This window comes from Tamandua tetradactyla, chromosome 14, assembly GCF_023851605.1.
Source record: "Tamandua tetradactyla isolate mTamTet1 chromosome 14, mTamTet1.pri, whole genome shotgun sequence".
Lineage (NCBI taxonomy): Eukaryota > Metazoa > Chordata > Mammalia > Pilosa > Myrmecophagidae > Tamandua > Tamandua tetradactyla.
The window spans coordinates 25,510,864-25,582,952 of NC_135340.1; the positions used below are offsets into that span (position 1 = coordinate 25,510,864).

General features: G+C 36.3%; 1 long non-coding RNA gene and 1 other non-coding gene across 2 annotated transcripts in view; one reads left to right on the top strand and one right to left on the bottom strand.

The window, feature by feature from the left end:
- Window positions 1–790, top strand: part of LOC143654849 (uncharacterized) — a 36,076-nt gene extending 35,286 nt beyond the window's left edge. Inside the window, exon 3 of the long non-coding RNA XR_013162004.1 lies at window positions 459–790. This is a non-coding gene — a long non-coding RNA (uncharacterized LOC143654849). The remainder of the gene's footprint in view (window positions 1–458) is intronic.
- A 36,071-nt stretch (window positions 791–36,861) lies between these two features.
- Window positions 36,862–37,052, bottom strand: LOC143656659 (U2 spliceosomal RNA). The gene has a single exon (XR_013162565.1). It is a non-coding gene; the product is annotated as a U2 spliceosomal RNA (small nuclear RNA).
- Window positions 37,053–72,089: the final 35,037 nt, after the last annotated feature.

A 72,089-nucleotide genomic window follows, 5' to 3' on the forward strand; every position in this document is an offset into this window, starting at 1 on the left:
GTCTGGTGGATGCCAGTCACATAAAAAGTGTTGTCCTTTTACCCTGCCATGCCTATTATCACACAAAGCACAACACCCAGGCTGGCAAACATGACATAGAGCAAGCCTTGAGAGGAAACTCAACAAGGGAGAACAACACCAAGCCTGGCTGTCATGATAAGAACAGTGTCCCCAGAAGCCAGTCCTCGCTGACTAGCGCAGTGTCAGTGTTCAACCTGGCTCTTGGTTTTAGTATTTTTGTTAGCTTCATGGGTCCTAGGATTACTTACCAACCCACAAGGCCTTGCCAGGCGGGCCCAGGCATGCTCTAACAATATTTGGCTAATCCTAAAATTATGCCCAGGGATGGGACACAGGAGATGGCTGATTTTACAACTCAATCACCTGAGCCCAGCATGCCCCCAAAGCATGACTGAAGACCCTAAGCTATCCAATTTATATATCCCCATCCTTTACAGATTGCCACTTGGGAGGATACCACTCTTGGACTGGCCCCCAGAGATCACCACCTCAGATGACATCTACCTAGATGTTGATGGAGAGGACTTCACCTTTGATCAAATCTACCTCAAGAGCTGTAGTATTGGACTTGCAGCACTGTTTGCAGCCCTGGGAATCAGACTTGGAATTATATTCTGCAGAGATTGCTAAATGCCTGTCCAGTGAGCCCACGTCATAACTTAAAGCCTGCAAATCTGTAAGCCACATCTTACCACAGCAATCAGATATCTTCTAGGCCAATCGACAGTTGTCAGCATGATGGACCAGCAGGTACAACTGGTACCCCAGATGTGGGCGTCATACAATAACAGCATAGTTTCCTTGCTCAAATGATCTTCTGTAATAAATTGCAATGCATTATCTGTTGGCTGGTGAGAGTCTATGTTATGACAAAGTATGACCTGTTGCCTGTACATCAACAACTCAGGGCAAATCCAATATAATTTATAAAAGATGCAAAAACAGATAGGCATTATTAATAATCTCTCTAACCCCTTTGTACAATGCAGCCTTCCAAACCCTCATGATCTTCAGGCTTACCCTGGACCTTTCCTCATGCCAGGCCCCACTATATGGAGAGACTCCCTCTGCCAGACCTTCCAATTACTAGTCATGGCACTAGTTCTAATCATGATTACGGTACTTTTATTTAGGCTGATCATTCAAACCATAATGATGAGTTTAAATATTTCCTTAAATATCTCCCCCATTCACTCCATAGCCATTTAAAAAAATGGTGACAAAGCACCACAGGGTGGATTGTAAAGGCATAAAATAAATCATATTTGACCTTATCATCCTTCCTGGTTTGGTAATAAGTTCCCCTTTTCCCCAGCGAGATATGCCCTAGGCATAACCCCTACTAGCAAGGTCCATACCTCTATTTGCTTTTGATTAGAGCTTCCCCTAGCTTCTCCAAGTGGCCCCTGCCACTTCTTCCCCAACCAGCCTCATGTAGCTTATGCCCTTTCACAGGTCACAATTTATTAGCAGGGCAGTAAATTTCCATATGGCATGGATGATAAGCCCTCACGTTCTCCAAATATCCCTTGCTGTTTCTACTTTTTGTGTCATTTAGTTTAGAAATTGCCAATTCCCAATATCTCCAGGAAAGCTCTACTCCTTCCCTCTGAGTCAAAATAAAAGCAAGAGCCCAAGACCCATGTGAACACTTCTTCCTGCCACCTCAAGGGAGCCTGAGATCAGTAACCCAGTGGGCCCCTTGGCTGTCCTCAGCCTCTCCTCTCTCCCACCAGGGCCTTTCCTCTAACAAAGCTTTCCTTTTGTGCATTCTTGACTGGCAGCATATCTTTGTGCCTCATCACCCAAAGAACTTCCACATAACATCCAAAGCACACACTTAAACATGTAGAAATAAGGAATGAATCCAGTGATACCATTCTAGTAGCAGCATATACCGAGTCTAAGAAACCCCCATATTGGCACCGTTGTCTTTGCTCCCCAGAGAGCATTTCTAGCATGTTTTAAGAGTTTTCTCTTAAATATTTTGGGTTTTCTGTGCCCTTGGAAGGACAGCGAATGATTGTAGAAATTTTATCACTGTCGATTTTTATACTTTCCATATTACTTTGCTCTTAAATTCTCTTCCTTATTCTGGGTGAATGTGAACAAGAAACCTATATATAAAGAAGATCCCCACCCCACCCCCCAAGTCCCAAGCCACAGTGAGATTTCTCTTTCATAGTGAGACATATTGGAATGTGAAATATAAATATAGACACATATATGCTGTCTGGGTCTCATTTGCTTCTAAATCCAAAAAGTGAAAGCATACTATCTTTAAGGGTTAGTAAGTCAGAATCCTCTCTGGTTGGGTCATTTTTGTGGCCTTTGCTAAATGCACTGTGTGAAGAAGTCATATTTTTTTCTGAATATCTTCTGCCATCTTGGGCTAAAGGAACTATAGCTCAAGTGTCGCTAGCCTTTTCTTCCCCAAGAAGCTGAAGTCACCACACATTTCTTTTAATACAAGAATCAGTAATTGCTTGGCAAGAACAATTCTTCCATTGCCTGGTCCAGACCACTGCGCTACTGATGCAATGCTCTGTTGATTTCAGCCCTATCTAGAGCAGAGCTCATGGTTTTGGAAAAGGTGAGATTCTCACAAACACTCACTTTGAGGCATTCATCCCCTAAGTGAATGTATTCTAGGTTTTTACCTACTGCATGAGTTGAGGCTTGCAAACTTTGAGGACCTTCTACTCCACGATTTTTATACTACTCCCTTAAATTTCTCCTCAGTGCGAAGTCCTGTTCCAAAATCAAGCCTTGGCAAAGTCAGTTTTGATAGTTCATGGAAGCTGTACTGCATCAGCCTCTTTGACCTTCTTATTGCAGGCCCCTACCTGTACCAGGTATTAGAGAGGACAGAACCCCTCCTATTTTTAGCTGCTTCTCTCAATATGACCTGACATATTTTCCAGTGAAGAGCTGATGGCTGTTTTGAGGTTCTCTTCTTTTTGAGTCCTTTAAATACTAGACACCCAGTTGTTTCATATGTTTTGTCCTGCACAGGCATTGCTGCCACACAGATTGTGTGATGGTTTAAGGTTTGTCTCTACCTGCTTGTCTGGAATTTGTGGGATACTTTTCTTCAAGTTTTATTCTCCTTTCTTATTTCTCAGTTCATTACTTTCTTCTCCTTATTTTGCTATTTATAACCTCCTCTTTTAAGCTATTTAGGCATTGATAAATAAAAATAAAAAGTTAATAACAGAAATCCTATCCTTTCATAGTCATAAAGTTTGCATGGAATAATGTCTGTGAAAGCACTATCTAAACTCAACTGTCAGATAAATGCAAGGAAAGAAATATATGGAATTCTAAAAGAGTAAAAACATCCAGAAAAGTAGAATTAGGCAATTTTGGTCTAGGCCTTTTATAATTTACATGCCTATTTTCTTTTTTCCAAAATATATGTCTGTAAAAAAAACTCAATTCATTAACCCCAAAATGCTTAAACTTGAAAACTGCCTTTAGGATGGTTACATAAGTGAATATCTGGGGTCTCAAGAAATGAACATGGAAATATTAAGCACAGAGTGAAATGATATGGCAAATACGGCAAAATGTGAAAAGCTGGTAGATCTAGGTGGGGAGTATGTTGGAGTTCCTCTATATGGGTTTTGTATTATTTTTGGAACTCTTTGCTAAGTTTGAAATCAAATGTCAAAGTTTCATTTCTAAATTTCAAATTTAAGCTTGAAAATAAAACATTCAAAAAGTACCACAGAACAATGCAAACTTTATAAAAATAATACTTTGAAGGTTGCACTTTAATATCTATCTATCTATCTGTCTACCTATGTGTCATCTATCTATCTAGTATAGCAAAAGAGTAGAAGGGACCTATTTTGCAAGGGCAAAGTGGAGTATACAGGCATTGGAATGAGTAGACATTGAGAAAAATTGCAAAGTTTTCACATAACATCCACATATCTTAATAATACTGATTCCTGACCTTGGTTTTTCAACAATGAAGGAGACACACAATTATCTTAAGGTGTGCCATTAAATTTTCATAACAGCAATTTAATTTTAATTCAGTTCCATTAAAAAATAAATGCAATAAAGCCCTTCTTTCTTCATGGGAAGGTCAAAAAAATCAAACAAAAGAGTGGCACAACTTAAAAACCATTAGGCAGCTATATTGATTAAAATCAAGTTGTAATTTGTGAAATTTCCATTTTGTTTCTCTCATTGTGGCTCCTGCTTAGTTGTTCTGGGAAGAGAGCAAGGAAATTAACCTTACTTCTGTAAGTCAAATTCATTCGAACAGCGGTCCCATTACAACCCTGGGGGTCCAAGCCCTTTTATTTACCTAGTGGGGAGATTTTCAGAGAGAATAATCTCTCCTTGAGGAGTTCCACAGGAAACCAAGGAGACAAGACAAAACACAAATCAGTGCTCCTTCGGAGCTTCAGATAAATCAGCTAGTAGAGCATGGGTCCATATTCCCAAGACATTCTAAGGCACAAGTTCACCTGAGGAATTCACTGTCTGAAAGAACTGTGAATGAATGTAGCACTTCTATATTCTAGCTCATGTTTCTGATAGCTGGAATCAGCCTTAAATGTAACATGGCACCAGAAGCCTAGAAAATGGTATATTGGTCAATTTCTAGTATAAACTGATATTATCTTCATTTTGAGGAAATGTAAAGAGTGTCATTTTTCTTATAAAAATCTCCTTTTTTTTTTTAAATTTGGAGCTCCTTTTCAAATTCTTCAGGGAAAAAACTCCCTTTAAACACTTCTTCAGCATCCATGGAAAGTCTATTACAACCCACTGAAAAATTTGGGTTGTTGGCTCTGATTCTACAATTCAACATGTTGTTATACATTCAGAAAATGTATCTGAAGACCAATAATGTGAAAATCTAAAGTGTATTTAATGTTGGATACCTAAGGGAGTCACAGACAGTGGATGTGTAGTTTAGCAATGTGTGTATTTTAAGATATTTCAAAATATTTAATACCAGAGCCCAGATTATATATTACTCATATCTTTATTATAAAAAATGATCATATCATAGAGGAAGTACACATACTATGAGATTTCATAGTTGCCATGGTGACAATATATTTTTTATTGAACAGAAGAATAAATAGCTTCACACATTCTTTGTAATTTTTTAAACTATGGTTTACAGTAGCTTAAAGATAGTGTGCCTGTTTAATATTTTTTCAAATTTCAAGTAGAAATATGTCAATTTTTATTATTTGGATTCTAATGAAATAAAGTAAGACGTTATTTACTTTATACCTTTCAATCAAAAAAATTTTTTTGGTTGTTCTAATGCTTTAGAAATAAGTATAGTGTTTCCAAGTTACTTTTTAGCACTTGTGGGTAAGTTTTTTTGATTTTTGTTTTTAGAGTTTTGTTTAGGACTTTCAAGCAATAAGTCAAGCTAGCCAAAAGTAAATGCTTATATAAGAAATGTTTAAATAGAGCTTATTCTGTGAGAGACTACTTTCTAAGGACTTTATAAATATTTATGTATGTAATCCTAATTCATAATATCTTCCTTGAGTGTGGATCTCTTTCAGGTCAACAGCAATAGCCAAACTGAGTAAAGGACAGAAGATAAATCAAATCACTCAGTATCTCTTCTAGGGTCCCTAAAAGAGATCCCTCTTCTCTTTTGTATGGAGAGTAAGGTACTTAATATCAAGTTGCAGAACATTAAATTTGAGTAATACAGAAAGATATTGGCATAACATACAATTATGTGTTCCCTCTGAAAAATATTCATTTTTATTGCCCTTCCTAATCCATTCCATTTCCCTTTCAGCACCTCTTCTAAGAAATGTTGACATATTTTTGCTTCTACATGACTTTTGCTCTCTCTCTTTTTTAAAAAAAGTTTAGCCTATGCCCTGTGTATTTTTCCTGCAATTTGTATCTTCTCAAACTCTAAGAATTATTTTCTTCACTGCCCATCAGTTATTATTATTATTTTTTTGCATGAGCAGGCACTGGGCAATGAACCCGGGTCTCCGGCATGGCAGGCAATAACTCTGCCTGCTGAGCCACCATGGCCCCCCATCAATTATTTTATTTTTAAAATGTTGAAAGCAGAAACATTGAAAGAGGAAAGAGTATCCATTGCACCATGCCCTGAGCCAAATTGTTGTTGCCATGTTACTGTTTTACTTTCATTTTAAATGCATGCATTGATTTATATAGTTTTTATCTTGCTATGTGCATAGTATATTCCACTTTGTTCAATTAATATTATATTACTGAAATTTTTATGTCTCCGTAAGCATTTCTAATGGTTGCATGGTGAGTGCTTATCATTGTTTCCTAATCCATTCTCTTAGGGTTGGAAATTTAGATTTCTTTTAATGTTGCCCATTATAAATAATGTTGCTTTGATTGCTTTCAGGATCCTTGTTTCAGCTTTGATTCTGAGAAATAGAATTTAAGGATCCAGGTATTCTGAATCCAAGCCCTGAGTTCATTAACCAGGTCCATTAACATCATGTCATTAGAAGTTTTGAGGCCTCTGAGATTCTACATGGATGAGCTCAAACAGCAAGAAGAGGCATTAGAAAAAATTCCAGTTCAGACCTTCTGTCCCTTCAGCTTCAACCCATCATGGATCTATATGAAAGGCCCCCAAATAGGAGACAGTATGAAGGAATCTTGGACATTTGGCTTATTTATTCATTGCAATGCTTGCCTAATGATGCACAACTGCAAATGAGAAAATCTACTGTGAGCACAAAATTGTTGTTAGCATAAATGAGATAATGGAATGTAAATATTTCACAGGAACTCTACAAAGTCATGTAAACATAGGCAGTAGTTCTAAATGCAAAAGAGTGCAGAGGACAGTTAGGTAGCAGAATTGAGGGAAGAATTAGTGTGAGTGCTGAAAAACTGTGATCAGTAGAAAATGCAAGCCCAGGATGAAAGCATCAAAATGAACACTTGATGGTGAAGGCAGTTCATTAATGGGTCTGCATTAATATTGCCATATTGAAGGTGAACATGATAGAAAAGGATTGTACAGAGCCATATATCCTACCTATTAACACTAAAAATGTAAATAAGTTCTTCCACAAACTGCATCAGTGGTTTGAAACTTGTACAAAGAATAAATAATGGAGGGCTATTGGGCAAGCTACTGTTGCACGCTATAGTATATATTTATCAGGAAGATCATGAATAGCAATACAAGAGATAAATAACTGGTGGGGGAAGGTCAAGAGTTGAGGGAAAGTCTGGATTTTCTATATGTGAGGGTGTGTTTATCAGTTATTTTTCTCTTCGGAGCAATAGGCTTGTCTAAAATTAAGAGTGTTGGTGATTATATAATTAAGTGATCATAATGTGAGACACGGATTGTTGACTGTGGACATTATACATGATGCCCAATGGAAAGAGGTGGCTGAAGGATACATTGACTGAGAAGCAGAAAGGCAAACTGTGGTATACACGTATGATTGAATATTGTATGGTAACAGAAAGAAACGAAATCATGAGGCATGAAACGAGGTGAACAAACATTGAGGACATTCTGTGGTGCAAAATAAGCCAGAAATAAAATAACAAATATGGTATTGTCCCTTTTGGAAAATATTTATAAGAAAATTGGGGCCTAAATTATAAGCTTTTATAGCAGTCACATTTAATCTGGATCTGTGAATATTATTTCTAGATTTTGAAATGCTGCGTTATATATATAACCTATATCTCCCTGGAACTTTGGCTACCTGGTGATACCTAAGATTAACAGTTGGAGTTCTGCAGCTCTGAAAGTCAGCATTGCTACATACACCAGCTGATAAAATACCCAAAAAAGAGACCAGGCTTCCGTTAGAGATAAGAATGAAGCCAATCTGGTTGAGACTAAGGTAACTCAGAATGCATGGTAAAGGATGACTGTCTGTATTTTAGAACTTTATTTACTGTATGAGACCAAAGGAAGAGAGCTTTACTTTGTCCAAAACCTAAATTTTCTGTAGCATACAGTATGACTCAATCTGTCTGGATAGTTCATTTAAACCACCCAAAACACATAGAGCCCAGAACAGGAATGAGGGCTGGTAATTGAGTATAGCTTAAAGTAACACCTAGATACATCCCAGCATATATTGAGCAGATAATTAAAAAGTATTGGCAAAGTCCTTTGAGGGACTGGAGAAAAAAATATGGAACTATTGAACTTTCACAGCTGGCAAACCCGATACTCTCTCAAACACTAGGGACTCCTAAGTTAATAGGCCAAGCCCTTTATTGTGAGACTTTCTCAAATGAAACTTATTTATGGTGTGGAGAAGCTAAGCCTAGCTATCACTATTCCCAAGTTACTTCCAGAGGACCTCTTTTGTTGCTCAGATGTGGCCTCTCTCTGTTTCTTTAAGCCCAAAAGTAAAATCATTACCCTCCCCTGATGTGCAACATGATGTCCAAGGTTGTGAGTCTCCCTGAAAATGTGGGACATAACTCTCAGAGATGAGCCTGGCTCTGGCACTGTGGGCTTGATGATGACTTCCTCACCAAAAGGCAGAATAGAAATGTAACAAAATAAGGTATTAGTGGCTAAGAGAGTTCAATAGAGTAGAGAGGCCATTCTGGAGGCTACTCTTATGCTAGCTTAAGCTGGATATTACTAATCACCAGGATTTGCTAACCCGTTACCAAAACCATTCTTGTCAACCCTAAAGAATATCTACGTTTTATATGAGATTCTACATAAGTTTCATGCATGAATATTACTTTCCAGAAACCGAAAACCTCCAGATGGGTTATTAGGCCAGATAAGTCCTGAAATCCAGAGGTGCCAGCCTCTCCAATTCCATCCTCCTATCCCATATTATTGACACCCCTTTCCAACATGGAAAAGATAGACGAGGCATAGCCAAAATATCCTTTATGATTAGGAGAAGGATCAGAGGAGAAGGATGAGTTATAACAGAGAAGATAGAATTTAACAAATGAATATGTCTGCTGATTCATTATATTGGTAATGCTTTTAGCCACCAGTGTCTTAGAGCAGCTAGAAGGGAAAACCTAAAATTGTGGAACTGTAACCCATACCCAACTTTGAAATCTGTTCTATAACTACTTGTTATAATATACTTTGAAATATATTGCTTTTTTATATATATTTTCACAATCAAAAATGCTAAAAAATAGAAAATGAACTTAATGAGGGCTACACTATTCCTGCCTGCTGGCCTGATTTAGTCACCAATTTACACCCCTGATAGAATGCAATTTTTCTATACTTGAAGTTTCCTCAGTTCCCTTTTTGGCCTCCTTTCCCCAGTTTAAACTGAGATTTTTCTTCAGACAATACCACTTCACATCATCACCGGTATCTCCTTTAAAGGCTCCCTTTATTTATGGTAATACCTATGGTAAAAAGTACCTTCAGTCTTTTAATATATGTGATATGGTTTGTGATTTTCACTGAAATGTTCATTCATTATTTCTCATCATTACTCAGAAGTGTGCCATTTTCTAATCTTGCTCTCTCATTTGTTTTTAATAAAAGTAATATGTGAGTATCATAGAAATTCAAACCATACCAAAACAAACAAAATGCAATTCAAGTCTTATCTGCTCCAACCTAATACTTGACTAAAACCAAAAGCTCAGCAAATAATCTTGCTTTCTTTTGAGGCCAGTCATAAAGAAATCAACTTCTTTCCTCCCAATTTTAAATGTTCCTAACCCATCCCTATTTTTCAAAACATGAAGAAGCCTTCTGCTCTATTTTCCAAGTTAAATCTGTCTTCTGGAAACATTGAACAAATCTTCCTGCTTTTTCATATTAACACTGACATTCCTTCTTCTCAGATGCTTCTTTCTCTCAACCCACAGCTTACATGCACATTAAATCTCTGCTATCTTACATCGCTTACATTGGACCAAAGCTCACATAAGACATTATCTACTCTTTATTCTGTTCTGCTTTACTCCTTATAAAAGAATTATACTGGTTTTAATTTGTCCCATTCTTATTGTAAAAGTATTCTTCTTTCCTTTGTAGAAATTTTTTCCCAAGTTCAGTGGTCTTGGTTAAATTGCTCAAGAAGTGGGTACCTGACACAACATGAAAATGAGAAGCAAACTCTCTCTGTAAATAAGAATTGCTCTAAGCATGGGCATGTGAACCAACCAGGGTCAATTGAATTTTTCTGTGGAATTGATTGTGAATGCTGGGGTATTGTAAGTTTAGGCATTCCAGAAGACACACACCCATCTTCAGAGATAACGAATCAGAAGACAGAGGTAAGTAGAGACAAAACATGCAGGGTGAAGTAAGGGAAAAAAGTTTAATGAATCTATGACCTTTCATACAGATATGCTTAAACTCAGGTCAGTCATACCTCTTTTGTAATTAAGCCTCAGTTTGTTTTCTCTTACTTGAAATTAAAATTTTTTTCTGATCATATTCTTAAATTCTTGGTGATTGGATAGTTGCTCTTACTAGCCTGCTGAAATTGCTCTCCAGGTATTTTAATTGCTAGTCCAAGTTTCTTAATAGTCACAATTTTGACTTCTTAGGGTCATTTGGCCCTGTTGCCTTTAGCTTCTCTATCACTTTAGCTATCTCAAGCTTAAATGGATTTTCTCTAGGGAATAAAATTTCCTAGCAGTTATTGGAAGGCCTGGAGAGCTTGCATTGGGGTCACTGGTTTGAAAGGTATCCCATTGCTGCTTTGCAAATGCCTGGGGATCTGCAGTGGCTAGTACGTACCCCACCACGGCCACTGTTGCAAAGGCCTCACAGTTGCAAGGCTGGCAGATGAACACTGGAGCTTGTGGTCTGTCCAGCAAAAACACTCACATTTCTTCATATCTTGCTAATCAGGCACTACAGCCATCAGAAGATGGCTTCTGCTTCTCTTGTGCCTTTTACATGCTCTGTCTAAAATAACATTTAACTGGCAGAACCCAAGTCACATCTAGAATTTCAGTTGCAAGGGGATTTAGAAAATGTAGATTTTAAATCCTTACCCTTTCCAAATAGATGAAGATAAAGTGGAGATTGAAAGATGCCATCCATAATCTAAACCTATTCTTACAACTCCTACTCCCAATAACATACGGCACCTACATTTCTGTCCTCTTTCTTCTTAGATGCTTCTTCCTTAGTCCTCTTCACTGTAATTCTTTTCTACTCCCAGTAAAAACATAATTTTCAAGAGCTCTCACTCTTGGCTCCTTTTATTTGCCACACACTATCTCCTTTGGTTTCAACTATTATTTCTATGCATATTTCTCTCACTTAGACTCGTCTCCAGAGCTCCAGACCCACAGTCATAGAAAAAAGTTGACGCAATGAATTGAAAGAGTAAGAAGTGAATGAAGCAATCTAAAACTCATCATGGGTAAATCTTTAAAAGAATCTGCTGTGAATATACTTATTTTCTCAAGTCCAAATGAATATATTCAAAAATAAATACTAAGAAAGCATGAATGAAGATATAGAAGGCATATATACTGCATTGGTTAGAATTCTTTGAGCTAAAAGTATACAAATATACAATCTAATTTGAATTAAATGTGAAGAGGGATGTTATTTCATAAAACACAATATCTAGGGGGAAGTGTGGTTTATAGTTAATTTAAAGGTTAAATGATATCATCAAAGGGCCAGAGGCTTCTCATACTTCCACTCTGCCAATTTCAGCCTCTCATATCGTCTTCCCTCCTGGTTGCAAGGTTGCTGCACAGTTCCAGGTATTGTATGCAAATAAAACCATGCCCAGTGAATTAAACTATTCCACAAAATCCTTAGGAGACATCTAATAGTCAAATTTCACTTGCCAGGATTAATTCACATGCTCAGAAACTAAAACAAAAAGGGCTGGGCAAGTGATTATCTTAATATTTCAGACTCTATATTGGGAAGAAGACTATTATATCAAGAAGGCGGAAGTGCTGTTGGGCCAAAGCCAACAGTGTCTGCCACTCTAATAAAATTCTCAGATCATATTATCAAGATGAATTATAAATATTAAGTCAGGATGACAAAAATCTGGACAAATTGTCTGAATAGCCTCAAGTGGTAGACTGAACCCATTATAAGTAAATGTAAACTCTGCATTTGGAATCTAAACCTAGTGTTTTGTTGTCTTTTCTTCTGTCAAGATACAAGCAATATGGTGGAAAAGATATGGGCTAATCTGTAATAAGAGCATGAATCAAAAATACCTTGTGGCTGCCCCCAAATGTGAATTTGAACTTAGGGTACAGTAAAAGAAGTTTAAAAAGAGGATGGTGAAATTTTTCTGAGTGGTGAACAAAGCTGATTCCTCCTGGACAATGTGTTTGAATGTGTTTGAGAAGGTATTGATAAATTAGTGTGTATGCAGAATAAACAAATAGGATTTCATTTTGAGTTGCTGGAGAGGCTTCCCCTAATGAAGACTCATGGCTCTGCCCTTAGTCAGTCTGAGTGTGCTTTGGTGCCACTCTAGGGCCATTTTCGAAACACCTCGTATCTTTAAATCAATAGGGAAGGAGGTAGCAAATTTATCTATGTAACCTATAGCCTCAGAAACTTGTTTTTTTCTTTTGATACAGTTTTGGTTCTTTTCCCGTATCAACCTAGTCTCCACTCACTCCTTTTGAAAAATATTGTTTCTAATTCCTTTCTTCCTATCTTTATTTCCATTTTACATCTAGTTCTAGTTTTTCTTATCTTATATCCTGCTTGCTTTCCTTCTCCATTTTCATTGTATCTGTACTTTCTGTTTAACTTGGCTGTCTTCAATTTTCTTTGCTCATTTTAATATTCCTTTTCTTTTTTCTTGGAACTGGAAGTACAGTGTTTTCATTACAGGGTTGTCAGTGACAGATAGTCAAAGAGGCTATTACTGTCTGGCTCAGAATTTCTGAAATAACTACAAATTTTGACCCCAATGAAAGAAAAAATGCCAATAAATCTATATTTATATTTAGTTACTTTTAATCCTTTAGTTGTTGTTATTATATTTTAGGTACTACTTCCAAATCCTCCTTTAGGTACATACCTCTAATATTAGTCACATTTTAAATAGCTAGCTATAAGGACCAAGGTCCTGGGGCCCCATGCCTTTCTCCATCTTCAGAGTAAGTCACACAGCTGCCTATATGACTGAAACAGATGTTAAACATCAAAGAATGTAAAACTCCCCTCCCCTTATCACTGTTGGTAAGCAACTCTCACAGGACTCTGCCAAATCTCATTAGAGTCTGTTGTAATCACACCTTGCAAAAATCTGCTGACCCCTATAAGTTGCTCTCTTTGCATTCCTCCATTTCTTGGTTTTGGCTGGAGTTCAGACTTCCATTTCCCAACTGGCCACCATTGGGTATAATTATTCTCCTGTTCCTAAGTCCCTAATTATAACTCATGGGTAATTTTCTGTCTGATGTATTCATTGGTCTTGGGATTGTGCTGGGCTGGAAAATTTGGTGAGCCAGCCAGGAGACCAAAGAGCCACCAGCAGTAAAGATCATGAGTCTGGGAAAAGGAGACTCTGTGGGGTTAATTGGAGGGTGGCCTGTTTCCTTGATGTGGAGAGGAGTCACCCACTTGCTTGGCTGTGCTGCAGTTGGTTGGCTGTTTCTGTGTGCAGTATGTCTAGCTACAGCAGATGGTCTCAGAAAGACAGAGAAATCAGCAGATTTGAAGGATGCATTAAATAAAATACTATGCTAGGTAGATAAGAGTTTAGAAATATTAGTTTGCTGGTATAAAGAGGTTGTATCCTGACTTCCCCTGACTGGGATTCAAAGGTTTGGGATTCCATAGGTTCTTTATCTGATGGTGAAAAGGAAGAAAAAGAAGAAGTTTGGAAGCAAAGGGTGTGGTGATGCCACCTCTGTATGCAGTTGTTCCAAAGGTTGCCTTTTTATTACACAGAATTAATACTCGATTTTTTAATATTTTCTGAAATAGGGTCAGTCACCTGGGAAGGAGAACAAACGGTATTCATCCTGCTCCCATGAGACTATTTACAGAGCTTGACCATCTACCATAGGTTCATAGCAAAGGATTTGGCTAAGTGGAAAAGTGTATCTCTATTTCATTTTATTAACGATGTCATGTTAACCAATAACTCTTTTCCAGAACTAAAAGAAGCCTCAGGCTCATTGCCATTTCATTTTAGCAGTCAGGAATGGGCAATTGATCATGTTGGACTGCCATGCCTTGGCTGTCCTGTCAAATTCTTGGGTATTGTATGGTTGGGAAAGGCAAAATGTATTCTTTTTGTAGTAACTGATAAGATAGAATATTTTCCTATGCCACATACACCAAAACAACTAGTGCCTTCTTTGGGACTGTTGGGGTATTGGAAACCTTTTGTTCCTTAGCCCAAATGTTAAAACCTGTGTAGTTTTGATTAGGAAAAGCTGTCCTTGGATATGCACTACCTACCAGCAGGCTGCTTTTGAAAGAGCCAATTGGGTTATTGTACTGTCTCAGGTTTTACAGGAGGTGGACCCAGATGTGTCTTGTGAAATAGACATGGCCAGTACCAAAACTGGCTTTGTAGCAAAGGCAATAGGCAAAGCAAGTTCCCATCAGCTTTCAGCCTGAACTACAATGTAGCCCTTTGGAAAAACAACTGTATGCTGCCTATAATTCCTCACTGTTAGTTGAAAGACTACCTCAGAAATACTCTGTGAAATTAAAAACAACCATCCCCGTACAGGGATGGACACATGGCACTGCCAGTAAGACTACTTTGGCAGTGCACAAATAAGCATATTAAGGAACTTGAAAGCTTACCTGCTATAGCACAGCATTTTCAACAATAACCCCTTAAATGCAAAAATGCACGATACCTGGGACCGGTTTCCTATGTGGAGGAACAACGTTTGCCCCTCTCTGCTGTTCCTCCTAAGGTGGTTGTCTCTGTGCCCACCATTGACTGATGTGGCCTTATACCTGTCTGCCAGGTATACTGATGGATCAGACCCAGATAGCCTGCCAGCTGGATGGCAATAGCTGTGCAACCTAGTACAGACACTATATGTTGGGAAACTGGGACTATACAAAGTAGCCAATGGGCTGAGTTAAGAGCTGTATGAATGGTCATTGTTCATAAACCAGGAGATGCATAAACTCTTTTTGCTAACAATTGGACAGTGTACCAAGGCCTGACAGTGTGGATGATCATGTGGAAGCAAGAGCAATGGACTGTCATCAGCTGCTCCTTGAGGGGAAGGGAAACCTGGGGAAATATCTGGTCCACCTGTCACAAGTAAAGTTAACTGTTTCATGTCTCTGTCCATTCTTTACCTAGCAATATTGAAGCAGATGCTTTAGCAAAAATTTGTTGTCTAAAGCCAACATTGTATGAGGCTACTGAATGGTTGCATAGAAAAACAGGACAGCAAGAGTTCTAGACTCTGTAGACTTTGGCTCAGCAATTCCAGCTGCCCATCACCAGACAACAACTGAAAAAAGTTGTGGATATTTGCCTCTCCTGTTTACTGCGACATGTTTCCTCATCAAATCAGTCAATTGGCCATGAGCAGATTTAGTTCACCAAGTGGCAAATAGATTATATTGGGCCCATTTCCTTATCCAGAGGTGCAAAATATGCTTTTACAGCCATAGATATGGCTACTGGATTGTTGCTGGCTTCCCAGTAAGGAAAGCTAACCAAAGAGCTACAAAACATGGCTTAGAAAAGCTCAGTGCATTCTTTGGCAACCCCATACCTGTGCACAGTCAGGGGAGACCCTCTTTTACTGACAACTAACCCAAGCTTGGGATACTGAACATATCATCTTATGGACACTTGATCTGCCTTACAACCCCACAGCAGTGGGGTTCATTGAAAGGATGAATTGGCCTTTAAAAGAGCAGTTAAAAGACAAGCAACCTCTGCAGCAGTGGACATACCTGTTGTATCCAGCCATGACCAGTCTTGATTCATGGCCCAGAGCAGCTGCTCTTGCCCCTGCTGAACTGACAGGGCCCATGCAGATGCTGCAAATTTAGGTAAAAGAATCAGCAACACTACAATCACAATGAGGTACTGAAAATAATTTGTTCTTGCCTGTGCCACAAGCATTGGAAATTAGGGGAAATGAGGGCAATTGGAAATGATTCTGGCCAATACAGGCATGCTGGCTAGGAATCTTAAACCCGTGGACTATTGGGGTCACCCCAAATTTAAGTATTACACCATAGTTTATGCCCAAAACATGTAACCAACCTGGGATCCCCCATATCTCGAGGCATAGTATGTATGACTCTGTGGATACGACTCCAGAAAGTTCCCTACAATTGCGGAAGGCAAAAGTGTGGGATCTATTAATGAAAATTTAGCTTGTAATCTTTTTGCCCTTAACATTGTAGAAAATACCTTTCTGCAACAGGCTTCTGCAGTAACCTATGTGCACAGTAGATCTCAAAGCTGAGTGACATTAAAATGCCGCTATCAGGTGCCACCAGCCTGCCTTGGACTGTGACTCCTGTGAATTGGACTGCATGGAATACCCTGATGGCTGGATAGAATTCAGCACATGGAAAGTCTTAAATAAAATCTTGTTTAAGACTGAAATCATAGGTTTCATCAATTATCAGTAGAATGGTTTAATTCCCTTGGTGTCATCTGCACCACTTTGTGCTGTTGTTATCTCTGCGTGGGGAGTTCTTAGTATTCTATTGTCTCTTATATTATCAATGAATGCAATGTCTGTCCTATGGTCAACACACTCTGTCCTGTGGGGGTGGATTGCAAGGGCCCCGGGCTTGGGGCCCCACCCCTTCCTCCATTTTGAGAGCAAGTCATGCAGCCACCTAGGTGACTGGGAGAGATGTTAAAGGTCAATGAACATAAAACTTCCCTCTCCTAATCAATATTGATAAGCAGCTCTCACGGGACTCTGCCAAATCTCACAAGACTCTGCTGACCCTTATAAGTCACCTACTTGGTATTGCTTCCTCTTACTTTTGGACAGAGTGAAGACTTCCATTTTCCAACTGACCACATTTGATAGGCTTATTCTCCTGTTTATAAGTCCCTAATAAAACTTCATGGGTAATTTTCCGTCTGGTGTGCTCTTTGGTCTCTGGGTTGTGCTGGGCTGGAGCACTAGCATTTATTATTCAATGCCAGTTTTGTTTAAATCAGAGAATACTTTGGCCTTCTCTCTCAGCCTAGGTCTGAAAGACAAACAGGCAGAGATGAGTGAGCACAAAAGAAATAGAAAGAATATTGGAAAGAGAGAAGGGAGAAAACACAAATACTTCCTTCTAGGATAAGGTACAGATGTTTTGTGAGCTGATAAATCTTAAAGCTGATCCCCTCAATACTGAGTTCTCGTCAAGATATTGTGACGCTCATCTCCTTGACAATGAAAACATGCATTCACCACCACACAAAATACCACTTTGATTGAGGCATCTTTCAGAGCAGTGGCTCTCAACCATGGAGTGATTTTGCCCCCAAGGGGATATTTGGCAATGTCTGGCAATACTAACAACTGGGCAGGGATACCACTATCCTATCTTCTGGACAGTAGAGGCCAGGGTTGCTGCCAAATATCCTACAGTGCACCAGAGAGCTTCCCACTACAAATAATTGCCAGGCCCAGTGCCAATAGTGCCAAGGAAAAGAAACCTGGCTTCAAAGCAAGATGTTGACCTTGTTATTCTGGCAACGCTAGAGGCTTTTGGGAGGTATTCACTAAACTTAAAAGCCTCTTTCTGTGTATAGCAATTTTATACTCTTTTGTAATACCACAGTTGTAAAATGGATAAGATTACCCAAGGGTTATGGGTTAGGTCCGCATTACTTGGGATTTGACATTATTTTTTTGTGCTTCTCTGTTCATTTGAAGGTAAGATCTTTAAGGATTGGTATTTTTGCTATTACTGCTCACTAATGGAACAAATAGGCATTCAATAAGCATTTGTTTTTAAAATAAATAAATGTCTAGGGAGGATGAAGTTAAACAATTTTTAGCAAGTCATTTTGTTCTTTGTCACTTTTTCCCTTCCCTTAAGTACTTCGTTTGAGTTTTGAAGTACTCTGTAAGTTGGGAATGCATTTTCCCACAAATTTTTTAAATCTATGCATAACAAAGAAAGGTTTTGTTCTTATATTAACTTGATTACTCACAAAGTTCAACAAAGCTTTCCTTATTTGTGACCTTTTTGCAAGGAAAAGGCAAAATGACTGTGTTGTATGTGTGTGCAGAGAGGTTATTCTCTATTGATGGGTGTCTGTTGACAGAATCCTTATCATTTCTTGCCAAATTTCTCAAAGAGCATTGTGACAACTGTTTACAGCAGACAGAGTCAGTCCCCAGAATTGATTTTGGCAATCTGTATTGATCATACTTTTGATGATCTTTAGAGCATCTTGCTGTTCAGACTTTACTTATGTCAAGGAAAATTAACAAATCTGATACTGGTATGTCCATGCCTTTACTAAATCTTGAATTCTGAAAATAAAAGCATAGAAAGTAAATTGTAATTGTCATCAATATTTAAAAGCCATTTCTAGCCAAAAAGCATTAACAAGCTAACAGAACATTTTACATGCATGATGTTTCCATTTAACTCAACTGCATAAAAACTCCACAGATCCAGAAAAGGAAAACAATACAGAAGCTTGATTTATTGTGTTGTGTTTTTTTGCTTTTGGCCTGTCCTTTTTTCTCCTTTGCTCTTCGTGCAACAAAGCAAAAAGTGTTTGAATCCACAATAGAGGAAAAAACAAAAAGATTGGGAAAGAATTAAAGAGATGGGGGGAAAATGGATAAAAAATTTTCATCAGTTTGTTAGAACTTGCATGGTAGAATAGAAGAAAAAAGATGTCAGAAATCTAATGAGAAATTGGGAGTGACATTGATCTAAATAATATATAGGTGTACATAATATATATGTGTATATGTTTCTATGCGTACATAATATATGTGCATGTATGTTTATATACATACACAAGCTAACGTATTTGATTTAGTGTTCCTTCAAGAGCATGAGCGCAGGAAAATATGCTTACATATATTTTCTTTGTCTTCTTTCATAATCCCTTCATACAGAGGGAGAAAATTAAATACAGGAAGGATGAGTGATAAGTAAGAAATCACACAGCCGGTGGAAAGAATGTGACAATCTAGTTCTTTTGAGATTCAATCCATGACAAACCAATCAATTAAATGATCTCCGAAGACATGAAAGATCTGATATATGCTGAAATATAAGATAGTGTCTGCAGTATAATGGCTTTATTTCACTAAAAACAAATTGACTTAAAGGAATTATCTTACTTTGACATCCAGATTTCTTGGCTAAATGACTTATGCTAGTCTACATTTCAAAGAAAGCAGATGCAGGCCTAGAAAGGACCAGCAGCTCATCTGTCCATCCCTCAGATAAGTTAGAGTCAAGAATGTTTTCTGCATGTGTACATCAGTTCACACTTGTAAAGTATATCTCCAACCTAAGAGTCTTATGTTATTTCTTTTTTTGTGTGCCAAATGAATTTGGCCTAAAATGTTAACAAAATTGGAAACAGCTGTGTTAAGAAACTATTTTCTTTTCCATTTATAGTCTTGTCGACCAATATAAACTTCATCATTTTAGTGTAGCTTCTCCCCCACATCCAGATGTTATGGATTTCTCAATAATCCTCAGCAAAATTGCCAAAACCAACAAGAAGTTTTAACATGTAAATTCAACACATTGTTTCATGCTCATCATGGCCTTTTCTCCATCAGCCCCATCCTCATCAGATTTCAGATGCTCTGCAGTTGACACAGCTACAGCAAAGGACTCTGAGTCATCATCTCTTTGTGGGATGGGTTCCTTTTTAATTTTTTTTGTCTGATTCATGAACTGCTTTTTGAAAATCTAAAAATGGTTCATGAATTGCTTGGGAGTTGGCAAAAATTAATAATAATGAGCCCATTTTGAGTACACTGAAATGAACTGATTATCATTGCAAGCTGTTGCTAATTTGGATTCTTGATGGCAAAAAAAAAGGGTTTTACAGGAGCCTTTTCGTTTGCAAGTAGGACAGATTTCATGGTGTGGCAGAGTAAACAATTTTGTAACCTTTACTTCTACATTTCCTTTTAGGATTATGGGATATATAGGAATAATAGGGCTGCTATTGAGACTGTTTTCTCAACTAATCATCCTGGGAAAATGATATAACCAGCAGGCCTTTCCAAACAAGTGGAAAAAATGCAGGCACGTCACTTAATCCAAGAATAGAGCTTGGGTGTTTTTGCAAATGATAGGAGATTATGTTTTGCAGGATAAGCATGGATAAATCTGGTTATTTTATCCTAATTTATTAGTCTGATATTGTTGAATTTGCTTATATCAGTTTCTAATCATTTCTACTAAACTTTCAAAAGTATTGACTTCAAATTCATCCTTCAGTTGAGTCATTTACCAGATAAAGTATATGTTACACATAAAGTGAGAATTTCTCTTCCTTATATTTCATGAAAAAAAAGGAAGACAAAGTAAAGATTGGTGCACTCTTGATATTACTGAACTATGTGAAATGTCAGAAAATGACATTTACTGAAATACCAGAAAATGTTTCTAGCATAATATCGCATAATAAAAAATCAAACACAAAAACAAACAACAACAAAAAAAGAAAACCTATTTGCCTTGTCATGAACTTGGGAAATACAATCTTGCTTGTAGAGCAATTGTGTGTCTTGTAACCATGTTTTATGATTTGAAACCAATAAATTGTGAATACAAGATAATTATGAAAGACAGAATTTAGCATCTTATGGTTGAACACACAATGAGAGAGATTATTTTACTCCCAGATAAACTACTATGTAAAACACTTACCACAAAATAATTAAATAACATTAACACTTAAAGAAATCATATCTTCCTTTGCTGCTATTTATAACTATAGGAAATTTAAACCTTTTTGCTCAAACATTCTTTATCCAGCCAAGTATGGCGGCCAATGGAAATCCCTTGCAGTGTTGGAGAATTTTGTTTAATGCAGCTTTCAGAGCTCTGCTTTGTTCTATAATAAAACAGATATTCTCTGATTTCCCTCTTTAAAGTTTTATTTAGATTATTTTCTTAGAATCAAAGCTAACAAGTACAACAAAGCTTACAAGATAGTAAAGTCGCCTTTGACAATGTGTGTGATGGCCAAAATTAAATCACAATTTTAAGTTTTTAATAAATAATCAGTAACAAAAATTTTCAAAGCACACTAAGAAAAACAAGGAAAATTACATTTAAAAAAACACAGGAAATGGATGCCTGTAGAAAATGTCAGTGTGATGGAAGATGGCAGAGTGAAGTTCTTGGATTGGAAATTGTACCTTTATTTGGTAATGAGTAAAAATAGATATACGAATCTTAGCCTTGGCAAAGCAATTTCAAAATCTTTATTTTATTTTTTTTTTTGGTATCTGAGGCTTTACTTAACCCAGAAACCCTACTAGAAATCACAGTTTAAAGCAGGTAGTGTTTTACTCTTTCCTACAGGATATATAAATGCCAAATCATGTTACAGTTTAATGCCAAAACTGCCTTATTCTCAATGAGAGTTTTAAGTGTGAAAGGGAACCAGAAATATCACAGCACACACAAAAATTTACATAATTTTACAGTTATTTATGAAAAAATGATTTAATAATTTTAAAAACCTCTAGAGCCATGAGCATAGCTGTTAATTTGAAAATTTTGAATATATTGCCCCACTAAACCTGAAGTTCAAAGCATTCCATATTTATATAATATGCTAGACTTTATGATGAGACAAGGATGAGGAGGGGCACAGATAGAAAGAGAAGAAACTGGTAAATTTCAGTTGCTTTAATCCTCTCTCTAAAGCCTTCTAGATAGATATAACACTTCACATCTCTGTCTCTCTCTCTCTCTCTCTCTCTCTCTCTCTCTCTCTCTCTCTCTCTCTTTTTAAAATCAATTCTCTTTCTCCTTTAGCTTCCCTTAGGGCCAAATAATAGTAGAGGAAAGATTATATGGGGATTGAGGAGCTAGATAGAAAGGAAAGTTTAATTTTAGAATAAATTTCTGCTTCAATCCCTGAAAAAAAAAAAAAAGAATTAAAACTATCATAGTGCTAAATGTCTAAGTTTCCTGGAAAAGAGAATGATCTTTTCCCTTTTTTGAGAGTTAAGTCTCATAGCTTTTAGGAGAACTATCTCCAGTCGATTTCCATAGCCGAATTTGTTGAAAGAAAGGAAATATGAAGCTAACTACAATATTTGATCTGTAAATCATACGGGGTGAAGTGGCAGATGCCTGGAGTACATGAGATAGCGTTTCTCAGAGCAGAGGTTGAGACTTCTAGGAGGCAATAGAAAATAGCGATGCTACTATAGAGACATCATTTTGATGTTTTGAATGACTTCTTTACAGGGAAAAGTTTTTATTTGTGAATAATTCTTTGCCTTAATTCTATTCCTTTCTATGTCATCTTTCCTTTCAGTTGCATTCTCATAACTCTTTGATTTTGAATTACATTCCAGATCTCTGGTTATGTGCCTTCTTTACCACCATATGAAGGGATTACCTTTCCACTCTAGTGGGATCAGCAAACTATGACCAACAGGTCAAAGCTGGCCCACTGCTTCTTTTTATATGGTCCTTGAGCAAAGAATGATTTATACACATCAAATCAAATGGTTGGAAAAAATCAAAAGTAGAATAATATTTTGCAACACAAAAATTATATGACACTCATATCTCAGTGTCCATAAATAAAGCTTTATTGGAACCCAGCCTCCGTCACTTGACAAGATGTTGTCTATGGTTGATTTTGTGCTATATAGCAGAGTGGAACAGTTGCTACAGAAAATATATGGCCTACAAAGCCTAAAATATTTGTTATCTGGCCTTTTACAGGAAAAGTTTGCTGACAAGGTTTCTTCAGGTTTTAGTAAAAAATAAAAGATATTACATTTCCCATTATCCCTCTTCAAACAACCCTGCCTCCAGATGACTTTATTTCAGGAAATGGTACCAACAACAATGTCCCCACAATTTAGGTTGGAAATGCTACAATACGCTTCACTCTTATTTTCTATTACATCTATTTACGCCCACATATCAAATGCTGATAGTCTCAGATATATTTAGTTAACCTCTTGAAATTTCTCTTAACCAGTGCCTGAACTAGTTTTAGTATATCCAGATATTTAACCCCTTTAGTCCCATTGGATGAAGGATCAATAAAGCAACCATTTCCTCTTTAGTGTACTATGATTTATAAATGTTGGTAGGCACTTCATACTTATTTGCCTATCAAAACACATATCCATAGAGATATGTATAACCTGGTATTTAGAGAAAAGAATGAAGCCAACCAGGTCAGGATTAAGGTAATTCAGAATACAGGGGAAAGGAAGATGTTGTCTGTATTTTAGAACTTCACCTACTCTTTGAGAACAAAGAAAGAAAGGCTTATTTTGGCCAGAACCAAATTTTCTGTAGCACATAATCTAAGTCAACCTGCCTCAATAGATCATTTAAACAATTCAAATACATGGAGCCCAGAATAAAAATGAGAGCCTTTAATCTTATATAGCTTAATGTAATGCCTGGATACATCCCAGAGCATATTAAGTAGATAATCAAAAAGTATTGGCAAAGTCCCTTGAGGGAGAAAAAAATATGGAACTATTAAACTTTACCACCAGCAAAACCCTGGATACTGTATCAAATATTATGGACACCCAAGTCAGTAGGCCAAACCATTGATCTTGAGGAGTGCTCTTGTGAAGCTAATGTATGTAGTGAAGAAACTTAGCCTACCTATAGGTATGCCTAAGTGTCATCTTTGGATGACCTCTTTTGTTGCTCAGATGTGGCCTGTCTCTCTCTAAGCCCAATTCTGCCAATGAAACCATTGCCTTCCCCCCTACATGGGACATGATATCCAGGGGTGAAGGTCTCCCTGGTGGCATGGGTGATGACGCCCATGGATGATCCTGGTGCCATGGGATCAAAAATGCCATCCTGACCAAAAAAGGGAAAAGAAGTGTAACAAATAAGGTATCAGTGGTTGAGAGAGTTCAGAGTCAGGAGGCTACTCTATAGGTCACTCTTACATAAGCTTCAGTCAGACATTGCTTCCTATCATAACTTGCCAACCCCCAACCAAAACCATTCCAACCAATCCTGAAGAATACCTAGTGCATTATATAAGATTTTACAAGGATTCCATGCACTAGGGTAACTTTCCAGAAACCTACAACCTTCAGATGGGTCCCTGGACCAGACAAGTCGTGAGATGCAGAGGGCCCAGCCTCATACAATGAGTATGAATGCTGAATTATATTGATATTTCTTTTAGCCTTATGTATCTTAGAGCAGCTAGAAGTAAAAACCTAAAATTGTGGAATTATAACCCATACCAAACTCTGAAATCTGTTCTACAATTAAATGCTGGGATGTATGTTGAAATTTATTGCTTTTTAGTATATGTGTTATTTTTCACAAAAATGAAGAATAAAAGAGAAGAAGGAGTATAATAGAGATGATAAGATTTAACAAATGAGTATGACTGCTGAATCATTACATTGATTTTTGATCTCCAGTGTCTTGTGTCTTGGAGCAGCTAGAAGAAAAAATGAAAAATTGTGGAACTGTAACTAATATCAAACTGTAAAATCTGTTCTATAACTACTTGTTAAAATGTACTGGGAAATTTATTGCTTTTTTGTATATATGTTATATTCCACAATAAAAAAGTTTAAAAAATTTGTAGAGGTTTAATATGAATCTACAATTCCTTATCTGTAATGTTGAAATCCAAAAATCTGTGCCCTGCCCTCCACTGGGGGTAGAATATAACGTGAACTGATTTGAGATACTTATCATCTTAACTTATCCCATTTAGGGATGATTGCTTCTGCTGCTGATGTTTTAATAAGCTTCTAGAAGGTATTAAGGGAGTGTTCTAGTTTGCTAGCTGCCAGAATGCAATATACCAGAAACAGAATGGCTTTTAAAAGGGGGAATTTTATAAGTTGCTAGTTTACAGTTCTAAGGCCAAGAAAATGTCCCAATTATAACAAGTCTATAGAAATGCCCAATCAAAGGCATCCAGGGAAAGATACCTTGGTTCAAGGCCAATGAAGTTCAGGGTTTCTCTCTCAAAGCACATGGCAAACACAGTCACAGTTTCTCTCTCATCTGGAAAGGCACATGGTGAACATGGTCAGGGTTCCTCTCTCATCTGGAAGGACACATGGTGGACACAGCATCATCTGCTAGCTTCTTCTCCTGGCTTCTGCTTTCATGAAGCTCCCCGGGAGGCATTTTCCTTCTTCATCTCCCAAGGTCGCTGGCTTATGGACTCTGCTTTGTGGTGCTGCAGCATTCTCTGCTCTCTCCGAATCTCCCATTCTACAAAATGTCCTCTTTTATAGGACTCTAGAAACTTATCAAGACCCACCCAAATGGGGGGAGACATGTCATCACCGAATCCAGTTTAACAGCCACGCTTGATTAAATCACATCTCCAGGGAGTTGATCTGATTACAGTTTCAAACATACAGTATTGAATAGGGATCATTCTGCCTTTACAAAATGGGATTTTAGATTAAAACATGGCTTTTCTAGGGGACATACATCCTTTCAAACCAGCACAGTGAGGCTGTCCCAAATACTATTAGGGATGTTATATGAAGTAAATTATATGAATAATATTATCTTTCCAAATTCTGCAAAATTCAGATCCTACATAAATTTGACCTCTAGTGTTTCAGATCAGGGATTGTGAGCCTAAGATTTCAAAATTGTCATGGCAAACAGAAACTGTTCTTCCCATACTCATCCCCAGAGCGTCCACTTGGTGCCATCATGTCAGTAAATGGCACCACAGTTACCCCGTTGGGCTTACTGCATAATATATCTAAAGCCACTTCTTTTTTTTCCAATTCTGCTATTATTTTCCTAATTCAAGTTCACCTCTTTCCTTGCCTGGGTTATTGCAATAGCCTATAGATTATGGGTCCTCCTTCCAAACTTAGCTTCTCTATGGATAATCAGAGTGATCTTTTTAAAAAGTTTCTTTCATGTCACTTCCCTGGTCAAAACCCTCTGGTGACTTTCCATCACCCTTAAAATAAAACCTAAACTCCTCACCTCAGCCTAGACAGCCCACAGAATCCCCCAGGTTGTGGCCTCTACCTAAAGGGCTCATCCCCACCCAACCTCCCTTGCTTATCAGCTAAAGGTATTTCAGCCCTCTTGCTCCCTTCCGCTCCCTGGAAATTGGTATCTTTTGTATATTCTCCTTGAAACTTTCTTCCTCCAGATTTTGCATCGTATCCCATCACTTAAGTCATAATTCTTTCCAAGTGCATCACCTCAGGAAACCCCCACCCCCAACTTGACTAACTGAAATCAATAGAACTTCCTTACAACCCTGCTGTCATTCTCTAGTCTTACACTTTGATTTATTTTTAAGTCCTTCTCTCAATTTTATTACCACATGCTTAACCTAACCAAATACCCTTTTAACAAAGAGCAGAGCTATGGAAAAATTATTAGATTAGAAAACAGGAGACTTTGGTTCTACTGAAGTTGCATCACAGAAGCTTTGTGACTACTTTGACTTCAGTCTTCCCATCCTTAAGTAAAAAACTTGAACTATATGATCTTTGCAATCTCTAAACAATTCTCAAATTCTAGGCTTTTTTTTTTCCCTGCCTCAATTCTATTTATCCTCCATGTCAGTATGTACCAGCTGTCAGATTAAATGTCAGAAAGTTCACTTTCAACCATTTTATTTTCTATAGTTCTCCATTAGCTGTATGTTCTATATTATCAAACCTAACTTTTAATATGCATTCCAATCAAGTAGCCACTTCTTGTTCTAGTTTAATTTCTCACCACTCCCACATAAAGACCATTTTACTCATCTGGTTAAATTTTCTATATGCAAAATGTTTTATTTTAATTTCACAAATTTCTTTTTCACTAGAAGTGTCTGTCTCTTCTCTAGCCATCAAAATCATACCCATCCTTCAAAGCCCACTTAATATCCTACCTTATATGTAGTTTCCCAGAAAAATCCTAAGTAGGAATATCTCTTTAATCACCAAGAATAGCATATTAATCACCATAGCATTTGAGGTTTGCTTTCTGATGTTAATAGTAGGTGTGGCTATGTGTATACACAGTTTATATACTGCAAATGCATGGGAGAACATAAACAAATATTGCTTAGCCAAATCCTTCCTGAATTTCTGACCCATAAAATTGCAAGCAAAATGACAGTGTTGCTTTAGCTGTTAAATTTTGGATAATTTGCTGGCAGCAATAGTATCTGGAATAGTCCTATCTAGAGTTCATGAAGTCAGATGACTTTTCTAGTTTTTAGTACATGATTCTATACTGAAAAAGTTCATAGGATAAAAGGAGGTCTTCTTGTTTTGTTTTGTTTTTTTTAACATTTCTTTATGGTGAATTAAAACATATATACAAAAAAGCAATACCCTTCAAACTGCATCTTAATAGGCAGTTCTAGAACAGATTTCAAAGTTTGCTTTGTTTTAGAGTTCAAAAATTTCAGGTTTTTCCTTCTAACTGCTCCAAGACACTGGAGACTAAAAAGATGATTCAGGAGTCATACTCATTTGTTAAATCCTAACTTTTCTGTATCACTCCTTCTACTTTAATCCTTCTCCCAATCTTTCAGAATATTAAGGTTATGCTTACTCTAACTTTTTTCATGTTGAAAAGGGGTGTCAACAATATGGGATGGGGGTTGGAAATTTTAGTTTGCTAGTTGCTGGAATGCAACACACCAGGGAGGGATTGGCTTTTAATAAAAGGGGATTTATTTCATTAGTTCTTCAGAGGAAAGGCAGCTAACTATCAACTGAGGTTCTTTCTAATGTGGGAAGGCACAGGGTGATCTCTGCTCACCTTCTCTCCAGGCCTCTGGGTTCCAACAACTTTCCCCGGGGTGATTCTGCATCACCAATGGCCTGGGCTCAGCTGCAAGTGCTAAGATGAGGTATGCTGAGCTGCTTTGGGCTGTGCTAGATTGCGCTCTCTCATTTAAGCACCAGTCAATTAAGTCAAATGTCATTCATTGCGGCAGGCACGCCTCCTAGCCAACTGCAGATGTAAATCAGCAACAGAAGAGGTTCATGTCCCATTGGCTCATGTCTGCAGCAACAAAACTAAGTGCCATCACCTGGCCAAGTTGACAGCTGTATCTAACTACCACAAACTGATAATTTTTGAGAGACATGCACTTCTGGGTTTCAGGACTTATCTGGGCTAGGAACCTTCTGAAAGTAGTAGGTTTCTGGAAACTAAACTTAGTATGTTCAATTTTAGTAGGATCTCAGATAAAGTCCTGGGTGTTCTTTAGGCTTAACAGGAATGGTGTTAGTTGGGGTTTGGCAAACTGTGGTAATTAGCAATATCTAGCTGAATCTTGTATAAGAGTAGCCCCCAGAATAGATTCTCCACTCTATTTGAGCTCTCTTGGCCACACACCTCATTTTGCTACATTTCTTTTCCTCCTTTTGGTAAGGAAGACATTGTCTGTCCCACAGTTCCAGGGTCAGGTTCATCCCTGGGAGTCATGTCCCACATTGCCAGGAAGACTTTCGCCCATATGTCCCATATGGGAGGAGGATTTCATTTGTGGAGTTGGGCTTAGAGGGCGAGAGGCCACATTGGAGGAATAAAAGAGGTTCTCTGGAAGTAATTCTTAAGAATCATTATAGGTAGGCTTAGCTTCTCCATTACAGAAGTTTCATAAGAGAAAGCCTCAACATCAAGCACTTGGCCTATTAACTTAAGAGTCCCTAGTGTTTGAAACAATATCAGGGACAGGTGGGAAAATTTAATAGCTCCATATGTTTTCTCCAGTCCCTCAAAGGACTTTGCCAAGAATTTTTAACTCTCTGCTCAATAGCTGTTGGGATGTATCCGGGTATTATTTTATGCTTTAGTAAATTAGCAGCTCTCGTTCCCATTCTGGGCTCCATACGTTTGGGTGGTTTAAATGAACAATTTTCCTTGTGAGAAAAAATAACAGATAAACATACCCTCAAAGAGAAAACCCAAGAATACCTTTATTCTCATCCATCTTCCCCAATTATTTACTGCTAATATTGCTGTGGTACTGATGTTTCCCTGTTAAATATAGGTCATAGCATACAATAGTAGTTTTACCCTTACACCCCTCTATTATTTATTCTTTGTACAAGATTCATACCTTTGTATGTTAATTGTAGTGTTAATTGGTGAGATACATGGCTCTGTATGACCCTTTCAATCACATTCACCTTAAATATGGCACTATTGCTAACAAATCTACTAATGAACTACTATCGCTTTTATCCATTCCCATACCTTTAAGTTCAACCTCATTAAGTAACCGCTAACCTATCTCTAGCTTCTATGTATCTCTAGGTCCCCTATATTCTACATTTTAAAACTCAATTTACCTTTATCAGGGCCATTGCAGTGAAATCATACAGTATTATCAATGTTGTCATATGCTTCTGGACCTCATTTCATCTCACTACTGCCTAATATTGCATCACATTGTTTATCCACTCATCTATTGAAGGGCACTTGGATTGTTTCTTTCTTTTGGTAATTGTGAATAATGCCACTATGAACCTCACTGTGCAGATGTCTGTGTCACTACTTTCAGCTCTTCTGGGTATATATCGAATAGTACTTTTACTGGGTTATAGGGCAACTCAATATTTAGTTTTCTGAGGTACCACCAAACTGTCTTCCACAGCGGCTGTATCATTATATATTCCACCCAGTAGTGAATAAGTATTCCAATTTCTCTGTATCCTCTCCACATTTTTAGTTTCCTGTTTGTTTACTAGCAGCCATTCTTTTAGGTGTCTTGATCTGCATTTCCTTTATAGCTAATTAAGATGAACAACTCTTCATATGTTTTTATAGCCATTTGTATTTACTCTATAGACAAATATCTATTTGTATCTTTTCCCCATTTTAAAATTGGGTTGTTCATTCTTTTGTTGTTGAGTTGTATGATTTCTTTATACATCAAACTTTTATCCAATATGTGCTTTCCAAATATTTTCTCCTAGTGAGTTGGCTGCTTCTTCACCTTTTTGACAAGGTACACAGAACATTTTATTTTGAAGCGTTCTCATTTACTTATTTTTTTATTCATTGCTTGTGCTTTGGGTATAAAATTTAAGGAGCTACCTCCTGTTATTAGGTCTTGAAGATTTTTCCCTGCATCTTCTTCTGTACGTCTTATGGTATTGGCTCTTAAATTTAGGTCCTTGATTCACTTTGAGTTAATTTTTGTATAGAGTGTAAGGTAGGGTTCCTCTTTCATTCTTTTGGCTGTTGATATTCAGTTCTCCCAGGCCCATTTACTGAAAAAGACTATTCTGTCCCAGCTCAGTGGATTTTGGGGTCTTGTTGAAGATAAATTGACCATAGATTTGGTGGACAATTTCTATACTCTCAATTCAATTCCATTGATCAATATATCTGTATTTGTGCCAGTATCATGATGTTTTGACCTCTGTGGGTTTATAATAAGCTTTAAAACCAGGAAGTGTTGTCCTCCCACTTTGTTCTTTTTTGGAATATTTTTGGCTATTTGAGGTCTCTTTCCCTTCCAGATAAATTTGGTAGCAAGTTTTCTTAGCCTTCAAAGTAGGTTGTTGGAATTTTGATTGGTATTGCATTGAAACTGTAGATCAATTTGGGTAAAACTGACATCTCAATGACATTTAACCTTCCTTTCATAAGCATGGAATATCTTTCCACCTATTTGGATTTTTTATTTCTTTTAGCAAAATTTTGTATTTTTCTGTGTACAGTTCCTTTACATCCTGGTTAAGTTTATTCCTAAACATTTGATTATTTTAGTTGCTATTTTGATGAGAATTTTTTCCTTAATTGTGTCCTCAGTTAGGTCATTACTTGCATATAGAAACAATACTGATTTCTGCACATTATTTCCACCACTTTGCTGAATTTGTTCATTAGCTCAAGTAGCTTTGTCATAGATTTCTCAGGATTTTCCAAGTATAGGATCATATCATCTGCAAATAATATAAGTTTCACTACTTCCTTTCTGATTTGGATGTCTTTTATTTCTTTTTCTTGCCTTATTGCTCTAGCTAAAACTTCAAACACAATGTTGAATAATAGCAGTGATAGTGGACATCCTTGTCTCATTCTCAGTCTTAGGGGGAATGCTTTCAGTCCCTCTCCATTAAATAAGATGCTAGCTGTGGGGTTTCCATATATTTCCTTTATCCTAAAGCAGAAGTTTCCTTCAATTCCTTCCTTTTGAAGTGCTTTTATCAGAAAGCAATGTTAAATTTTGTTGAATACTCTTCAGCATCAATCAAGATAATCACGAGATTTTTCCCTTTTAACTAGTTAGTGTGTTGTACTACATGGATTGATTTTCTTGTGTTAAATCACACTTGCATGCCTGATATAAACCCCATTTGATCATGGTGTATACTTTTTTAAATGTGGTATTGGATTCAATTTGCAAGTATTTTTGATTGAGAATTTTTGCATCTATATTTATTAGAAATATTGGCCTGCAATTTTCTTTCTTATAGCATCTTTATCTGGTTTTGGTATTAGAGGGATCTAAGTTTCATAAAACGAGTTAGGTAGTGTTCCTTTTTCTTCAATTTTCTGGAAGTGTTTGAGCAGGATTGGTATAAGCTCTTTATGGAATGCGTGGTAAAATTTCCCTGTGAAGCCATCTAACCATGGACTTTTCTTTGTAGAAAGACTTTTGGTGACTCATTGAATCTTTTTACTTGTGATTGGTTTGTTGAGATCTTCTATTTCTTCTTGGAGCAGTGTGGATTGTTTATGTGTTTCTAGAATTTTTCCAGTTCATGTAAACTATCTAGTTTATTAGTATATTGTTGTTCATTGTATCCTCTTATAATGTTTTTTATTTCTTTAAGGTCCATGTTAATGATCCCCCACTTATTTCTGATTTTGTTTATTTTCATCCTCTCTCTTTTTTTCTTTGTCAGCCTAGCCAGGGGCCCATCGATTTTATTGATTTTTTAAAGGAATCAACTTTTGGTTTTATTGATTCTTTCTATTATTTTCTTGTTCTCCTATTCATTAATTTCTGCTTTGATCTTTATATCTCTTCTTCTATTTGCTTTGGGTTAGTTTGCTGCTTTTTATTTAATTCCTCCAGATGAGCAGTGAAGTCCTCAAGTTTTGGTCATTCTTTTTTAATATAGGTATTTAGGACAATAAATTTCCCTCTAAGCACTCCATTTGCTGGATCCCATGAGTCCTGATTTATTGTATTCTTATTTTCACCCAGCTCCAGATATTTACCTATTTCTCTTGCAGTTTCTTCTTAAGAAGTATGTTATTTAATCTCCATATATTTATGAAAGTTCTGGTTCTTAAATGATTATTGATTTCAGGCTCCATTCTGTTGTGGTCAGAAAAAGTGCTTCGAATAATCTCAGTCTTTCAAAATTTATTAAGACCTGTTTTGTGCCCCAGTGTATGATCTAACCTGGAAAACATTCAATGAGCACTAGAGAAGAATGTATAAACTGGTGTTTTGGAGTGTAACAACTGATATATATATATGATGTAATTCATTCATCACCTTGTTTGCGTTCTCTATTTCCTGGCTGATCCTCTGTCTGGTTGTTCTATCCACAGAGGACAGTGGCGTATTGAAGTTGCCCACAATTATTGTTGAAACATCTGTTGCTCTCTTCAGCTTTGCCAATGTTTGCCTGATATACTTTGGAATTCCTTTATAGGGAGCATACATATTTAACATTGCTATTTCCTGTTGGTGATTTGTCCCTTTTATTAATATGTAATATCTTTCCTTGTCTCTTATGACATCTTTACATTTAAAGTCTATTTGGTATAATATTAGTATAGTTACTCCTGCTCTTTTTTTTTTGTTACATCTTGCATGGAATATCTTTTTCCATCCTTCCACTTTCAATCTATTTGTATTCTTGGGTCTAAGATGAGTCTCTTGTAAGTGGCATATAGATGGAGCATATATTCAATCCATTATGCCAATTTGTATCTTTTAATTTAGCTCATTAACATTCAAAGTTATTACTGGAAAGTCGGTTTTTTAATCTACCATCTTATCCTTTGGTTTTTATTTCTAAGATCTATATATTCTTTTCCTTCTCTCTCTTCTTATCCTTTAAGTTTCCTTTACTGATATTTTTCAATTCTGTGCCCTAGTCAGACCTCCCTCTCTTGTCTTTTTTTTTCCAGCTGTCAGAACTCCCTTTAGTATTCCTGTAGGGCAAGTCTCTTATTAACAAATTCTGTCAGCATTTGTTTGTCTGTGATAATCTTAATCTCTCCCTCACTTTTGAAGGACAACTTTGGTGGATAAACAATTCTTGGCTGGAAACCTTTCTCTTTCAGAATCTTAAATAAATCATACCACTACCTTCTCACCTCCATGGTGCCTGTTGAGTAGTCTGAATTTGGTCTTATGTGGCTTTCTTTGTATATGGTGAATAACTATTCTTTTACTGCTTTCAGGACTTTCTCCTTCTTTTTAGCATTTGAGAGTCTGATTAGATATGTCTTAGAATGGGTCTGTTTGGGGTCCACTGGGATTCTTTGATTTGCATATTTCTTATAAAGTTTGGGAAGTTTTCTCCCATTATCTCCTCAACTAATCTTCCTATCCCTTTACTCTTCTCTTCTTCTTTTGGGACACCAGTCACTCTTATATATGTTTACTTTGTGTTGTGCTTCATTTCCCTAGATCCAATTTCAATTTTTCCATCTTTTTTTCCCATTTGTTTTTTTGTTTGTTTGAATTCAACTGTATGTCCTCTAATTCACTTATTTGTTATTTTCAAATCTGCTGTTTTGTGTCTCTAATATATTTTTAACTTGTTCTAAATTGTTTTTCATCTCTATGAGATCCACTATTTTTCTATGTATTCTTTCAAATTCTTCTTTATGCTATTCCAGTGTCTTCTTGATATCTTTTATGTAATTAGTCAACCCACTGAATTTATTTAGGAGATTTGTACAAACATCTTTGACTAGTTGTTCCAAATTCCGTGTCTCTTTTGGTGTTTTAATTTGGTCATTTGGCTTGGCCATATCTACTGCACCTTCATGTGCTTTGTGATTTTATGTTGGCTTTGAGGCATTTGATTATCTTAAAAAAATGTTATTTTGAAAGTTGATTTCCCTCACTCATCTAAGGTGTACTTGGGTTTGCATTGAAAGTTTCCTTTTGCTTTTGGTTTCTCAGTAATTCCTCACAAACCAAGGCCTGGATCTCATGCAGGAGATGCAATTCTACATGAAGATCTCTTAAAAGCTAGGGAAATAGGCCATTTGTCAGACTATACTGTCAGCACCATCCTTGCAGATGTCATTCTTGGGCCACCTCTTCCCCTTAGGCCCACCTCTCCCCTACTGGAGAAGCTGGCTCGGCAGGATGGTGACCCTGTGCAATTCCAGCCAAAGCTGCTGATCTCAGTACATGCTGAAAACCACCAATCCCAGGGCAGGGGGTGGTCAGTGTGCACCTTGGCAGAGAATATGCTTGTGAGCCCAGTGGGTCTGGTGGTCACTAGGCTTCCACTGGGGATAATCTTGAGGTGTGGGACAGAATAATATGCCCCTTCCTTCAGCCAACCAGAAAATTCTAGCCTAGCAGTGTGGCATGGATCAACTTGTTTCCTTGGTTGGGCTTGTGCACGCCTAAGAACTCCAGGCAATTGGTGGGAAAGGTAAACAGTAGCGACCCAGTGAATCTCTTTCTTTAAAACATGGCTTTTAATTGTCAAACCAGCTACACTCTGCATCTTCCCCTCCTTTCAAAAGGAGGACCCCCAAATCTCTGCTAGACCTGACCACCCATAGCAGCCTATCTCAGGATCAGGGGGAGGCACTGTGCACTGGGTGAAAGTCTCTGTGCACAGGCAAACCAAGCCTGCTGGCTTCCAGGTTCCCCATGGGAACTCTTGGCTACAGGGCTGAGAAGGAAAATCTCCCAAGCAAGCTTCAGAGACCCATTCAGCTCACTCAGAACCCATGTCTTCCTGTGTGCCGCCTCTTGCCCCAGGTAGAATCACGACCAAGTACACTCACCCTGTTCTCTCCATCCCAATTCCTGCACTTTTTCATCCAGGACCTCTCTCTCAGGTCACTTGTACCCTGAAACTGCTACCCTGGTAGTTTTTCTGTCACTTCTATAGTTGTTCCACAGAGGAGGGTGGACTCACCCTATTCTATTCTACAATTCTTCCATGAAAGTATACTCTTGACTGTTCGACTAATGATCTCGTATTGGGGAACAATGTGATTGGTGGAGGTTGGTGTGCTGGTTTGACAGGATGTATGTACCCTAGAAAAGCCATGTTTTAATCCTAATCCCATTTTATAAAGGCAACCATTTCTTCGAATCCCTATCCAGTACTGTATGTTTGAAATAGTAATTAGCTCTTCTCCATGGATATGTGACTCAGGGAGTCACATCTTGATGTAATCTTGATGTGATCTTGATGCAATCTTGAGTAATCAAGAGTAGTTGTCAAGCTGGGTTAGGTGGATGCGTGTTTCCACCCATATATATATATATATATATATATATATAAAATATATACACGGATGAGTCTTGATTAGTTTATTGGAGTCCTATAAATAGAGGAAACATTTTGAAGAAAGTGAGAGATTCTGAGAGAGCAGAATGATGTGGCCACGAGAAGCAGAGAGCCTACCAGCTAGCGACCTTTAGAAATGAAGAAGGAAAATGCCTCCTGGGGAGCTTCATGAAACTGGAAGCCAGGAGAGGAAGCTAGCAGATGATGCTGTGTTCACCATGTGCCCTTCCAGCCAAGAGAGAAACCCTAACTGTGCTCGCCATGTACCTTCTCACTTGAGAGAGAGAGAGAGACCCTGAACTTCATCAGCCTTCTCGAACCAAGATATCTTTCCCTGGGTGCCTTTGATTGGACATTTCTATAGCCTTGTTTTAATTTAGACATTTTCTCAGCCTTAGAACTGTAAGCTAGCAACTCATTAAATTCCCCTTTTTGAAAGCCATTCCATTTCTGATATATTGCATTCCAGCAGCTAGCAAACTAGAACAGTTGGTATTTCTGACATTGAGTTCTTTCATAATTGGGGCTAGAGCTGACTTTTCATATACCAGTGAGTTCAGTTTTTTCACCTCCTGCAGTGGGAAGAATGTCCTCCCCAGCTTTGGGACATTCTGTTACCAGGGTCCAACAGCATGGCTCTAACTTCTTTCTTGGGTTGACTGTGCTCTCAGGCTATCCTTCCTCCTGATCTGATGATGACAGCACATGCAGATGTGATCACACCCAGAGGAAGAAGAGAGCATATTCTGGTTTTTAAAAATCTATATGTTGCAACATGAAATATTATAAAGAGAAATAACTTTCCCAGTGTCTTACCATAAGTACCAGAAGGAGGATAAATCATTCAACCTCTGGGAGCTTCAATTATTTCAATTGCTAAGTTGAGGGGCATTAATATTGCTTCCCTACTGAGCAGAGGTGTAGAAGGGTCAAAAGGGATAATGTGTATGAAAAAACTTTCAAATTTGAAGTAATAAATAAATGCCACTTCCCTTCTCATAGCATACATAATTTTTATATATCATCCATAACTTTTTTTGTGTGAAACCTGGGTTGGCCATCGCCACAAATAAAGGACATGACAGCAGCAAGAACAGAAAGAAGGAGATGAAGGAAAAAGGACAACCACAAGCAGCTCGGGGGAAAGACATGAAGGGAGCTCTGGACATCCCGGTGTGGTAAAAGAAAAGGAGCAAGCCCTGAGAGCAAGGAAAAGTTCGAGTTTATCAGTTCACATCGCAATTGAGGGAGGGGTGCACCATTCCTGGAAGTACTGCAGTACCAGGTCGATGCACAGAGTGGATGGAGCAAGCTCCTATTCCATCTCTCTGCTCCAAAAATCCATTTAATATGTTGTCCTCTGATAGAGAACGTATCAGATATTAAACTGATAAGAACAGATACTACACTTGATCTTAGCCAAAAGGCTGAGAAGCGATCATCATCCATAACTTTTAATTGTGTTTCTTCGTTGAGAAATCAGGGAAGATGAGTGACTCAGGTAAAGTATCCACTTATTTAACATAATAAATTGAACACTTACAACTTATCAAATATCACACAAAGTACTAGGAATACAATAGTGAACAAAATCGACATTATGTCTTCCTTTAGGAATTTTACAGTTTAGTGGAGAGAAACTTGCAAGTTGAGAAGTATAATACACTGTATAATACAGTGTTAGAGCTGAGGAAGTGTCGAGCAACTCTGTGGCTTGAGAAGAGAAAAGTACCCAAACTGGAGAGTTCTGCAGAGATGTTTCCTAGAAGAATTAATGGCCCCAAATTTTAAGAGCAAGATGGCTGTAGAGAGTGGGATAGGTGCTGTGGAGGCATTTTCAGGCTGATGCAAAAGCAAGGGCTGGGGAAGAAAAATGCCCAGGTAATGAAATGAGCATATCTGTATTTGAAATATCACTCAGATTGAAGCAGAGAGATAGATGGGCAGAAGTACACCAGATAGAAAAGGAAAAGAAAAATTAAGATTCCCACGCTCAATTCCAGACCAATGGAACTATAATAGCTGGGTTGGGACCAGTCACCCTAGTTCATTTTGTGATCTATTGCTTTGGGGAAGCAATGGAAAGACCACTTTCTTCGTAGAAGAGGTTTGATGAAATGGAGAAATTACCATTTTATTTTTAAGTATGTATTTTTTTGTTGATGTCAAATAATAGCTAGATTTAGAATCTCTAGCCTAGTTTCTCCCTACCAATTTCTGACTTTAAAAGCCCATTTAATGTTCTCATTTTAAAACTTTTGTCTTTTTCTTAAGAAGACAAAAATGTTTCAAAAATCAAATTTATGATTATTGTTGGTTGAGAAGATGCAAAATATTGGCTTTTTCATTTTTATTTTTATTTTTTTGCTCAGTATAATGCCCTTGAAATCCATACAAGTTTTGTATTTATCAATAGTTTGTTCTTTTGTATTGCTGAATAGTAGTCCTTGTAAGGAATATACCACAGCTTCTGTTAGAGAATTCACAGACACCTGTTAAGCATCCATCGCTCAGACCTCATCTATCCCCACCTTTTTCTCTGGGGAAGTCACAAGCATACATTAAGTGGCCATCCTCCAGCTTTCATTATTCCCACCTTCTTTTCTATCATATGCTATAGTACAGCCTCGGGGAGATGTTTAGTATAGTGAAAAAAGCTCCAGATGCACATCAGAACAAAAATTCTCAGTAACGGCCTCCCCATCCCTCAAACCAGGTGGATAAAACCAATTTCAACAGGATGCAAAGCTGCCATCTGCCAAACCTGACCTGGAGCAGTTTTGGCCACACTCGGAGAACAGCCAAGGTGGGCCCTCTTTTGAACTATTTGTGCTAAGTGGCAAGATTATACGCCCTTTCTGGGCTGCTTATTCTGTACAAGTAATAAAGGGATTATCTGCTGAAAGTTTTTGCTGTGCCCTGACCCCATATTCCCACAACTCACTCCACAGTTTATTTATCCATTTACCCACTGAAGGACATCTGGGCTCATTCCATATTTTAGCTCCTACAAATAAGGTTGCTATGAACATTTGTATACAGATTTTTTATAACCATATTTTTTCCACTTCTCTAGGATAACTAACCCAGGAGTGTGATTGTTGACTCTTAACGTAAGCGTTTGCTTAATATTTTAAGAAACTGCCCAACAGTTTTCCAGAGCGGCAGTACCATTTTACATTCCTACCAGCAAAATAGGAGAAATGTAGTTGCTCCACAGCCTTGCCATCTACTTCTTAAGGGAGTGAGTGGTCCATTCCCTGGATGCAGTAGCTCTACAAATGACATACTCTCTCCATTTGATTAGTCAAATGACCAGTCTACTTCCCACTTAACAGAAAGTAAGAGTATTGCTTGTTCTCCACATCTCCTTCCAGTCAATTGAAATAATGATATTTCTTAAAAGTGCTAAATGAGAGAAACATGCTTTATTCCTTTTATCCTGAAAGACCCTGAGAGAGATAAAACATGTTTTGCCTCTAAATGAAAATAGGAGATAAAATTTTGATATGGGGAGGGAGAATATATCCCCTGAATAGTTGAGAGCAGGTGTTTTTATTTTATTTCATTTTTTAATTAATCTATTTTTTATTTATGATACATAACCACATACAAACACAAACATTCTTATCATATGAACATTCCATTCTTGTTATATAATCAATAACTGACACTATCATCACGTAGTTATATGTTCATCGTCATGATCATTTCTTAGAAATCTGCATCAATTCAGAAAAAGCAACAAAAAGAAAACAGAAAAAAAAATCATACAAACCATACCCCTTACCCCTCCCCTTCACTGATCACCAGCCTTTCAATCTTCTAAATTTATTTTAACATTTGTTCCCCTTATTATTTATTTATTTTTAATCCATATGAGAAAAGGTGTTTTTAAATGTGAAAAAGTAGAAACAACCTAAATGTAAAACAAAATTTTAAAAAATCTTGGTACTATTTTGCAGAGAGGTGCCTTAATTTATTTGGAATAGAAATAACATTTTAAAATAACGACTCTTCCAATTCAAGTGATAGTAGGGATTGCTTTCCCCTATTTTTAAGGTTTAAACACTTTGTAATTTTAAATGCAATAGATAAATGAATTCTCACTATCAAAAATAAAAACAATACCTGTCCAATGAGAGTATCCTTTGAATCCCACTTAGTTTTTAGTCTCTGAAGCCTCAGTTTCTCAATGCGATGAATATGTAACACAATGAAATTCTTTTTAAATGTCTCATATTTCATAATGTGGATTCATTGTGGTTTAATTCATCAGCCCATATTGATAAAATTTATTTTCTCATTTACAAAATAGTTTCTATTACCAAATAATAGTGAACATAGCTCAAAGTTGTGTTTAAATTTTCCCTTATATGAAAGCCTTTTTCTTTTAATTGCTATAGCTGATATGCTTGGTATGAATACTCTTACCTTATGGTTTCTGTTTAAAATGGTTTCTTGGTGTTTCCTATATTTTGTTAATAAGGATCATATTTCCTCTGTTTTTCTCTATTGAAAGTATGCATTCTTTTTTCTAACAGTTCTACAACTACAAGCTTAAAACTATTCTGTAATTATGAATGCCAAGAAAATATAATATATTCATCCCTGCATTATTTATAATGACAAATATAACTTGAATGCCTTAAATATTCTTAAATTCTTTATATTGAATGAAAAAAGAGTCTTTATTCCAATAGATAATTAAGGAAGGGAGGAATAACTTATTTGGAGCCCATTCACAAAGCAGAGCTGGATTCTAAATGGACTTAGGTTTTTGTTTTTTTTTGGTTTTTTTTGGCTTATGTAGACACTCTTGGCAAAATGTAAAAACAGAAGTGTTTTGAACAAGAGCCCTAACAAAAATTCTACTGGTAACTTTGGACTCAGTAAAGAGAATCTAATTAGAAACCTGCTACTTGCGGTGTGTGTTGTGTGTGTGGAGAGGTGTTGATATTTTTTATTTATTTTTACATGGGCAGGCTCCAGGAATTGAACCCAGGTCTCTGGCATGGCAAGCAAGAATCCAAATATATCTACTTGTTAAGGACACTATTACTGTTTAGGAAAAAATAATTAATTGCTAAGCCAAAAAAGGGCAGGGGAAGGTAAAACAATGCTTTACAATAAGACTGAATAGTAAAAATGTAAACTGTTTTATGATTGATTGAATTGACTAATTAATGGGTGATACATAAATAGATTTTCTTAGGTATTGAAATGACCATTAACTGCTATTTTGACTCCCTGGAATGAATGAATGCAATGCAAAGTAAGAAACATGCTGAGACTTGCAAATTGAGGAGTGAGAACATAATCCAGGCCAGTATCTGTGATGAGGGCAGGCTTGGGATATCAATCCTGTGGTGGGATTGGGCAGTGGAGTTTGAATAGAGATGTCTAAAGGAATGCAGATTTTCTTTTATATGTTGACATTCTTTCAGGATACCCTCAAGTCAATAAAGTTTTAAAAAATATTTTTATTAATAAAAATTGACATACAAATATACATTCTTAACATTCCATGCATGGTGTACAATCAATGGTTCACAATACCATTACATAGTTGTATTTTCATCATCGTGATCACTTTTTTGAACATTTGCATCCCTCCAGAAAAAGAAATAAAAAAGAAAAAAGAAAAAACTCATACATACTATACCCCTTACTCTTCCTCTCATTGACCACTAGTATTTCCATCTACCCAATTTATTTCTTGTTCCCCCATTAGTTGTTTATTTTATCCATATTTTTTATTCATCTGTCCATACCCTAGACAAAAGGAGCATCAGACACAAGGTTTTCACACTCACACAGTCACATTGTAAAAGCTATATCATTATACAATCATCTTCAAAAAACAAGGTTACTGGAACACAGCTCTACAGTTTCAGGTACGTCCCTCTAGAGACTCCAATACACTATAACCTAAAAAGGGGCATCAGGTACTGAGAAAGCCTTCTTGACCAAAAGGGATAAGAGAGAAATGAGAAAAAAGAAAGTCCTTAGTAAATTGTGCTTGTTAATATCTACAGTCTAGTAATAGTCTTGAATTACCACAAGTTTGGGAGATGAAGAAAATAATTATATCCATATTTTGAAATGAATCAACTGTAAAAAGCTGGGATAATATGTAGAGGTAGCAAAGAGATGGCAAAAGACATGTTGAGAAACAAGTTGCTACAGTTTAAAGGGAGAAATATAATAAAATCAGATCCTTTCAATCCTGAGAAATATTTGAGAAACCTTATTTTTCCTCCAGGTTCTTTGGATTGTATCTCTATCATGCTTATTTGAGATTTAAAGGGAAGGATAATCTTAAATCTTAGAGGATTTGGTAATACTCATTATATTGATTCATCTTTAGTTTGACTGGATTCCATTTATGAAAAATGTTTAGGAAGTCTATACATAGCATGCTTTCTGGGTCCCATATATGGTAGTATATGCTTGTGTTGACTTCACAGACTAATCACAACTTGGCTATGAGTAGAAATATCAGAACATGACTTTTCTCCTCATAACAATTTATACAGTACTCCATTGTTTTCTGACTTGACTATCACAGAAGAAAAAGCTGAGTAAAGCAGGGTTTTACTTCATTTAGAGAAAATCTTTCTCTGCTTGGAGGCTTATGGAATTCTTTCTGTACTATTAAGATATAAATTATCACCAGGTCATCTCAGGTGCTAATCTGCTTAATTAATTTTGCATATTGCTTGATTAATTCTTTTGAAATGATTCAGTTCATTCTTCAGTACAGAATATTTTAGGTTATTTCTATGTTTGCTGGTTTTTTTTAAGAAAAGGATTATTAATATGTTGAATTTCTATCCTCCATTCTCTATGTCTTTTGTCCTCTGTTTAATTTTAAACTTCTGATGTTTTTTCTCTGCATCTGTAGATAGCATCTCAAGTTTGTTCTCATTATTGATTTGCTTTCTGGTTCATTAGATTTTACTATTTACTTTTTTTTTTTTTTTGATTCTTTACTCTTTTAATGGAGTGTCTGGGTTCTCTTTTATTTCCAAGTCTTTGTATCTAGTTCTTTTTTCATCTGTTTTGTATACATTAACAAGTAACAGTTTAAAAATACAGAAAATCCTACTCAAACTGTTTTAGACAACAGAGATGTACTGGCTTCATTTCTTTTTCTACTCAATGACTATTTATTGGTTTGATTGCAAGACTCAACAATGCCATTAAGGGTCTTATTTCTTTCCTGCTCTCCGATTTGATACTCACAGTGTCATTTCATCCAAAGATGAGCCCTGATTAAGGTCTCAATACCTCCCAACACTTCTGGGGCAACATGTCCAGGAGGAAAAGAGTTGGGTCATTTCTAGAAACTTTCAGAGGGCAAAGCAACTTTTTTTTTCCTGGTATTTGTCAGAAAATGTCATCAGCAATCTTATTGGCTCAAATTGGATTGCATGCCCTCCCCATCCAAGGCTGGCTATGTAATCTGTGGGGACAGGACGAAATGAAAATGCCATGTCACTTGCTCTAAAAGCAGGAAGAAAGTGCCATTTAATGTGATGAAATATAAAACTCTTTCATTTTTTTCCTGTGGTCTGTCTCTTGACTTGTCATGGTGATTTATATTTGTTACTTAATAACATTCTAAGTAAACAAAAATAAAAATTTTAAATATTAGCATGCATTTTTACTATTCATCTTTATATTGTGCAATGCTAGTTTTAAATGCAAACATAAAAGCATTTAACTTGTATACATCATCAAAATTATGTGATATGTATTTTGTAGCTCATACTTGCATATGAATTTCTTTCTTACCAGAACAGTGAAAAAACTGAACAAAACAAACTCAATGGTTTTATTTTACTTCTTGATATACACACAACATTCTGCCCTGCCCACACCAAAATCAATATCTATAACCTGGGCAGAGGATTACATTGATCAGCTAGTACATTGATAGGACCATACCCAAAAACAGACTTAGTTTTCCTTAAAAGCACATGGGCTGAGTGGAGGTGGGAATGCAAAGGAAAGAGATAAATAGAAGATTGAGAAGTGAAGTAGCTATTCCGGCCCAGTATAACCCAGAGACCAAATAATACTCCAGACAGAAGATGAGACATAGGTTTTCATTAGGGACTTACAGACAGGAGAATGAGTCTTCCCAATGGTAGACAGTGGGGAAATGGAAGTCTACACTCCAAGAGGGGAAAGCTGTGTCAAGAGAGCAGCTTGTAAAGTTTAATAGTATCTCATGAGATTTGGTTACAACAGGTTTCAGCAGACTCTTGGGAGATTTGTTTGCCAACAGTGATCAGGGGAGGGGAGTTTTGCACTCTTTGACCTTTACCGTCTGTCCAGTCATGTAGTCATGTAGGTGGCTGCAGGACTTGCTCTCACACTGGAGGAAGGGCGGGGCGGGGCCTGGGTAGCCACAGCTACAAAGAACAGATTGCTATAAAAGAAGCAATTCTAACGTCCACTTCAAGTCTGTTTCCTTATCCTTTCAACTCTTATTTCATAAGGTCCATGTTTGTTTGTTTGTTCTTAATTATCTGTGCCACAAGGAAGAGTTTTGATATCAAAATACCTTCTGTTTCATATAGTAAGCATTTTAAGAAAATATTTTCCCTTTGTAACCTAAGTGCTATATTTACCTATCTATTTGCAGATTTTTCCACAGGCAGCACCTTGTAGATAGATTCTGTTTGTTCACTTTTGTTAAACTATAAGTATGTACAAGCCTGATGTTTGCTTTCAGATAAAGTAGAAGTCTCCTTGATTTTCCTCAGATTTAGCATGATCGTTCTGAGAATATTTCATCAAGTTCTAAACCAGAAATCCACATGATACAAACTGACATCACCAAGCCTGCCACCGGGAAGCCCACCTGCAGCCACCAAGCAATAGGAACTTGGACAGTGTCAGCAGGACACTTCAGCAGGTCTCTGCTCTTTTGGCTCACTGATGATAATGATGAGTCTGATGTATATCCGTATTTTTAAGTGACTTTTGAAGCATTCTTCTTGGGTTTGCTACTTCTACACTTGCGCTTTCTCTTTTAGGAACCACTGTACTGATATTGAGCAACAGCTTTTACATTCTACTGATGCATAGCAGAACATAAAAATTACCTGAATAGTGTGGTCTCTTTCTGTCTCATGGCCCACTCTCCCTTCAAACCTTGCCTTTACATGTTACTAGCTAGAGATGTATAACTGCATACTCTTTTGCTTTCTTTATGATGCAGACAGCTGTTGTGTAAACTCAGGTATGTTCTAGTGCTAATTCTATAAGTGCTTATTGAAACCAGCAAAGAGTAAACCATTGTCTCAACCCTTGCCTGCCCAATCAATGGATTTTGTTTATTTTTTTCCCCAACACAGCCATTCCTCTTTGCCTAGTGCGTAGGATAAGTCTTAGAAAGGGGAGATTTGAAATGGTCCTTGATGAGCTCATTATAATTAGACCCATATGTATTATATCTGAAGTAATTTCTTTGCATTTTATGGATTGTAAGTTGTACATTTACTGAGTTCCCAATCCTGTCATATATATTCTTCTATTCTAATACTCCTTGGAAAATTTAGATGGTAAAAAAAGGATAAGAATTGTGCCCCATCACTATCATTCCTGAAGTACTCTTAAGCTGTTGGAAAAAAATTAACTTTTTGGGGGGGTGGGGGGGTGCATGGTCCAGGAATTGAACCCAGGTCTCCCACATGAAAGGCGGGCATTCTAGCCACTGAACTACTCATGCACTTTCCAAAAAATAAACTTTTAAAAAACCAAAATAAAGTAAAACCAAAGACATGCATTTTTGTGTATTACCTTAAATCCCACTGTGAAAGAGAAAGGTAAATAATAAATAGAACTTATGAGAAAAGATAGGGTTTATTTACCAGGCTTACTCTACTATAATGCAGAATATATCTAATTCACTAGGAAAGTCACCAATTGTTATTAATGTTCAAATTTCCCTTCTGCATCTGACTCTCCATTTCAATGTCAACTTTTCTAATCTGCAAAAAAAAAAAAAAAAAAAAAGCAGATGTGGATATGGAGAAGTTTTCAAAATACTATGAAGATAAACGATATTTTAAAACTTTTAATCTGACCAAATAAAAATTTTCTGGAAAAGGGAACGGCATTGACAAAGATAATGAGTCAAAAAAGCATAGAACATTTTAGGGAATCTGACTGAAATTGGGCACAATGGGAGTTGGATCTGGGAAAGAAGCTCATGCCAGTAACTCTATATCCTCTTAAAAGGTTTGAACTTTATTGGGTAGGTTACACAGCCCTCTGAATTATTTTTATTTCAGAAATCAGTGGTATAGTCTATCTAATGTACCCATTGAATGTGCTATTTTTCTCCTTTCATTTTCCATTTTTTACTTTACTGTTAACCCTTGCACATCACTGACTCTCTCTCTTGATCCCTTTTCATCAAATCCATCAACCTGGCTTTGTGCTAAAGAAGTCGTTAATACACACAGTGAGAAAAATGTTTTCTATAAAATGACTTGAGCTCTTTAAATTAAAGCCTATGTAATTCTAATAAAGAAATAGAAGATGAGTAGATACATATATGCAAAATGTATACATTCGGAAAGACTGATATGCTCAGTAAACAAAATGCACCGCATCCACACTATGGTATCCTCCTTGGAAGTCAAATAGGATAAAAAAAGTGTTAACAAGGATAATTAGAATGTGTTGAACATAGTTAATAACTAAGGCAAAGTGGTCATGCAATATAATTGATGGTAGAAGAATCTTATAATGAAGTTAAAAAATATTAACGGAAATTTTAGAAGTGTGGAAACTGAAAGGGAATTTTTATCAAAGTATAGGGGATAAAGCTGACAATGATAAATGAATATCACAATTAAAACAAATTCTGTTCCAAAGTTCAATATGCACAACAGAAATTAAAACTTTTCAGTAATCAGATAAAAAGTTAGAAGGTTATTTCCAATCTAGAGATTTTCTTTGAGAAATTGAAAAAATATAAGTAAGGCTAATAAATTTTAATCAAGTGATTTCTAGAAAGCTGTTTAAAATTTAAAATTTACAAAAATCAATTGAAAAAGGTAATCCAAGATAAGAAAGAATACCAAAGAAACAGATATGGCAAAAAGGCCTGAAACAGAATAAAATGTAAACTGCAGCTAATGTGCTGCTGTATTTATGTTGCATGTTTTTTCTATGCTAATAGACTATAGAACAACATGATAACCAACATACCAGAATTTTAAATGAGTGCTATCCCTTTGAATGTAATCAACTGGGAGACTCTACTTATTCCAGTTACGCTGTCAGTGGTTTTCTTAAAATGTAAAGATCTTCTCTTTACTCAGATAGTTGATTAGTGTTGAACTATTTCTTTGAAGGTGTGATCGAATTTTGGAAACAATGAAAATAACAGAGCAAATTCAGCTAAAGGCACATATGTATGTAACCAAGGCATCTTTGAAAATCTTCCAGCCAAACTCCCATTTGGAAAATGGGAAGCACTCTAGAGTTTATTTGGTTAGGACTTTTTTTGACACAAGTGACTACAATACAGTTTAAGTACCAAATGATACTTATTGGAAAGAAAGTGAAGTACACCAAAGACTTGAAGGAATAGCATTGGAACTGGTTCAATTTAAGGAACATGTCATTCACAGTGGGGCCTTTACTTTCTAAGTTTATCCAAGCAGTAAAGACATGACTACAGAAGTTTCTGAACCACCTGTATCATGTGAAATGTTGTGTGTTTACATGGATTAAGTTAAGTGATTTGTAATTTTCCTTAAATCCTTAAAGGAGTTCATGAAAATGTTTAAGAACCATTCATCAGATTGGTAGCTACTATTTCAAAGCGTAAATGAAACACTAAAGTATAATGGTAACTGAAATATGAATTTTAGAAATGCGTTCTCATCCTTATGAACTAGAGAGAGAAACAAAATGCGAACAAAAAAGTTTTAAGTTTATATTGTATTAGAATTAGGTCACACTTTTAAAATCATATGCATTCATCAGAATTGCTCCTGAATAAAATAATAGTCTAATCATCACTGGAGTGCAAGTTGGTTTATGAGAATTTGCATATTTGTTTTGTAAATGTTTCATGGGTGAAATTATTAATTAGCATCTAATTAATATTTGTGTTGCTGAGAACATATTTTTTAAACCTCAGAATCAAGAAAATAGAGAATAGTTAATTATCCATCCCTGATCTCGTCTTTAAAATTCCTCATTGCTAAACTTGACAGCACAAAGGAGAGATTAATAAAAATAAACCTGATCTAACTTAATCGTATTCTTTTCATTTTGCCCAATTATTAAGATTCTTTAACTATATCTTCATCCATTCTAAAGCATTATTAAATAAAATATTTTGTAAGCATTTAATAACCTTGGAGAAGACAATAATTGTCAGTACTTGAGGATTACACTGAAGAATTCCTCCCACATGCTGGAAGAATGAAAATGTTATTTGAACTATAAATCCAACACCCAGGTGAAATATGACTAGCACAAAAAGCACTGGGTTAAAAAGAATAAAACAGAAGGAAAAATGTGCTCTTTTAATCATGTAATAAGGGACATTCTCCACTGGCAATAAAGGGACTAGCTCCAAACTATGCTTTAGGGGCAGAGATTCAGAAAAGCCTGGGCTTAAATCCTGAGCTGTATCACCTACTAGATGTGGGACTATGGGCAATTGACTTACCTCTATTTCTTGATTTTTCCATTGTGGCAGCCCAGGGCCAGGCCCCCTCCTAAAGAGCCCATAACAAACCTGATTTAGCCAATGACAGAGGTCAAGAAAGTAAACAGTCTCCCAGGAGAGGGAAGAATATAACCATGGATGTAAAATGGCATTGATTGCATCTTAGTCTTAAAAACTGATCTTGGTAAAACATAAGGTTTTAAGCCCCTTTTAATGATTATCCTAGATACCCTGTGTCCTTATACTGTATGGAATGCCTTTGTCCTAAATCACATATTACTCCTCCTTGTACCCCACATCCTTTGTGGAGCCCTAAACATCTGGATGGCCATCACTGGAAAACTTTTCCCATTTGTAACTCCCAGTAAAACTATGCCTGCTTCTCTGTCTGGTGTTTCTTCTTTTTTCTTTTTTTTTTGGCATGGGCAGGCACCAATAATCGAACCCGGGTCTATGGTATGGCAGGCAATGATTCTGCCACTGAACCACCATTGCACCACCCTCTCTGGTGTGTTTTTCAGTCTTACAGAAGTTCCAGCTCTTGCTCTGCATGAACTCGGTCTGGACCAGAGCACCCATCCAAAAACCAGGGATGAGAACATTGAATGAAATAATGCCTAGCAGTCAAGAAGAGGTCAGTAAACTGTGAGCATCTCAAAGAGGCATTAAGGCTGTGGTTTAAACAAGTATAAGTAAAGAGAAGAATATGAAAAAAATGCATGGAGGATAAACAAAAGAACACACATGCCAGGGTGTGCAGATAATGAACTTTGCAATTACACATTGTACACTATCCAGGGAAGAGTACATCTTCATCAGAAGAGTTCTCAGGCAGTGACTTCATAAGAACAAATTCTCTTGCTATCCTCACTGATGATTTTTTGCATGAAATCTTTTAAATTTCTGCTGATTGTGACTTGTCTTCACAAATAATTGGTTCCATCAGAAAGGAAGATGGTATGATGTTGTGTTCTCTCATATTATACCCATATTATGTTACTGACTATACTTTATGCATTTGAGTTTTTATTCCTACTCTTTCTACAAAAAGTATTAATCTGTTTTTCAGCAAGCGTTTTATTATCATAGTAGTAGTAGTAGTAGTAGGAATAATAAGTTATAATTATGACAAAACTAAAGAGAGATACAAGGTGTTCTGGTTAGCTAGCTGCCGGAATGCAACACACCAGAGATGGATTGGCTTTTAATAAAGGGGGATTTATTTCATTAGTTCTTCAGAGGAAAGGCAGCTAACTTTCAACTGTGGTTCTTTCTCATGTGGGAAGGCACAGGGTGATCTCTGCACAGGGTGATTCTCTCCAGGCCTCTTGGTCCCAACAACTTTCCCAGGGTGATTTCTTTCTGCATCTCCAAAGGCCTGGGCTGAGCTGCGAGTGCTGAGTTGAGGTATGTTGAGCTGCTTGGGCTGAGCTACATTGAGCTCTCTCATTTCAGCACCAGCCAACTAAGTCAAACATCATTCATTGCAGCAGGCATGCCTCCTAGCCGACTGCAGATGTAATCAGCAACAGATGAGGTTCACGTACCATTGGCTCATATCCACATCAACAGAACTAGGTGCCTTCATCTGGCCAAGTTGACAACTGAATCTGACTATACTTTAAGCATCTGAGTTTTCATTCCTACTCTTTCTGCAAAAAGTATTCATCTGCTTTTCAGCGAGCATTTTCTTATCATAGTAGTAGTAATAGGAATGATAAGTTATAATTATGACAAAACTAAAGAGAGATACAAGGTAAATGCAAGTCCATAGGTCAAATACAAATCTTTAGTCCAATATTTCTTAGAACAACTTTTCCCTTTGCAATCTAAATTAAAATAAACCGCATAAAGACAGGAAAATAATCAAACTTTTAGAATATTTACTTTTTTACTTATTCTATATATTTTAAAGAATTCTAATTATCTATGCTGGATGTTCAAATGCATTTACTATAGTATCAAATACCAACTATTGAACTATGGCTGTGCCTCAATCCTTGGCAAACCTAATTTTGCAAAACATACTATTTAACCAACTGCTAAATATGATCATTTGCCCTATGGGCAGGTACTGGGAACCAAATCCAGGTCTTTGGCATGGCAGGCAAGAACTCCACCACTGAACCACCTTTGCCCACCTGCCCTTTAATTTTCTTTTAAGTATAGCCATGTTTGATAACAAATCTTCAAAATACTTGCTTATTCATCCCATAATTTTTCTCCCATCCTACCTAATCTAGAAAGCAATATACAGATATCTGAAAGATTACTTTTTGCCCCCAAATAAGAATCAATTACCAATAAGCCTTTATACAACATGTACAAAAAAGATTGTATCGTAAAGAATGTGCTTTGGGTATTTTGTTGAGCAGGTAGAGAGGCAACATATCTGATATTATTGTTTGAAGCCACATGCATCCTTTCAGAATATCTGAACTCGTCATTTTCTGATCATGCCATTTTCAAGGTAATTCGCTGCCTTGAAAAATATGATTTTGGTGAAATTACAGTTTTTATTTGGTGTTTATAGCTCAGACTAGGACTTTTTAAGCTTATCATTATTATTATTAATGAAACAGGTGTCACTTCAAGAAGCTTTTGAAAATTGCATGCAAACTTTGTTTAGTTTATGATGAAATGATAGTTTTAACAACTCATACAACCTTCTACTGACAAGAAAATTGTGCATAAAAATTCCCAAACTACAATGTCAGCTTCCTAAAAATGTTTTGTATCTAAACCTGAAATATTGAGAGATGTTGCTTAGAACATATGCAGAATAAAAGCATTCTTAATTTTTAAAATGACAAGACTTTTTCGTTAAACCATGTCACATTTATGACAAGAGAAAAACTACTTATTTTGGCAGCTTGTGACTTAATGAAGCATTTAAGTATCAATACAAGGCTTCATTAAATGGAAACATATGGCAAACCATATCATTATTAAGTTATTCAACTGTTGAAGAACTGTTAGAGTTTAACAATGTAAATAATACCTAGTAAATGTATCATTTCATTGCTAAATTTCAGAAAATATTTTAAAAGATCATTATATATTTGGCTGCTGTATTTACAACTAGAATAAGAGTTAATTTTAGTGGTCATCATATCTCATCCAAAACATTAATTTGTGCATAATAGATGAAAAAAGGAGAAAGACCCTCAGCAGAAAGTGTGTTTCAAGGACTTTCTTTACTTGGATAAATTTTATCAAATTTATCACTGAAAATAACTTACATCTCTGAATTTCATTCTAAATGTATTTTCATGAATGAATACTGTGAATTCATATGTCAGAAAAGATGTGCACTACATTTTCAAACTAAGATTCTCTAATATCTCTACCTTCTTAATAAATGTCCAATAATAAACTCCATATGGTGGTTCTCTAAAGAAGTGCGTGGGTTGTCTAAATCAGAACAATAAATAATTAGGTTATTTGAGGACATTTGTATACTCTGACATATATGCTCTGTTCTGTATATTTTGTTGTTGTTGTCATTTCCTAGGCACCACACTTTCCAAAGCCTAATTAAAACATTTCTTAAATATTTTTTCTGTGCTCAAGGTAAATTCTTCAGATATACTCAGAATGTCTATAATTGCCAGATTATTTATATGTATAGAAATAAAATGTCAGCAAAAGTCCTTTGTTACTCTACAAACACTTATTAAATCTTAATGAAGCAATGCTTTCTGATATATTAATGTAGCAGAGTTGCTTTTAGACAACTTATATACAAAATGAAATAAAACTTGGAGGGAGTCCAGGAGCAAATGATTGTATCTACACAGTGTCATTGAAAACATAGGGCAATTTCATTCTATATTGAATCTTTCATACAAATTATTTTAAAGCCTTTTAGAGAATGACAGTAAATAATTCAAGGATAATATTCAACACTGGATAATAGGATGGGAAAAAAATTAAATTGTATAAGCAAATAAAATGCATATTTTCAGATAGATATTCAAATGAGATTGAAAGCAGTATGTATAGAATAAGCTATAGCATAGCTGCTCATTGCAATGAAAGATGCAGTGCATAGAATTGGAGTGTTACACTGGGACAGAAAGTGATTAGGAATGGCAATGTAATATAGTCTAAGACTGTCTACGACTGTTGGCATTGGGAGGTCCAGAGCCTCCAGGTCCATTTCATGTTGCCTGTAAATAGTTGTAGAATGAAATGGCTATAATGAAATAAAGAACACCAAATTCCATAGTTGCTTGGGAAAAATCATTCCTTTGCAGTTTTTTTCCCTGAATTGACAAGTAGAAAATTTTATACATATAAACGCCTTCCTAAGCATATTCCTCAACTGTTTATTTTTAATCAAAAGATATCAGTGTCATCCATGTGTACACACACAAACTGGGGTGTTTTAGATGCTGAACTGTTTGTTGGACTAGCAACAAAACAGTGCAGTTGTTAAGAATATGGACTTCAAAATGAGTCTAGCCTCAGTTGGAGTTCCATCTAGGCTGCTTAATAGATGTGAAGCTTCAATCTTCTAGATATTTCTAATCCTTCACTTCCCCATCTCTAGGATGGAGGTGATAACAATGACATCTACCTCACAGGGTTGCTGAGATAATGTAAGAATTTAGAAATACATATTAAAGGATTTAGCAGAAAATTTTGCAGATGAATCTTTCAAATAAATCAGAAAACAATCAAGTCTGAGTAAGGGTAGTGTCGAGCACACATGCATAAAAAAAGGGGCTAGACCAAATTTTCATATACTCAAGCAATGTTATAGAGATGAGAAAATAAGAGTTTTGTAATTGTGAAAGATTTTATAAATGGATAGAAAACTTAATAAAAGAACAAGACACTATGAATAAAGAACAGAATCATCTGAAAAAAGAACAAAAGAGCACTTGTGAAAATCAGGAATGTAATCATTAAAATGTATATTTTGAGATATCTGTTAGACAAAAATTGATATGGCTGGAGAGCTAAGCAGTGAATTAGAAAATGTTTCTGAAGAAATTAAAATAATCCATCATAGATATAAAAATTATATAATAAATGAAAGTGAGGTTAGGAGACATGGATGATAGAATGATAAGATTCAATATGTAGATGTATGAAGCTCTACTTGGAGAGAACAGACAGAATGGAGAAAATAAGATAGAATGGCTTTGAATGTTGAAGATGTGAAGAAAGATAGGAATCCTCAGGTTCAGGAAGGACAAAGAGTCTCCAGCAGTATAAATTAACACATATTTATGCTTTCTCAACTCAAAAATAAATGTAAGATTTTGGATATCAAAGTTCTTAAAAGATTTAAAAGGCAGACTGCTTACAAAAAAAAAAAGACTGTCAGACATATAATAGACTTACTAATGAAAACAATAGAAGGTAAAAAAGAGTAGCAAAAAAAAAAACCCACAAAGTCTTTAAATTGCTAAAGAAATAACAACGACAGCAATTCAAATAGTTTGCCACTAGACCCTTGCTATATGAACTCTTAAAACACTTCAAGAGGGAAACTGAATCCATAAGTCCATACTTATTAGAATGCAAACGGCAAGAGTAAAGAAACCAGTAACCCTGTTAAATCTAAAAAAGATTGGGCTTTATGAAATAATAATAATAATGATTGTCCAATTTTCAGGATGCGAAACAAAGTTGTATACAATACATGAAAATAAAAATTCTTACAGAAAAAGAGAGGAGTGATTGCGGAAAAAATGTTCTAAATCTATATTCTTCTTAGGAGAAGTATAAAGCCAATGATTAACTTCAGACTTTTTGAGTTAAGAATTCTGTAAAAATTAAGATAATCTACTAAAAAAAAAAACAAAAATGCAGCATTTCCAAATTCTAGAAAGAAGAGGATTTGTGAAATAGTATTAATCTAGTAAAAGGAAAGAGAAAAAAGAAGAAAAGCAAAAATATTGATAATAAAGATCACAAAGGGTGATCTTTAACCCCATATTAAAAAATAAATATTAACAAAACTAAAGTTTATTAAAACAAAAAAGTTATATCACCAGAATACCCTCACAAGTCAAAATTAGAGAATCATAGAATGAGAAAACCAAAACATAGAAATACGCTGCTTATATGAGACATGCCTAAATATATGACACAGAAAAGTGTGAGCAATTACATTAAAATCAGATATAATAAGCAGTACAGGGATAAAGAGGGCCACAGTATGTTTTTATTTTTTGCATGGGCAGGTACTGGGAAGCAAACACGGGTCTCTGGCATGGCAGGTGAGAACTCTGCCTGCTGAGCCACCATGGCCCACCCCATGATAGTTTTTAATCAATATAAATGTGTAAATGTTTTGAATTTGTATACATCTAACAATATAGCTTAAAAAACAGGTAAACAAAAATTTACAGAATTGCTGATTGACAAATCTATAGCAATACCGTGAAATTTTAACTCACTTCTCAGAATAATTAAAATAGTTGAAAGAAAGGTAAATACCTGGTGAAAATTAATAAGATTTATCTAAGAATATACATATATCCCTGCACTCAAAAATTAGAAAATATGTATCCCATATTTATAAGACATTTATAAAAGCCATCATTCATTAGATCATAAAGGAAGTCTAACAAACATGAAAATCAATAGCATACAGCCCACAAACTTTTGCATCAATTCCATTAAAGTAGAAAGGAATAATAAATATATTTTAAAAACTTCTCATATATTTGGGAATTTAAAATACTTCTAAATATGCATTGGATCAAAAACTCAATTATAAATGCAAAAGTATTGATCTCTGGGTACATTTTTTAAAAATTTTACTTACATTTAAAATTAAATGGCAAGGGAAGCACTGCATATAAACATTTATGGCATGTACTCTTACACAGAAATTTGTAGCCTTTTATGAAAAGAAAAACGAATATTTAAAACTAAAATGCAAAGCATCAAAATAAGAATTTTAAAAAGAACAGCAGAAAAGGTAAATTGAATAATATGAAAAGATTATATAATAATTGATTATACAAAAGACAGAAAAAACCCACAGGCTCAATGAAACTAAAATCTGATGATGACTTGAAGGATAGCAAAATAGATTTATTTCTATCTAGAATGATTCCCCACCACCATCACCAAAAACCAAACCAACAGAACAAAAAAGCACATACACACACAAAGACAAAAAGGAAAAAATAAACAATATTAGAAGACTTCTGCTTCTAATACTGGTAGATAATTATCTTTGACCAGCTGTAACAATCAGACAGGAAGCTAAAGCAAATATAAGAAATTCTGTTTGAAGGTGTTTGGAGAGGTCAGTAATAAATAAGGAATTTCCAGGCCATCATGGAGTTGGGGAAAGGATAGAGACTCGGGGAAATACGCTCACTGTTTATGGTTGCTTTTCCTTTAAGGACATTTTCTCATTGAGGAGTTGGAAGCTTTAGAACTTGAGCAGAACTTTTGGTGGCCTTGAAGGACTAAGGGAGAAGACATAGGAGCTGAGATGAAGCCTGCAGGGCAGGTAAGAGTGTCTGCTAAACGACCTTCATCGTCCCTTTGGCCAGGCACTTCAAAGATGTGGATGTCAGGAATAAAACAATGTGACATGGGCAAAAAAACTAGACAACTAGATCAATTAAACAAAACAGAGAGCCTAGAAGTAAATGCACATTGCTCTCGTAAGTTGATTTTTCACGAAGGTGTCGAAGTAATACAATGAAGGAAAGGAAAGTCTTTCCAACAAAAGTGTTGAAAAAATTGATATCCACGTGGAAAAATAAACTGCAGTTATTACTTCATGCAAAAATTAATTTGATGTGGATCTTACACCTAAAAGTAAAAGCTAAATCAAAAAGCTTCTGAAGAACGCATAGAAGAATATGTTCTAACTTGGGGGGAAAATAATTTTCTGAGACAGCAAAAAGGATAAAAGGGAAAATTTTGACAAATTAGTTCTCTTTAAAATAAAAAACCACTGCTCACCAAAATCTGAATAAGCAATTCACAAATTGGGAGAAACATTTACAGAGTAAGTACCTGACAAAGGACTTATATCCATATGTACAAAGAATTCTCAGACAAAACGCTTCATTAAAATATAAGTAAAATATCTAAAGAGATGCTTTGCAATATGTAGCATATATGAAAAAGTATCCAACCTTATTAGCCATCAGGAAAATGCTTATTAAAATCAGAATGAGTAATACTACCCACCACTGGAAATGCAAAGTTAGAAAGAATGACAACAAATACATTGAGGAGTACATGAGAAAAACGGAATTCAGTTTATTTTTCTTGGTAGAAATGTAAAATGGTACAAACTCTTGATGGAAGTTTGACAGTTTAAACTCCCCTTTAATCTAACCATTTCCACTCCAAGTTGTCACTCAAAAGAATTAAAATACAAGGAGCGATTCATAAAAAAAAATAAGATATTGATTGGATGAATGGAAGGATGAATAGAGGCTAGACACACTATAAGTTTAAAATAGCGAAATGTAACTATAGAATCTAGTTGGCAAATACATGGTATTCACTCTAATATTCTTTCAATCATTCTGAATGTTTGCAATTTTTCATAATGAAATATTGGGGGGAAATGGATACTAATTGTGACAGGAACAAAAGTACAAGAAATTGAGGGGGAAGATAATAGCAAGAGATAAACTTACAGTTTATAGTTATACAGGCAAGTATAAATCTACAATAGTTAAAAACAGGTGGCCTTATGAATTAGAGGGAAAAGAATGGATTAGTCAATAAATGATGACAGAGTAATTGGTGATCAATACGGAAAAAATAGATCTCATACCTCATCCAAAAATAAAATCCAGATGGAGTAAAGATTAAATGTAAAAAGTCAAAAAATGAATTACAATTAGGAAAAAAAGTAGATGACTTTCAGTTTTGGGATAGGCCATGAGTTCCTAAAATAATACAGAAAACAAAAGTCATAAAAAAAAGGAAACAATCTCACATTAAAATGAGAAGAAATAACCTCTAAATGAAGAAGGCTATTATAATAAATGTGAAATGACTGGTCATAAAGTGAAAGCTCTAGTCTTAATTCACATAATTGCAAACAATTGGCATCCAACATATAAGAAATTCTTACAAATTAAAAGGAAAACCCAATATAAAAATCGGCATCAGGAAATACACAGAGGCAGGATAGAAAATGGCTGAGAAACACAGGAAATTTGCTAAGCCTCACTAATGGTTAGGAAACCAAATCATGTGGAGACTATTCACAATTAAATAACTTATCCCATGAACTATTGGGAAGATACAGAGAAACCAGAACTTTTATATTTACTGATAGAAGGGTAAACCAGCACACTCAAAGATCACTCTAGACCCAGCATCACTGATAGGTCTCTTCTTTTGTTAAACTCTCACATGCTTACATATAGCCAAGATCCAAGGGTGTTCCCATTTATAAAGTGAGAAAATAGAAACAACAGTACTTTTCCTGATTTTTGTCTAGGAAATAACTAAATCTAGTTCAAATGAATGAGCTTTATCTACATGTAGTAGCATGGAAACACAAGCACCTCAGAACCCAATGAAAGTACATAAGAATATTGCAAAATATTGAATCACATTTTATACCTCTTATGAATAATCTCAAGCACACAAAAATAGAATATATGGCTATAGATACATACAAGTGTAGAAAATATTCAAACACATTTTGAAATACTAGTGTTTTGGTTTGCTAAAGCTGCTGGAATGCATACCAGACCTGAGCTGGCTTTTATAATGGGGATTTATTAGCTTACGGTTTACCATTCTTAAGCCATGAAAATGTCTAACTCAAGACATCAAGAAGATAATACCTGGGCTCTCAAGACAAGCTGCTGACATCTGGGTACCTCTGTCATATGAGAAGGCACATGGCCAGTGTCTGCTGGCCCTTCTCCCACATTTTGTTGCTTTCAACTTCTGGCTTCAGTGGCTTCCTCTGGGTGTGTGTGGGTCCTTTTTTTAGCTTCTCTGGGGATTTTCTTGTGAGCTTCACTCAAGTTCATCTCTTAGCTTTGGTATGTGTTTTGTTCACTTATAAAGGACTCCAGAGGATCACATTTCAATTGAAATAACTCAATCCAAAAGCCCCACTAAAATAGGTCTACATCCACAGGAATGAATTAAAAGAACATGACCTTTCTGGAGTACGTAGCAGCTTCAAACCAGTACAACTGGCTTCAAGACTGGTTTCAAGACATTAATCATCTTTTGTGAGAGGAGGAAGAGGACAGACTAGGAGACACAGGGTTATAATTATCTGTGTCACTGTATTTCCTTTTTTTTGTAAAAAAAAAAAGGAGGGGCGTATGGAAAATATAGCAAACTGTCGACATACTTATGCATTGTGTAACTTTTGCAGTTTTCTTTTTACTTGAAATATTTTGGAATGAAATTAGGAAATATTTAAAGAAAAGGAAATTTCTTTCACAACTCATTTAACTACTCAAAAAGGGCAATACTGTATATTTTTGGACAGTAGAGACATTTGCTTGATTTTAATTATTATATACTTGCAAGGAGCTATCCATTTTCCTTTGAGAAACTTTCTACAACGTCCCTATCAAGATGTGCCCTTTGCTGATCATTTCTACAAGATGCTAGAAATGGTAAGTAAAAAACAGCAGCAACCAATTTTTAAATAATAGCAAAATTGGCTACCTTAGAAAGATGCAGCCAGAGGCAAAACCACCAAGACAAAACAAAAACCTTTCATGACTCTTAAAGTCCAATCAGAGAAGGAGAAAACTAGTTATGTTCAACCTGTACATTTCTTATTCAGTTTTGTTTTAATTTATTATTATTATTTTTTTGGCATGGGCAGGCTCCAGGAATCGAACCCGGGTCTTTGGCATGGCAGGTGAGAATGCTGCCACTGAAATATTGTTGAACTGCCTTGTTGTAATTTTGTTTTTGTATCAAAATGGAAGCTTAAACAGATGGTCCACAAGTAATATTTAAGGTTCCTAAAGTGAATTATCATCAGAATAATAAACTTTCAGTTTTCTAGTCATCAAATTCTGGTAGTACACAAGTAGTATGTAGCATTTTAGCTATTCAGATCCTGCAAGTGGCACGATGTATAACTATGTTCAGTAAATATTTTATGAGTAGACCATCAATAAATACTTGTTGACTGGATAGAAAGATGAGTGAAGGAATTAATAGGTGGATATATGGGCAGATAGATGGATGGATGAATATCTGGCTTCAAATCATGGTCTTTTTTCATTCACCATTATTTTGCTTATAATTAGCTCCTCATTAATGAATATGAATATGTTGGTGACTTGTTACCTGAAGGGCTAAATAAATCATTAGTGTTCTAGTTTGCTAGTTGCCAGAACGCAATATCCCAGAAACTAAATGACTTTTAAAAAGGGGAATTTAATAAGTTGTTAGTTTACAGTTCTATGGCCGAGAAAATGTCCCAATTAAAACAAGTCTATAGAAATGTCCAATCTAAGGCATCCAGGAAAAGATCCCTTGGTTCAAGAAGGCTGATGAAATTCAGTTTCTCTCTCAAGTGGAAGGGCACATGGTGAAAACAGTCAGAGTTTCTCTCTCAACTGGAAAGGCACCTGGTGGACACAGTCAGGGTTCCTCTCTCATCTGGAAGGACACATGGCGAACACCCACTCAAATGGGTGGAGACACACCTCTACCTAATCCAGTTTAACAACCGCTCTTGATTAAATCACATCTCCAGGGAGATGATCTAATTACAGTTTCAAACATACAATACTGAATAGGGATTAGAAGAAACGGCTGCCTTTACAAAATGGGATTAGGATTAAAACATGGCTTTTCTAGGATACATACATCATTTCAAACCAGCACAAGGAGTAAATTTTTAATTAGCTTCTATACTGTCTAAGAATCTTAGTGGATGAATTGACACCTCTATCTACCTTAAACTGAAAAGGTTTCTATCAACTCACTGCTCAATTAATTCCATCTAAAACGAAACATAAGATTCCACTTATTTCCCAACTAAGGCATTTGACCCTTAACATGTAAGTCTTGGTTTGTTTTTTTTATACAGGTAGTTTTCTTTTGATGGTATCTGGCTAAACACCACATACAGATATACTTGCCAAATAAATCATTTTAATTTATATATTTAAAATTGGAGGACTAAGTAGTTGGAAATTCAGCACCAAGAAATCATATTTCACTCAATGTATTTATCTGTTCATTCATTTATTGAATATATGTATTTATCACACATTAAATTATTCTACAAGTATATTATCAGAATATGGTGGGGATACAAAAAAATACCATTTTTGTATTCTCAAAACTTACAGGCTATTGAGGAAAACAAAATATAGACAAAGAAACAAAAATTTCAAATGATGTTAAGTTCCACGGAGAAAATAAAAATTCTGGAATGATAGACAAGACACTAAGTGGTGCTTACTCAGATAAGATGGTCAGGGAAGGCTTTCAGGAGGTAATGTTGAGGCTAATGGGAAAGATAATAGCCCTTCCTTCCTGGTTTACATTAGAGCTCTGAGTTACAGCCTATAGTGTGGAAGTTAATAACCTGAAAGAGGGAATTTCATAGACTTACTGGTGGGAATTTCAAGATTATTCTCAGCCTGGAATCTGAAGGATGACTCCATATTTCATGTCCATAAGAATTGCCAGAGAAGTAGAGACCTATAACCATTGTCTTATGAGATTACTAACTGGAGAAAAATAAAAACCTTTTTAAGTATAATTTGAAATTCTTGTAAGCTTAGTCTTGAATTGAGTGACTGTAATTAGTGTCTCAAAATATGATTGCATATGTAGAATGGAATGATTTCTAAATGTTGTGTTAATTTCTTTTTTTTCTTTAATTAATAAAAAAAATATGTCTGCAATTAATATAAAAGCCAGATATGACACAGCAAGGCCTGTGCAAGAAGTATGTGAAAAGCTGAAGAGGAGCAGTCACAAAGACCAAGCAGCTAAAATAATAAGAGAAATGGATTTGAAAGGGATGAAAATGTCATTCCTACCATTTTATCTTCAATTTTAAATATATTTGTTATGTTATGATAGAACACTATTTTGCTTGCATTAATTTATAGTAAATATATATATATTTACTATATATATATATATATATATACTATATATATTTTTTTTTTCGACATGGGCAGGCACCAGGAAATGAACCTTGGTCTTAGCATGGCAGGTGAGAATTCTGCCACTGAGCCACCATTGCACTGCCCTATAGTAAATATATTTCAACTCTCACTCCATAGTGTTAACTAAAAAGCAGTTTTTCAGATTTTTGAAGTCCTAAGTTAAAGAACCTATCAGGTTTTGATATAGTAAAATAGTTGAAGACCTCCAAATAAGATGACAATATCTGTTCTAATAATCCCTTTTCAATACTCTCATGGAAATAATCTAAGGAATGGAGCATTTTTATATCTAAAAATGTGTACCATCAATAGAAACTGGTCTGGAATATAACACACACACTTTGGAATTCAGAAGGATTTCTTCTAGTAAAGAAATACAAATCTAAAGGAAGAAATGAGAAACTAATATTCAACCCTATCTCCTAAAAAAAGGAGTATGGCATCACTTAAAATGAGGTTCAGGCAAAAGACCTGAAGTGACTCCAAATAGGAGAGGTAAGTGAGGATAAGGGCAAGTCATTGGAGCTTGAGCAGTGCCAAAGATTGTACTCTTCAAGGCTATACACCCAAAATATTCAAAGCATCCCCCTTAAGAACATCTCAGAATTCTCACAGTGCACAGTGGCTCCAATGAAAAGCATCTGTAAAGCAGTGGGCTTCTATTATGACATTAAAGGAACTTTTGGTTGATATCAGTGCCAGGAAACAGGCCAGGCTCAGCCATACTTCGTAAGGTGTGGATTTTGAGGCAAATAATAAAGTAAAAGCATATTTTAACTGATAGTTACCTAAGTACCAGATAAATGTATTCTATGTAGGAATTTTTGAAACTTATAATCCTTCCTGTGATGGTTAATCAGGTGTGTAAACTTGGCTAGGTTATGGTGTTTGGTCATTTGGTCATGCAGTCATAGGTGTAATTGTTACTGTGCTGGTATATTGTAGATTGATTTGCATTTTTGGTCAGTTGGTTGTATCTACAATAATCAAAGGAGATTGTCTCAGTGATGAGGGGGCTCTCCTATTCCAATCAGTTAGAAGTCTTAAAAGCTGCTTCATAAGGCAGAAAGAAGAATCCCTGCCTTATTTCAGCAGGAAAGGTTCTTCCAGGGAATTCAACTTTACCTTCATTGAAGTTCCCAATTTGTGGTCTGTGCCATGGAATTTAGATTTGCCAATCTCCCTGGTCACATGAGCCAATTCCTATACTAAATATCTTAATATTGACACACACACACACACAGAGACACACACACATGTACATCCTGTTGGTTCTGTTTCTCTGAAGAACTCTGGCGATTAATACAAATTTTGGCACCGAGAGTAGTTCTTGAGAAGCAGAATCTTAGGGATGTGATTTCTGAGTTGCTTCTTGGATTTTTGGTATTAGTTTTCTAATCAGATTAGACTCTAATCTAATGACTCTATTTCCAGTGAGCAAGAGGGTATTGATAGTGCACTAAAGATATTCAAAATATCACCATTGGATACTCATACTCAAATGCTTATAAGAAGTAAAGCTCTGGATTACAGTTCATTTGATAGCACACCAGATTTTTTTGAAATTAAAATACATAAGAACGTTGGCTGGCTGTTCCTAAATTTGCTAGATAAAGTTGTTAAGGGAAAGGTTGAATTATTGAAAAGGTTGAACTCACAGCTTCGAATTCCCAGCCCACGCACACCAAGAATGTGTTTTCTAAAAGAAACTCATTCCTTATAGCTATATAATTGAGATTTCAGAAATCAAAACAATGTGACTTATGTAAGTAACTGTATTACAATGCAAATTGAATTCCCAACCTTGCAGGGTGTCTGATACTAAAGTGAGGCCATTGATGAGGAAGGAATGGGATCCTGAAATTGGAATGGGGACATATGGGCTGATCATGATGGCAAATGGGATATGGAACCCTACATTCTTTTGAGTCTTTCTTGCCAGATGAACCTGTAATATTCCGCTCTGAGGAATCAGATATCCTACCTTCTTCTGAAGAGATTGACCATGCTTTTCCTGATAAAACTTGAAATGTCTCCCTATGGAAACAGCCCCAACCTCCATTTGAGAAGAAACGCTGTTTCACTAAATGAAACTCTAATAGAATCCCTTGAGGTAAAATACTTGCAAGACACTGCTAATTCCTCTCCTAAACCACTCCCAACACCCTCTTTGCCTACAAGCCTATAACTAGGGTAAAGTATCAGTAGGTCCTGAAAGGTTAGGTACAATGTGTGAACTATGGGAACTGCATGAGGTTTTCCAATTTATAGAGATAGGAATTAGGAAAATGTATGTGGGGATGGATGTTAAGGGCATGGGATAATGGAGGAAGGAACTTAAAAAGTTGTATCAGGCTGAATTTATTATAAGCCCACTAAGCAGTGATTCTGGATTCAATGTTGTAACTTGGGGGGTTAAAAGGGCTCCGTTTTTTTTTTTTCAGTTATTTGGCTGAAACATGGAACAAAAGGTAGCCTACATTAAGTAAACTTGAAATTTCATAACTGCCCCTGTGTAACGTAAATGAAGAGATTCAAGATTTACAGAAACTGGAATGTTAGAGTGCATTGATTGAGTAAGACCACTCACCCATCTGAGGAATTTCCAGAGAACACAACTTTCACCACAACCATGAGGTATAAATTTGTTAAAGCAGTTCCATATCCCTGAAGAGCTCTATAGATTAGATATTATTGTGGGGACCACTGTCACTGAATTTCGATCCTTAAATACAATGGGGATGATTGGATCCCCAGTTGGCAGAAGCCAAGTGGCAGCACTTAATTGCCAAAAGCAAAGTGGTAATGGCAGTGGTAATGGACAGCAGAGTCAAAGCAGTATTCAGAGTAGTCTGACTAAGAAACCTGCAGCTAGCTAAACATGGGGTACCTAGAAATGAAAGAGATGAGCAGTGTAAATGTGTGATCTGTATAAGCAGAAGAGTTCTAGGTCAACAACAACAAAAGTCTAACTTGATTCACAAAAGCAGAGTCATGGCCCCCCAAATCAATTCCCAGGCTTGAGACAGTTTAAATCCAGAACCCTTTTAATGAAGGGAAGGATGGGTCTCAATGGGGAAGGACCCCACTACACTGTGAAAAAGGTATACTATTAATCTTTCTCCAAGCCTACCCCAAAGGGAACTATGGGCTTTTACCTGGGTTACTTGCATTGGGGAAAAGGAAATAATCAGATATTGAGGGAATACTGGGCACTGGCTCTGAACTGACATTAATTCTGGGAAACCCAAAATATCACTGTGGCCCACCAGACTAAATATGGGTTTATAAAGTTCAGACGATCAATGGAATCAGCTCAGGTTCATCTCACAGTAAGCCCAGTGGGTTAATGAATCTGTTCTGTGGCTATTTCCCCAGTTCTGGAATGTGTAACTGGAATAGGCATCTTAAGGAACCAACCAAATCTCCATACTGGTTCCCAAACCTGTGTAGTAAGGGTCATTATGGTAGGAAAGGTTAAGTACAAACTATTAGAACTGCTTCTACTTGGCAAAATAGCAAACCAAAAGGAATTCCTGGAGGGACTGCAGAGATTAACGCCATCAAAGATTTGAAGGATGGAAAGGTAATGATTCCTACCACTTCCTTATTCAACTCTTCAATTTGGCCTGTGCAGAAAACAGATGGATCTTTGAAGATGACAGTGGATTATTCTAAACTTAACTGATGGCTCCAGTGGTAGCTGCTGTTCCAGATATGGTATCATTGTGTAAACAAATCAACAGATCTCTTGGCACCTTGTATTCAGCTATTGACCTAGCAAATGCTTTTTTCTAGATATGTTAGTAAAGAGCACCAGAATCATTTTTCATCGAAATGAAAACACTGGATACAAGAAAGAATGGAACCAACCTCTGTGCCAAGTAGTAAATATTCCATATAAAATAAAGAAATCAGATAAATTCAAGAAGAAAGTCATTGAAAGGGAGAATAAATGAAGAGATTGATTTGGGAGCTGGATGGTCTTAAAGTCATTGAAAGGGAGAATAAATGAAGAGATTGATTTGGGAGCTGGATGGTCTTAAACATACGGCAAAGTATCCATAGTTTTCTTCTCTCAAAGAGATTTAAAAAGGAATCCAGGTTAATAAAGAAACAAGACTGCATAAGAGAGATACTGTCCGAACATACATGAACTAAACAAGACTTTATTTTGAATAATTGGAGGAAAGTAAGAAAAGAAAAGACCATTAAGTACGGACATTCTAGGAACATTCTACTTTGGTGGACTCAATGCCATCAAACCTATAAGATAGGGAATGCAACCAAAACACGCTTGTAAACAGAATTACAATGGTATGATGATATCAATGCTGATTAACAACTTTGGGGACTGATCTTAAGAAAAAGTAAAGAAAACTTAACTACGGTTACAGAGTATAATGTAAATGTCATTGATTTTGATGATGTAAAATTAAAAGTAAATTTGATAAAATGTTGGGAATGAAAGGGGAAAGAAAAATTGAACAAAATAGTGTGTTTATATTTGCTTTTTTCAAACTGGGGAGCTATTGAGTAAAGTTGTAATTTGACAAAATGAGGAATAAAAATTTGATTAGATTTTTTATATTATTAAAAAATTAAAAACAGTAAGTAAAAATATTTATATAGGGATATCTGTCAGAAACTGGAAGGGAGAGTGTGTGGGGGGGAGATATAATTGGGCTAAATCATTGTCTATCAAGCCCAAAGCACTAGCTAATATCTCAATTTGATAAATCAAGAACTGACCATTAAAACATATTTCAATGAGCCAGGAGAAATTCTATACGTAACTGGTTAAAACTCTTTGTCTCTGGGGTATAGGATTGAGATTGCAGAAAAATAGACCAGGGGGGTTGCTTATCATTAAGAGCTTTCTGTGCTTTTATTTTATCTATTTATTTTGGAAACTATGTTCATGTCTTATTCTGGTATTCTTTTTTTAAAGATTTCCAGACCAAATGAATATCAAGTGATAGTTACATATATGCAAAGTGCTAAGGTTCCCAGGTTAGGGGGACTAAATAAACAGAGCCCTGTACAAAACAATGACATATAAAGATATGTTCCTAGGTGGGTTACCACACATCATGTTTCCTCAAACATTCACAAGGTCCATGCTAATAAAGAATTAAAATGACCATGGAGCCACAGGCTTGCAATCACTAGGGAAATCATAGAATAGCAACTTAACAAGCTTCTATGATCAGAGCTCAAGCAAACAATAAATTAGGAATTTGTGTAATGCCATTATTCCCTTGTTTTGTGGGAACTAAGGAAAAAAGTGACCGAGAAAGATGTGCAGGGTTGGGGACACAAGAGCAAAATAAAGGCGTTTAATAATTAGTCGGGCATTGTAGTATAAGGTGGGAGGGAAAAAAGCTAAAAAATTATTTTCTCCTCTTGCTTAAGAACAGGTCATGTCAGATAAACAAAGGCTCAAATCAATGCCCATATGACTGACTCACAGGAGGACAGAGCATGAATTACAGTCTCTCGTCTCCAGCTTTTAGTGACACCTCCATATGGTTTATCCTTTAGTGAGACCATGGAGTTCTATTAATGAGCTTGCAAGAGTTGGCTGGTTAGTTGGCAAGGGCTACCTGCCATTAGCTATTTAGAGTTTTGTAAATCAGATTGCAGTTTCTAAGAGACCCCTCCCCCTTCACCCCAGAACGTGAGTCATTCTCTCATTAGTGGCCTGCTTTCAGCAATTCGTAATTACAGATTGTGTCTCTGTTAATCACTTGACAAATGATACTTATCTGCCAACAGGTTTACTGAACTTAGTTTCTTTGGAAATCATGTCGAATGAATCTGCAGTAAAAGTTTGATTTTGATTTCTGACTTCAGCCTCCCAGATACGTAACCTGAATTTTAACTTACATTCTCTTCTCCAAAAGGAAGCTAACATAACTTGTATTTCACGAATAATGCCACTTGGGAAGCATAGCCTTGGAGGTATGCATGGAGTCACATTACTGTATGCTAGAACATTTCAGTGCTTTTCTGGCCGACAAGATTCCGTCTATAAAGTGCTTCAATGTGCTTTCAGTTTCATAATATACATCTCTTCCTCCAATCTTGTGTCCGCCATACCCGCCCCCACCAAGAGTTGGGGGAGGGGTAGAGTAAAGAATATAGTGTGCTACAAAAAAAATGTCTTTGAGTAAGCCTGGCAGCACCCTCAATTTTTCCAGGCAGGCCTTCATTTCAAACAAAAGACTGGAAATTATGGCTGTCTGAAAATCTAAGAACAAGAGCAATCGAATGTATGCTCTAAATTTATAAATAAGAAAAGCTCTATATGGCACATAAGCAACTGTATTCCCAAAGCTCTGGTCTCTGTGCTGCGCTGGGGCCTATGTGACATCATATGACTCTAACACCTAATTTGCCTCACTACCCACCCATATATGGTAGTTTCTTGGATGCTAAAGTGGTGAGTCTAAATTAAGCACCTACCCCAACTTTGCAAAGAAACTTACAAGGTTCTAGTATATATTTTAGCAGAGGAAGAGGCACACGCTTAATCCCTTCAGTCTTAGCCCAGTTGTCAGCTTTGGAAGCCCTTTTCTCCTCTGCTTTTTAGTCCATTTTAATTGTTTTTCTTAGAGCATTTTAAAGACCTTGATCCTTCCCATGACAGAATCCCATAGGGCATTATCATCGTGGAGAAGAAAACAAATGACTGTGTTTCCTTCCACTACAGAGCATTAGTTTCCAATTCAGATTGAGCAGGAAAGCTGCTAACATGAAAACTATAGAAGATAGAGGTAATAACACTGAAAAATGTATGATGGTATCCTTTTTCACATAAATAATGAGATATAGTTTAGAATGCTGTCTTCCTTAAAATGGTCCCAAATGAAACAGAAACTTGTAAGATATAGGGGAGAAAGTCAGCAGCTATTTAAAGACTAAAATTCAGTATCTTAAAATTGATTTGATACCTGACAGTTATTGAATCATAATATGGGAAGAAGTTGCCTTGTCTTAGTGTGCAGTGTTAGAAAATAGATAGTTGATTGCTCGACAAAGTACAAGGTGGGAGGAAATAAAAAAGAATGAGTGACTCCTCTGAAAAGGAGAATTAATCTATCCAGACTACATGTCATAAATACTGCATTATCATTGCTGTATAGCTTCTTTTCATTGGACAAACTCCCTTTCCACACTCAAGCGTGAAAATGCACAATGGTCAAAACTGATGAGTTTTACAAGTAGGTACAGAGTTCCTAAATATTTTCATGAATTGAATATAGCAACTTGTACCATAGGATCAAAATTTGCATTTCCCAAAGTAGGACCATCTTATAACTGTGGGTTTTAATGAACAGATCCCCCCAAATCTCTTATTATTTGAAGACAAAATTGAACAAATGTTTTAGAAGTACGTGTCATATAGTTCATCCCTACATTTCCTTATTGTTTTTCTAGTTATCTTCTTTTTGATGGCCCCAGTATAGGCTTCTTGGATCTTATTAGACTAAATCAATCACATCATTCTTCAGACTGTTGCTGGATGGGTAGGTAAGAAAACAATCTCATTCCTTTTCTTCATTTGCTTATATTCAGACCTCAGAAATGAAAATTAAAAGCAATTTGAATTTTTGGGTCATCACTGAATCTATATGGCCTAGAACAGCACCTGATATGCAATAGAGACTCAACAGATATTTGATGAATGAGTGAATGTGTGCATTCTACTTAGGTACGTAAAATCAGTGCACATCATTTTGGATAGCTAAATATACCTTTTATGAAGTTTGTCCTGTAACCAGTCTTTCCATTTCTGAGAACCTTCATCTCCTATCAGAGAGTGCACATTTACATGGCTGAATGTAGGACTGATTTAATATGCCCACATCTTTTATGAACTCCCAGAAGAGAAGTTTATTTCATGTTCTGATATCAGAAATATTTTCCTGAGTAACTGGTTTGGTTTTGTTTATCTGATCAAGTTTACCTTTTTAAACTGACTTTTAGAGAATAGTAATATGCATATAGGAATTAATGCCAGACATTGTTAATGGGCTTTATTAAGTCCTCCATTTTTTTAGTCCTCAATTTTTAAATTTCTCATCATCTTCTCCTCCTTTTGTCTCCTTGCTTTGTTGGGCAGTGTTCTAGTTTGCTAGCTGTCAGAATGCAATATACCAGAAACAGAATGGCTTTTAAAAAGGGGAATTTAATAAGTTGCTAGTTTACAGTTCTAAGGCTGAGAAAATGTCCCGATTACAGCAAATCCATAGAAATGTCCAATCAAAGGCATCCAGGGAAAGATACCTTGGTTCAAGAAGGCCGATGAAGTTCAGGGTTTCTCTCTCATGTGAGAAGGTACATGGCAAACACAGTCACAGTTTCTCTCTCAGCTGGAAAGGCACATGGTGAGCAAGGCATCATCTGCTAGCTTTCTCTCCTGGCTTCCTGTTTCATGAAGCTCCCTGGAGGGCATTTTCCTTCTTCATTTCCAAAGATCCCTGGCTGGTGAACTCTGCTTCATGGTGCTACAGCATTCTCTGCTCTCTCCGAATCTCTCTCATTCTCCCAAATGTTTCTTCTGTTATAGGACTCCAGAAACTTATCAAGACCCACCCAAATGGGTGGAGACATGTCATCACCTAATCCAGTTTAACAACCATTCTTGATTAAATCACATCTCCAGGGAGATGATCTGATCACAGTTTCAAACATACAGTACTGAATAGGGATTATTCTACCTTTATAATCCCCCTTTATTTATGAAATGGGGTTTTGATTAAAACATGGTTTTTCTGGGGGACATACATCCTTTCAAACCAACACAGGCAGTCAGTTAGAGTTATGGTGGAGAGCATGGGCTCTGGTGCCAGCCAACTGAGGCCAGCCACTACTATCCTTCCCCAGCTAGCTGACAGGGTACAAGGAAGCTAAGCTGTCCGCTCCTTCATCTCCTCCCTTGTGCAACAGGAACACCATTAGTACCTACATCACAAACCCATTCATCTATGGATTGCTATGAGGCTTAAGTGGGTTCAAATATGCAAAGTACTCAGAAAAGCATCTGGCATATGTTAAAGGCTCAATAACATTAATTATTCTTTTTATCAAGCACTTTAAGTCACCTTGGGACAAAGTGAGGCAAAATAAATTTTTAAAATATTGCACATTTCCTATGAGCCAGGCATTTAATGAGGTGCTGAAGAGATGAAGGTTTATAGTGTAGACACAGAAAGACATTTTGCACGCTGTGTGGGGAACCCAGAGGGAGAAGTGACGATCAACTGAGATGCCACGGAAAGGGCAATCTCCTTCCCGAAGAAAGAGGAGACAGAGTTGGTAAAAGTAACAGCAACATGTAGAGGGGCCGCAAGGAGCACAATTCATTTCTGGAAGCAGAAGGCTGATGTGTTGGAAAACAGGGAGGACAGGTGGTAGAAGAGGGAAGAGATGTGGCCAAAATGGTAGGACTGGGCCCAGATCTCAAACCAATTGCTTAAGTTTCAGTTCCTGCATATTGGGTTGTTCTTTCCCTCTTCCAGGATCGAAAAGGACCTTCCACCACTCACTTCCTTTCCTCAAAGCCAGAGGGCAACCCTATTAGGAAGGAAGCTGCCATAATTTACTATGACTTGTTCCCAGTGTTTTCACGAAGGCCTTCCCTTAAAATAGACATGGTTGGTAGCTGGTGTCGCTTCCGTAAGGGGTTAGAGCCTTTACACCTGCTTCGTGAGCTTGCTTTTATTTCACCTTCCTGCTTCTCACTCAACTTTCTAATCCACTGCCTCCAGAAACAAATCCAGGTGTTTCTTGAACTCTTTGAATCATCTTCAGTAGTAATTTATTCCATATGTTTATTGCTCTGTGTGTGAAATAATTTCATCAAGTTCCTTTTTTGTTTTGTCGCTGCATTCAAATCAGTCAGCAGTAGATCCCCATCTATGAGTAACACTTTTAAAAACACCAACTCTGGTGCTGAGGGAAGCCAAGGGATGTTGTAGCACATGAGCAGAACAAGAGGAAAAGAACAACAAGCAATTGGGACTTGATGACATTCGTTTAAGAGGAAAAGAGAATTTCAGGGATACCTAGCAGGGCTTGTAGGAGCAGCTTTGCTTGAGCTCTTACTCTATTTTGTATTTCCTCAGGGTGTCAATTTTATGAAACAAAGTGACGGGATGATTTCTATCACTTGAGAAGCTGTGTTAAAAAAATTTAATGCACTAGCAACAGCACAAATTGTTATGGTAGGAATCAAATTGGTGCTTCCTTGCTGGAAATGAACGAAGCACTAGTGTCTGTCAGTTTGTTTCTGAGCTCTGCTTTTCAAACTTTAATTTCAGAAGGTGGGAGGAGGTTTAATGGAAATCTGAATTGCTGATAGAAGGGGACTATATTTTAAACTTTGATTTCATAGTTGTCTCCATGTTCAGAAGAAAATTATTCTTTATACTCAGAAGTGAAAGCACTGTCAGTTCTAAATTTTTTAATGAGGGGGGAGAAGTAGAAAAGAAAAAAGGAGGGTGCAGTATGTACAATATGAATGGATTCTGTAATTAGTAAATAAAACTGTTATTTCTAAATCCATGCACTGCCGATATTAGACTAACACATGAATCTTAAATGACCTACCTTTTTAAATTATCAAA